Source organism: Lepidochelys kempii, chromosome 1 (assembly GCF_965140265.1).
Source record: "Lepidochelys kempii isolate rLepKem1 chromosome 1, rLepKem1.hap2, whole genome shotgun sequence".
NCBI lineage: Eukaryota > Metazoa > Chordata > Testudines > Cheloniidae > Lepidochelys > Lepidochelys kempii.
The window spans coordinates 263408730-263479129 of NC_133256.1; the positions used below are offsets into that span (position 1 = coordinate 263408730).

The 70400-nt window shown below is 46.1% G+C and overlaps 3 protein-coding genes and 1 non-coding gene across 7 annotated transcripts; 2 read left to right on the plus strand and 2 right to left on the minus strand.

The window, feature by feature from the left end:
• Positions 1-9090: 9090 nt before the first annotated feature.
• Positions 9091-31414, minus strand: ERP27 (endoplasmic reticulum protein 27). Of its 3 annotated transcripts, none has more exons than XM_073330904.1 (7): positions 30989-31414; positions 30595-30695; positions 26783-26869; positions 23013-23129; positions 20625-20750; positions 10408-10605; positions 9091-9666 (listed from the first exon to the last, which is right to left on the minus strand). In XM_073330904.1, exons 1-7 carry the CDS (start codon positions 31104-31106, stop codon positions 9628-9630), a joined length of 786 nt encoding a protein of 261 aa, XP_073187005.1. In that variant the 5' UTR covers positions 31107-31414; the 3' UTR covers positions 9091-9627. The 3 variants fall into 3 exon arrangements, with proteins under 3 accessions (XP_073187005.1, XP_073186996.1, XP_073187015.1); XM_073330895.1 differs by having other exon boundaries at positions 26732-26869; XM_073330914.1 differs by lacking the exon at positions 20625-20750 and having other exon boundaries at positions 26732-26869.
• A 671-nt stretch (positions 31415-32085) lies between these two features.
• On the minus strand, positions 32086-41594 carry ARHGDIB (Rho GDP dissociation inhibitor beta). The gene is made up of 6 exons (XM_073327386.1): positions 41356-41594; positions 37127-37321; positions 36386-36469; positions 35203-35279; positions 33441-33504; positions 32086-32860 (listed from the first exon to the last, which is right to left on the minus strand). The coding sequence occupies exons 2-6, from the start codon at positions 37308-37310 to the stop codon at positions 32661-32663; spliced, it is 609 nt and encodes a 202-aa protein (XP_073183487.1). The 5' UTR covers positions 37311-37321; positions 41356-41594; the 3' UTR covers positions 32086-32660.
• Positions 41595-48742: 7148 nt separating this feature from the next.
• Positions 48743-66119, plus strand: PDE6H (phosphodiesterase 6H). Of its 2 annotated transcripts, XM_073327387.1 has the most exons (5): positions 48743-48816; positions 57923-58092; positions 63656-63834; positions 64436-64476; positions 65594-66119. In XM_073327387.1, exons 3-5 carry the CDS (start codon positions 63701-63703, stop codon positions 65668-65670), a joined length of 252 nt encoding a protein of 83 aa, XP_073183488.1. In that variant the 5' UTR covers positions 48743-48816; positions 57923-58092; positions 63656-63700; the 3' UTR covers positions 65671-66119. The 2 variants fall into 2 exon arrangements, with proteins under 2 accessions (XP_073183488.1, XP_073183489.1); XM_073327388.1 differs by lacking the exons at positions 48743-48816; positions 57923-58092 and adding an exon at positions 59773-59885.
• Positions 50930-51031, plus strand: LOC140905682 (U6 spliceosomal RNA). The gene has a single exon (XR_012156921.1). It is a non-coding gene; the product is annotated as a U6 spliceosomal RNA (small nuclear RNA).
• Positions 66120-70400: the final 4281 nt, after the last annotated feature.

A 70400-nucleotide genomic window follows, 5' to 3' on the forward strand; every position in this document is an offset into this window, starting at 1 on the left:
TTACTCATACAAAATTATGGGGGTCTAAATTAGCTGTTACCACTTAAGAAATAGATCCTGGGAGTCAGGGGATGGATCATTCAATAATTGCCCTGTTCTTTTCATTCCCTCTGAAGCATCTGGCACCAGCCACTGTCAGAAGACAGGATACTGGGCTAGATGGACCATTGGTCTGATACAGTATGGACGTTCTTATGTTCTTAACACTTCCCATTATAATAAGGGATTTTTTATGTTTGTATGTGTGTCCGTCCAACTCGAGTGAAAAAAAGAGTAATCCAGAGGCAAAGCTGACTTTATATATTTGAACAGAGCTAGAAATCCAGCCTTGAAAGTCCAATTGTTTATATGCAGTATTTATGAGGACCTGACATGGCTTGTCCAAGACCCCACATGACAGTGAAAATATGGGCATGAAGAAGGCACAAGCTTTTGCTTAGTGCTCCCACTGCAGCTACATGAATCAAACTCAGATCTGTTGACTCCCAGGCCGGTGCCTTAATCACAAGACCTTCCTTCCTCTGGTATAAGTACGGTAGGACTCTTCACATCTTCCAGTTGATCTGAGGAACAATTGTCAATGATTTAAAGTGTTCTATCGCTCTGCTTACTGATTTACAGCCCATTCTCTATTTATTTAGATTGCAGGATCCTGGGCGAAGGGACTGTGACTTCCTTTCTGTCTGTACAGGACTGAGAATACAGTTGGAACTTATAATATATAATAAATAATAATGATATTCCCACGGTGAATTCTTTATGCATCCCCAGATGAGTTTCCTCTGCCCAGGCTACCTGAACTAAGAAGTGAATTGAGGCTGGTTGGGTCCTGATTCAGCAAGGTACTGTAGCACTCGGCTAACTTTAATAACAGAAATATTCCTTCTGAAGTCAGTGGTTCTTCTCAGCTACTTAAAGTTAGCTTTCAGAGTAGCAGCCATGTTAGTCTGTATTCACAAAAAGAAAAGGAGTACTTGTGGCACCTTAGAGACTAACCAGTTTATTTGAGCATAAGCTTTCGTGAGCTACAGCTCACTTCATCGGATGCATAAAGTGGAAAGTACAGTGAGGAGATTTTATACATACACACAGACCATGAAAAAATATACATTATACATGTATACATTATACATATACAAGGGGAAATAGTTTCACTTAGTATAATGACTCAACCAGTCCCAGTCTCTATTCAAGCCTAAGTTAATTGTATCCAATTTGCAAATTAATTCCAATTCAGCAGTCTCTCGCTGGAGTCTGGTTTTGAAGTTTTCTGTTGTAATATCGCAACTTTCATGTCTGTAATCGCGTGACCAGAGAGATTGAAGTGTTCTCCGACTGGTTGATGAATGTTATAAATCTTGACATCTGATTTGTGTCCATTTATTCTTTTATGTAGAGACTGTCCAATTTGACCAATGTACATGGCAGAGGGGCATTGCTTGCACATGATGGCATAGATCACATTGGTAGATGTGCAGGTGAACGAGCCTCTGATAGTGTGGCTGATATGATTAGGCCCTATGATGGTGTCCCCTGAATAGATATGTGGGCACAGTTGGCAACGGGCTTTGTTGCAAGGATAGGTTCCTGGGTTAGTGGTTCTGTTGTGTGGTATGTAGCTGCTGGTGAGTATTTGCTTCAGGTTGGGGGGCTGTCTGAAGGCAAGGACTGGCCTGTCTCCCAAGATTTGTGAGAGTGATGGGTCATCCTTCAGGATAGGTTGTAGATCCTTGATAATGCGTTGGAGAGGTTTTAGTTGGGGGCTAAAGCTGATGCCTAGTGGCGTTCTGTTATTTTCTTTGTTGGGCCTGTCCTGTAGTAGGTGCCTTCTGGGTACTCTTCTGGCTCTGTCAGTCTGTTTCTTCACTTCAGCAGATGGGTACTGTAGTTGTAAGAATGCTTGATAGAGATCTTGTAGATGTCAAGATCTTTGTAGATGTCAAGAATTATAACATTCATAAACCAGTTGGAGAACACTTCAATCTCTCTGGACACTCGATTTCTGATCTCAAAGTGACTATCCTTCAACAAAAAAACTTCGAAAACAGACTCCAACGAGAGACTGCTGAATTGGAATTAATTTGCACATTGGATACAATTAACTTAGGCTTGAATAGAGACTGGGACTGGTTGAGTCATTATACTAAGTGAAACTATTTCCCCTTGTTTATTCCTTCCCTCCCCCTCCCCCCCCCCCCACTGTTCCTCAGAAGTTCTTGTTAACTCCTGGAAATGTGCTGGAAATGGCCCACCTTGATTATCACTTCAAAAGGTTTTCTCTCCCCCCACCCCACTCTCCTGCTGGTAATAGCTCATCTTAAGTGATCACTCTCCTTACAATGTATATTTTTTCATGGTCTGTGTGTATGTATAAAATCTCTTCACTGTACTTTCCACTTTATGCATCCAATGAAGTGAGCTGTAGCTCACGAAACCTTATGCTCAAATAAACTGGTTAGTCTCTAAGGTGCCACAAGTACTCCTTTTCTTTTTAAAGTTAGCTGTGTGCTTAAGTGTTTTGCTGACTCAAGCACAATGCTCCAGAAATGTCCTACTGCCCATTCTCTTCTGTGTTTCAACTCTCATAATGGTACTTACCCTCTCAGCTCCCCATCACCTTCCACTACTGTCCCAATGTTACTGACTGACTGAGCCCAAACCCTCTAGCTACAGCCTAGAGATTGGGAGCAGGGTATTAAACGCTAATGGAAGTTATTGTCCAGGTATTATACCTCCTGAGAAGTGAGTCTGTCCCTCTCCTGTTCATGTCTATGAGGTCACACAATCACAGTGGCTAGATACCTTGGGCCCATACCTCAAAACTGCATGTCAGAGGCTTTTGAGGAAAAGGATCGAAGACAGACCCCTTCTTTCAGCAGCACCACTGCCACCCAATGCTCCTAGTCCAGGGTCTGTTGCGGGCAGCACGCTGTGGCTTTCTGTATTGTCACAGTATTGGACTACGGCAAGGTCGGGGAGGAATGGGAAGCGGTTTTGCCCGCATTGTGGTTCAAGGATTTGTAGGTTTACATTTAGCCCTCCAGAAGACACAGAAGGAATTAAACTCACCAGTGTACATAGCAAGGCTCTTTAAAAATTGTCCCTATAATTAGCTGTGTACACTGATGGGACAGTCACTGGGGAGGCTTCTTCTGCTCAGGAACATGTTTCCATAAACACAGCTCCATCTCACTTCCTGTTTTGTTTTTCTCCAGCCAGTGTGGCTGACGAGTAATCACCTTGCACTGTGAAAGGCACAGCAGTGCAGCTGCTCTCCCCACTAAAAGCAGTGGTCTAGCCTCCTCTGAAGTGTCCTTGCTGGGCCACTTCCCCATTTATTTTTATTTATGCAGTACCACAGGTGTGCGTGACATTTATAGCATATACCAAGACAAGGCCCCTGCCATGAAGAGTTTACAGTCTAAGGCCCTGATATTGCCATGGGCTCTGCCCTGCAATGAGCCCCTGCAATGGACAGAACCTCGCACCCATGTGGAGCCCAATTGAAGTAAATGAGTCCCCACACATAAATCAGAGTCTAGAGTGTTAGAGAGCACATAATTAAAATAGCACAGCATGTGAAGAGAGGGAATAGAGACGAGAGAGGTGCAGTGCATCTCTCTGCTTGCTGTGAGTTACTCTGCCTTTCCTTGCACCATGACTTTCGCAGTGTTCTGACAAGATGCTGGCTTTGGTCTCTGAGCTGGGGAACTTTGTTTACCGCACCAAGGAGAACAAACCATGCTTTCTACTCCAGTTCTTCCCTCTGGGCCAATCTCTCAGGAGGGCCTGTGGTTTCTCAGCTCTGCAGTACTTAGGCACTTCTCTTCAAAGCCACGTCCCGTCTTGAGAAATAATGTAGTGACTGTTTGTTGGGAGCTGGAGCATTTCAGGCCAAGAATGCTGAGCCAATCGCAAGGCAAGCTTGCTGCATAGATGTGAAGGAGCAAAGCAGTAAGAAGGATCATAGAATCATAGAAATGTATGGCTGGAACGGATCTCAAGAGGTCGTCAAGTCCAGCCCTGTGCTGAGGCAGGACCAAGTAAACCTAGACCATCCCTGATGGGTGTTTGTCCCACCTGTTCTTAAAAACCTCCACAGCCTCCCTTGGAAGCCTATTCCAGGGCTTAACTACCATTATAGTCAGAAAGCTTTTCCTAATATCTACCCTCAATCTCCCTTCCTGCAGACTAAGTCCGTTACTTCTTGACCTACCTTCAGTGGACAGGGAGAAGAATCGATCACCATCCTCTTTATAACTGCCCTCAACAGATCTGAAGGCTGTTGTCAGGGCCCTGGTCACTCTTCTTTTCTCAAGACTAAAGATGCCCATTTTTTTTAACCAGACCTTATAGGTCATAGATTTCACTTTCAGCGTCCCCTGCTAGTCTAGTCTTGGGACTCAGCACACCTTAAGAACATAAGAATGGCCATACCTGGTCAGACCAATGGTCCATCTAGCCCAGTACCCTGTCCTCCCACAGTGGCCGGTGCCAGATTCTTCAAAGGCAATGAAAAGAACAGGGCAACTATCGAATGACCCATCTCCTATCCTCCAGTCCCAGCTTCTGGCAACCAAGGGTTCAGGGACACCCAGAGCATGGGGTGGCATCCCTGACCATTTTGGCTAATAGCCATCGATGACCTAGCTTCATGAAGTTATCTAATTTTTTTATTTAACCCAGTTATACTTTTGGCCTTCACAACATCCCCTGGCAACAAGTTCCACGGGTTGACTGTGCATTGTGTGAAGAAGTACTTCCTTATGCTAGTATTAAACCTACTGCTTATTAAATTAATGGGGTGACCCCAGGTTCTTGTGTCAAATGAAGGTGTAAATAACACTTCTTTATTTACTTTCTCGAAATCACTCATGATTTCATAGATCTCTATCAGATCCCCCCCCCCCTGCCCCGTCATCTCTTTTCTAAGCTGAACAGTCCTTGTCTTTAATCTCGCCTCATATGGAAGCTGTTCCATGCCCCTAATCATTTTTGTTGCCCTTCTCTGTACCTTTCCCAATTCTAATATATCTTTATGAGATGGAGTGACCAGAACTACATGTTGTATTCACAGTGTGGGCGTACCATGTATTTATATAGTGGCATTATATTTTCTGTCTTATTATGTATCCCTTTCTTAACGGTTCCTAACGTTCTGTTAGCTTTTTTGACTGATGCTGCACATTGAAAAGATCTTTTCAGAGAACTATCCATGATGACTTTAAATTTTGTCTACATTGCAATTAAAAATCTGCAGCTGGCCCATGCCAGCTGACTTGAGCTTTCAGGACTCAGACTAAAGGGCTGTTTAATTGTGGTGCAGACATTCAGGCTTGGGCTGGAGCCTGGGGTGGGATCTGAGTTACCCAGGAAAGAATTTTCTGTAGTATCTGGCTGGTGAATCTTGCCCATATGCTCAGGGTTTAGCTGATCGCCATATTTGGGGTCGGGAAGGAATATTCCTCCAGGGCAGATTGGAAGAGGCCCTGGAGGTTTTTCGCCTTCCTCTGTAGCATGGGGCACGGATCACTTGCTGGAGGATTCTCTGCTCCTTGAAGTCTTTAAACTACGATTTGGGGACTTCAATAGCACAGACATAGGTGAGAGGTTTATTGCAGAAGTGGGTGGGTGAAATTCGGTGGCCTGCATTGTGCAGGAGGTCAGACTAGATGATCATAATGGTCCCCTCTGACCTAAACATCTATGAATCTATGAACCTTGTGAGGATCCCAGAAGTGGGGCTTCATCCCAAACCCGAACATCTAAACCACAATTAAACAGAACTGCAACAGGTGCCTTGGAGGGCTGGGCTGCCTAGCAGTTAGAGCACATGGCTCTTCGTGCCCTGCTCCCCCTCCCTCTTCATCAGGCCCCAGCCCAGGGCCATTTGTATGTCAACCACTGAACGCGGTAGAGGGCCTCCCAGTAGGGAGTCAAATCTAGTGCCCTGGGTTACTTCCCACCAATCTGTTCAGTTTGGGATGTGGCCCCCTAGTCCTATTTGCTGGGCAATTTGCCTCCTGTAGGGTCCTCTCTTGGGTGGCACCTTGCCAGGGTCCTAGGCTTCTTCAGGCGAGGCAGCCGCAATTTGGTGAGCGCGAACCCCACAATGTTTCTGCAGTTCGCTCACTCAGTTACCTCAGGTGCTGGAGGCTCCTAGGTCCCCTTTGCAGTCTCCCCAAGCTGGGAAGACAGTGCCTCCTCCCTGTTGGCTGCCTTGGCTGGCAAGCTAGTGCTCCTTCCCCTCAGGGAGGGATACAGCTGGGTCCTGCATCTTTTCCAGTCAGCCCCAAACTCAGCCAGGCTTTCTCCTTTTCTCCCTCTCTCCAGGCCTGGCATTGGCTGCACCTGCAGGTATGAGGCTGGGCTAGCTGGGCCCAAAGGCTCCCTTTAACCCCTGCCATGCTGACTGGCAGTTTTTCTGCTTCATCATAAAAAAACTTAGCCCAAGCTCTGCGAGCCCGAGTCAGCTGGCAAGGACAAGCCATGCTTGTTGAATTTGCAATGTAGGCATACCCTGTGATCTCTTTCTTGAGTGGTAACAGCTAATTTAGACCCTATCATTGTGTATGTATAGTTTGGATCATGTTTTCCAATGTGCATTACTTCACACTTACCAACATTTAATTTCACCGGCCATTTTGTTGCCCAGTCACCCAACTTGGAGTGATCCCTCTGTAAATCTTTGCAGTAAGCTTTGGACTTAACTATATTGAGTAATTTTGTATCAGCTGCAAATTTTACCACCTCACTGTTCACTCCCTTTTCCAGATCATTTATGAATATGTTGAACAATACTGGTCCCAGTACAGATTCCTGGGGGACCCCGCCAATGTTCTCTCTAATTTTTCCCACCCATGTGCAGAATGAATTTTGTTATGCCATATTGGTGCACATAACAAAAGTCATGTGGCGGGGTGGGGCCGAGGGGTTCGGAGTGTGGGAGGGGGCTCAGGGCTGAGGCAAAGGGTTGGGGTGCAGGGGAGGTGAGGGCTCTGGCTGGGGGTGTGGGCTCTGGGGTGGGGCTGGGGATGAGGGCCTCAGGGCGGGGGCAGGGGGTTGGGGCGTGGTGGGAGGAGGGGAGGGCTCTGGCTGCAGGCTCTGGGGTGGGACCGGGGATGAGGGGTTTGGGGTGCAGGAGGTGCTCCAGGTCTACATCAGGGAGATAGGACTCCCCCCAGCTCTCTCTCCCTGCAGCAGCACCTGGGCTGGGGGGGAGAGGCGCCTCTCTCCACCGTGGTAGGTCTGGGCCGGGGCTGGGTTCAGGCCGCCCCTCCCCTGGATGCAGCAGGTCCGGGCCTGGGTTTGGGCCAGGGGAAGGGCACCCTGGCCACAGCAGGTTCAGACTGGGAGAGGGGCACCCCGGCCACAGCAGGTCCGGGGCTGAGTTGGGGCTGAAGGAGGGGTGCCTCCACCCCGGCCATGGCAGGTCCGGGCTGGGTTCGGGCCATTCCTCCCCCGGCTGCAGGTGATCCGGGCCTGGGTTCTGGCTGGGGGAGGGGTGTCTCGGCCACCCCAGGTCCAGGATTGACTTGGGACCAGGAGGGGGTGCCCCTCCCCAGATCCCGGCAGATCCCGGCTGGGCAGGTTCCCTGAGCACGTGTGCAGTGGCTACGCAGCTTACAGAGAATTTAGGACCCACTATTTACTTTTCTCCACTGTGAAAACTGACCATTTCTTCCTACCTTTTGTTTTCTGTCTTTTAACCAGTTTTTGATCCATGAGAAATTTCTTTCTTTTCCCATGACTGCTTACTTTACTCAAGAGCCTTTGGCGAGGGACCTTGTCAAAGGCTTTCTGAAAGTCCAAATACACTAGATCACCTTTGTCCACATGCTTGTCGATACCCTCAAAAATTTTAATAGATTGGTGAGGCATGATTTCTATTTACAAAATCCTTGTTGATGCTTCCCCAACATATCGTGTTCATCTATGTGTCTAATGATTCTGTTCTTTACTATAATTGTGATCAATTTGCCAGATACTGAAGTTAGGCTTGCTGGCCTATAATTGCCAGCTTTGCCTCTGGAACCTTTTTAAAAAATCAGCGTGACCTCAGCTATCCTCCAGTCATCTAGTACAGAGGATGATTTAAGCAATAGGTTACATATGCCACAGTTAGTAGTTCTGGAATTTCATATTTGATTTCCTTCAGGACTCTTGAGTGAATACCCATCTAGCCCTAGTGACTTGTTACTGTTTAATTTACCAGTTTGTTCCAAAACCTCCTCTACTGACAACTCAGTCTTCTCAGTCCTGACTAGAGGTAGGAAGGAAATGATTTTCCATCCCTTGGAAATATTTGGGATATCAAAACAATCTTCTTTCCCAAACTAGGATGAAGTTTAAAAAGGGTTCATCTCAATTTAGACCATTTTAATTTTTTTTTATTTTACTATAATCAGTTTAAATTTCAAAACCAAAAGTCATTTCAAACCAGCGAAACAAAACTTTTCATTTAAAAAATTGTCGAAAGAAAACATTTTGCCAATTTTGAAACTTTTTCCCCAACATTTTTTCAAGTAAAAAATTTAGTTAAAGCTGACCCTTGCCCAGAAAAAGTTTAGGTTTTGATGATTCAACATTTCCCAGTGATAAGAAGTTTCATTCAGAAATTTCAAACTAGTTGTATACCTGACCCACAGCACTTCTTACTATTCCATTCCTCAGAAACCCACCACCTGGCAACACATCATTCCATTATAGTCTTTGGTTCCCACACAGTTCTGCCTTTGTACCTTAATCCAAACTAGCAGCACTTCTTGCTTTTCCAATTCTGCACTCCCTGGCAGCTGTGCCAATGTACGTCAATCCCACCCCTGTAGTACCAAGTGCAATTCCAGCCCTAGACCTCCACATAGAAGCCCTCAGTCTAACTGTAAAACAGAAATATCTAAGTCAAACATAGGGCACTCCGAATATAAGTTGAGGAACATTATTTACTGAATAATCTGACTAGTTAGATACAGCAAGGTTATTTAAATTCAGCCAAAAGAGAGACTTGAACCTGCTCTTTTAGAGATATTTAGGCTTATTACTTAAATTAAAAAAAAATCACACAAATTCAGAGAATTCACTTTCTGCTTTATTTAGTAAAATGTAATGCTATAGGTCATGTAACCTCAGGCGACAAATCAGCTTCTAGACCCAGAGAGATGTGTAAGGGAACCCCAACATGGTACCAGTGCCAGATGAGGGGGAGAGAACCATGTATTAAGGGGGCAGAGACAGAGTTATCAGGGAAACAGAGCTGCCAATCTCTGCATAAACTTTCTGCAAGGCGTGTTTTTGACACGGCAGTTTCATCATATTGCCTCTTGCTCTCATATATGGCAAGAGGCAGTGGGAACCCAGAAGGACCAATGCAGTACAGTGCCATGGTTCCTGGAGCATTAAGATGAGCGAGGGTGGAATTGGCAATTGAGAAGGAGAGAGAGATACCTAGAGAGGAGAAAGAGCATATATGTATATGGAATGGAGAAGGGTTGATCACAGTTGACTTGGCCTCATATTCCTATTGTCTCAGGGTCTCCAGAGATGTTGGGCACAGTGAACTCTTCTTATACTGAGTGCAGGTGGCACTGGGCAGAGCCACAGTCTTTTATCTGGTGATTGAGATGGGAGTCAGAGCTCTGTCTTCTCCTCTGGGCTGGGATCTTCTTTCTAAAATACAGTAGGGGCAGGAAAGCTGGGTTGATACCATCATGGTTTTCCGCACAGAGATTAAGGGGGGAAAATATTTAAATTCCTGCTTCAACAGCCTATGTTGCCTAATTTCCCCATTCCATTTCAGTAGCCCCTGAGTTACTTTCATGGGGCAGCACAGGCCATGGGACCTCTGGCACACAAGGGCTCTTAGTACAGCAAGCTAAGCCATTATAAAAGCAATAGAAGCTCAGCACTGAATGAAAATGGAGGTTAAGTTTCCCCTCCCTCTGCAAATGGGTGGTGATTAATCTCAGGTAGATTTGGCCCAACTTTGAGTCCTTTGATCTGAAAGGTTCTTGGTGAATTTTCATTCTAAAGCCACGTTCTGTCTCCCTGACCCCCATTATAGCTATATTCAGGGTCCAAACGCATTCACCCCTGCTCCTAATCCCTGCATCCTGATGCAGCCCTACTCTTCATCTCCCCAGGCACTGCTCTCAGGAAGGGAAATGGCTTCCTTAAATGAGACTCTCACACCAGTCCTGAAGTCAAGGAATATGACACCTTATTGCTCTAGGCTAAAAAGTAAAAGTTGGGGCAGACAGAGGCTCTCCAAACCCAGTCAGCTGTACTATCGCTGAGATCTGATGCCCAAGCGTGGTGGAAGAAATGACACAGGCGAGGTTGCAGAGAGCTAAGAGCATCCTGCTCAGAAGCGTGTGAGCAGCAATGCTCTCCCACATACTGTACACTCACCCTTTGCTTTCTCTCTAAGAAGCCATTGCAGAAGTCCTGCACACGCTCCACTGTGACCTCACCCAGGGGCAGCACATCCTGCTCCTCATCTGGCATGTGGAATATAGCCAGAGCTGGCAGCTGGGACTTCTTCAAGTTGAAGAATGATATCACACGTTCATTGCCCTTCACCTTGCTGTCCACCAGGATGAAAAGAATCTGCATTGGAGAGAGAGCAAACTAGAGACCCTGAGGGACAGCAGACACACATGATCACACAAAGATTTAGTAGGATACCATTGTAATTAACTGTAGATACTAGACCTCTACAGCCACACTCCTGCCCCTGCGGGGCTTGAGAGTGCTACTACAACCCTGCCTGTGTCTCAGAGAATGCAGCTTTTCCTCCAGTTGCCACAGAAACAACAACTATCTTGCCTCTTTATCCAGCCCTGCATGAAGCCGACTGATAGCAGCACTACAACTTCAAGACAAACGCGGAGGTAGCATACAATCTGTTCTCTACACCAGATTTACAGCACCTAGACCCTTCGCAATGTCCGTTATGATGCATGTAATAAACCCTCTTTGTCCTTGGTGTTTTCATGTTTGTTTTCTACAAATGTTTGAGCATTCAAGCTTTCCTAGCCCGGCTGCTCTTGAAAAGTGCGTTTTTAGCTCAAATCGTCACTCAAAAGCTAATTTCAAATTGTGGGCCAAACCCTCAGCTGGTATAAATTAACACAGCTCCATTTAAATCAATACCAGTTTATACCAGCTGTATAGTCAATTATAAAACTCAAAATTAATGCTCTGCTGTTAGTTACAGTATATAACTCCAGGTTTCAGAGTAGCAGCCGTGTTAGTCTGTATCTGCAAAAAGAAAAGGAGGACTTGTGGCACCTTAGCGACTAAACAATTTATTTGAGCATAAGCTTTCATCTGATGAAGTGAGCTGTAGCTCATGAAAGCTTATGCTCAAATAAATTGGTTAGTCTCTAAGGTGCCACAAGGCCTCCTTTTCTTTTTGAGTATATAACTCATGTATTGTTATGCTTCCATTCCCTGAATACCTCTCAACCTTCAAACCTGCCGAGGTGTGACACAAGCCATCACTATTTAAATGGCCAAAATATGTAATGGCTGAGTTTTGTTGAGTGCTGCAGCATAGGTGACACATCGTATTTATTATTAATTATTATTATTATTATCATCATAAAATGTGTTTTAAAGATTGTTTTGTCACTGTGTGAATCAAAGGAAGTAGTTTTGCAATTGCGTACAATGTGTTTCCACACACCAGACATGCCAAACCCACAAAAATAATGCAGAAATTGGGCTTCTTTTTGGCTTAATTGGCTTGCGAGTTGCTTGTTGGCTAGTTTTTGGCTTGTAGCTTGTTGCTTCTTTTTTTTTGATCAGCTCCCGGCAAGCAGGGGCAAAGGGAGGAGAGAGTCAGGGGTGCACAGCGGGCCCACCACAGTCCCAGACTGCACGCCAGGGAGATCTAGTCACATAGAGTGTTGGGGCTCTTAGGGATTGGCTTGTTTTGGCCTTGTTTTTAAATGGGATTAGCTTGATTTTTGGTTTATTGTGAAAGTTGGAGTGCTTATTTACTGCATGAAAGTTGACAACTGTCATCCTCTTGTGCAATAACTACAGAAATATGTGTTCAAATGAGACCAACTTATATTGCATGGAAAGAACTTGTCTTTTACACTTAACTCCTAACACCTCTATCTTCGTGGACTGGCAAAGCTGAGTTTTCACTATTCTAACCATAGTGAAACCGCTTTCAGGGTCAACATTTGAATGGAGGAGGCAAAGTAAAATAATGAGATGTCTTCTGAAATGAGGCAGTCTTTCAGATGCACATAGCTACTTCAGCAATTCCCTCCAGTATTTTGACATACAGGAATGTGGTCCACTCACTGGTCCAGTGAATTTGTCAATAACCTCAAACTGATATGCTGTTAAATCATCCAATAATTGGTCACAGTATTTTCAGAAATTACAAACACCTGGGCATCAAACCAAATCTGGTACCAAGGCCCCTAGATCTGAAACTGCCCTTGCATTTTTCAACAAGTGATCCTCAGGGAAAAAAATTCTTCAGCATCTGCACAAGGCAGCCATTTAAAACATCAGTCTGTGTCCAAAAAAATCCATCTCCTCACTCTCTTTCAAGTGCTTCTTCACATGATGTCCAACTTTGATATCACGGCTGGGAAAATATGTTGTTAGGGTCATCCAAAACTGAAAGATCATTCTCCTATAGAGCATTATGCTGTCGAGTAGCAGCATGTTTCAGTTTTCCAGCATACTGCTGAAGCAGTCTCTGGATATCCCCATGCAGTGTCACCAGCTGGGTTGGGTATCTATACTTGGAGGTCTGGTATTAAATGCAGAAGTGGATCCAGTGTATAGTTGAGGAAGATGAAGATTAGTTGGATATAGTCCTGTAAGGATAGAAATCAGCTCCACTTTTTCTGGTCTTTTCTCTAAGGAAAGAAAATAGGAAAAGAGGGCAGACCTCTTATGCAGTGTGTGACTGATTACTTTGTGGAATTTCAGCTCCCTGATGGGAACATGTTTTATGATTATGAGTGGGATTTCATTGGCAAAGAGGGCAAATTCTTTCAGCTTGTGTTGGCTCTGGTAATTTGGAGCAAAATGACAAGACCAAAATCAGCCATCAGCTCTTCAACAAACAGTGAAAAAGCTTAGCTGCAGCTATCTGCCAAGTGAGGTATCTGCAGCCTGTATTTACAATTTTTTGATTTGCTTCTTTTAGCCATGAATAACACAGAGTTGTGTTTCCTAGTCATAGAGCCATAGAGTCTGATGAGAAAAATAAAAGGGTTGTAGATGGGCATGCTAAACTTCTGAAGTGTTCCCATTAGATAGTCAGATGTGCCAGTTCATGTTCCTGATGTACAGTGTACCATGTCTAGAAATTAAAGGACATTGCAGCCTTTGTTTTCATACAAGAATCCCACAAGGATAACCAGCAGGGTCTCATGTCCCAGGTCTGTATTCCGATCCACGCACACACCAAAAGAGACATTGTGACCAACAGCCACCACATCATTTTGGTACCAAACTCCAAGCTTATCCCTTGCAGTGGGGATATCTTTTGTTGCTCCATGTGTCATCTTCTTGAGAACATCTGCATCCATGCAGTATTTCTTTATGAACTTCACCAGTCGTTCTCCAGCAGTAAATGGCACATTGTATTCACCTAACATGGAAACAAAACCATTGTGCCTCCAAGACATTTATGTTCACTTCAAGTGATGAAAAATCTGACACTGTCACCCGCTTGGCATTTTGGCAGTGCTTCTCCGAATTGACATGGGGTTGACACCTAATGATCATCAAAGCTCATACAGAAGGTATGTTTCGATCCCTGTCTGCTCTCTGTCACCATTCAAAAGTGCTTTTCCGGGTTTGTGGATAAGTAACACACCTCCTCTCTTTTCTCTAGTGACTTATCACTGGTTGAACATCTGGCTTCCTCTTCTAGCATTTTACAATCTTCAGGTTCCACTCTAAAGCAAAAAGAAATATGTATTGGAACAATAGCCCAGCAGCTGCATCATGTATCCGCCTAAAGCAATTCAAGGTACGGACTCAGACTGTCTCCATTGGGTGGGGGGCACTTCAGGCCCTCTCCACTGTGGGATCCCAGCCAACCCCCCCAAATGGGTTCCCCAGCTGAGGCTTGAATTTCCTCTCAGTTGAAGAAAGGACCTCACATTGGAGATGACAGGAATGTTTCTCACACACTGGCAGTGATGGCTGAGTGACTTCTTCTCTTCCAGTCAGTGGTGTCCTCTTCAGCCTCTGGTAGGTCCAGTCAGCACCAGGGTCGTCTTCTCTTCCTTCTCCAGTCATTCTGGTTGTTGGCAGGATCTTCTTCCTGGACTGTCTGGGCATCAGCAATGGAATGCAGGCTCTCATTTCTTCCTTAGCTGGCAGGCTCAGTCGGCAGTGGTGGATGACAACAGGTGTTGATGCAGTGCTATAGGGGACTGAAATCTGATACCTTTTACAGCGATGGTTCTCTGACTGAATTACTAATGTGACTAACCACCACAGTGCAAAGTATGAATATTTACAACAAATCCTTTGCCACCAATCACAGAACAAGATTTATTCACTGATCATCAATGTTCCCTCTAATTTTTAACAGGCTGTGTGCGCAAAAAATTTCTTCTGTGCCACCGCCAAAGCAAAAAAAAAAAAAAAAGCCGTCGCCGAAGCCGGAGTGCGTGCAGTGTTTCGCCATGTGCGCAGGGTTTAAGATCTGTGTGCGCGCGCTCACACACACAGGACTTTTGAGAATCTGGGCTTTAGCCTTTTTGTGCCTCATCTCCCCATCTGTAAAATGGGGATAACAGCACTGTTGTACCTCACGTGATCTCATGTTTGTACATTACAAACATTTGTACGCTGTCATCATGAATGTGTATTCCTCCCTCCGCTTTTGTTGTCTCTGAGCTGACTTACACATAGTTAGCCCTTTTAATCTTTCCTCAATGATAATTTCCTCTGGATCCCTAATTTTTGTTAGTTGTCTCTGAATTCCCTTCAGTGTCTCTCTCCTTCTGGTAATGTGGTGCCCAGAAATAAACATCAAATTCCAAGTGTAGTGGCACCAGTCATATAAGGCCCAGTTCTGCCACCCTTGCAGTCAGAAGAACCTTACTCCACAAAGAGTCCCATTGGCTTCAATTGGCAGAGAGACTATGGCTTCCCTGCTTCATTATATGATGTCTTTGAATGTGCAGCCAAGGTTTCTACTGTCCATTTTGGAAAATCATGTCCAATTTGCTGTCAGCTAGCACCTCTACTTCTCCTTCATCGTTATTGCTTTCCAGAATTCTCCCTCCCATTGTCCACAAATGCTATGGATTCCTTTTCTCCAGATGTGCTACGATCAAATCCTTTATTATTTTCTGCCCATGTTTCCTGCCCATCTGTCCTGACTAGTGTTTGCAACTTCTTCCAATTTAGTATCCTTCAGGAACCTCATTATATGCTGTTTATTTCTGCTTTTTGATCATGAATGAAGATGCTAATCTGGCCAGAGTTAACACAGTACACTAGAAATCTCCACTCCCACCAGAGGAGTTGTATATCTTCACACTTCCAAATATTCCATTACCTGTTCTCTATCAAAAGTTATTTTTACTGGGTCTTCTTTCCATATTCATTGTTCAAACTTCTTGCTATATGATTTTCATTTAAGACAGATTTTCAAAAGAAAGTGCTGTATCTCAGCAATTTCTGAGTCATGATTAACTTCATTCCTCTCTTCAGGAAGTTTGCTCAATTCAGTAAAGCTCTTAAATGCAGGCTGAACTTTAAGCATGTATTTAAGTCACACCAAAGTCAATAGAATTTAAGCAGGTGATTAAAGGTAAACATGTGCTTAAGTGCTTTGCTGAATAGGGATGCTTGGTTGAATTAGGGCCTAATGGGCCTACTTTCTCCCTAGTACTTTTCCCTAATACATTTGTAGAAGCCCCTCCTTCTTGCTCTTAACCCTTCTGACTAGTATTAACTCCTTTTGATTTTTTGCTGCCCTTTTCCCCCCAGTACTCTTACATGACTGTGTATTCCTTTTTTATTTGCTCCCTCTTTTTCCATTTCCAGCCAAACTAATCTAACCCCAGGCTTTCGAGCAGTCCTTTATGAAGCCACATTGGCTACTCCTTATCTATCATACTCTGACATTGCACAGGCATAAATGGCTACACGAGGTGCAAGGTAACGGAGATCATCTGTCCTGCCTCCCAAGCTTTCTCTTTCATCTCTCTTCTTTAATACCATTGACATCAGCAGCAGCCTTCCCATTATCAAGGCTCACAGCCTTGGAGTTATCTTTATTTCCCATCAGCAGTCCAGCTATCATGGTGATGGGACATGCTAGAAAGTGGTAGATAAATGAGATCAGATAGACTGGACTCTCCTCAGAGCTAGGCTCTCATCAAAACCTGCCATGACTTCTTGTACACCCAGGTAAAATTCCTCCCTTCCTCTTTCCCAAACTGATAAGACAATCACCTGTGCCCTAGTTAGTGCACTCATGGATTACCGCAACCTCCTTCTGTCTGACTTCCCATTTCTTCCTGCTTTAATCCATTCAAAATGCTGCCAGCAGAACAAGGTTTTTCAGCCATTTTTATCAAATCTCTCCACCTTCTTGATACCCTTTCTTGGGTTTATGTTTACTTCCACATCAAAGTTATGCTTTTCCTCTTCTCCTTCAGCCCCTGCCTATACCATTACCACCACCCCTTCTTCCTCCCTCTCTTCCTCCTGAGCTTCATTTAAAATCACTTTAATTCTTTGCTCATTCCCATTTTCTGCCATTTTTTGTCCTACCCCATACGTCTGGAACAGCTTCCCAGCTAACATATCCAAAGCTCCCGCACTCTTGAGGCTTTCAGCTAGAACAGCCAGTCACTGCTCTGCTTAAATTGGGTTGGTCTGTGTTCTGCTGAGGTCTGTTTTGTTTTTCTTGGATTGTTCTATTTATTTTGCTTTGTTCCAGATTGTGTTCTTAGGGGTCCATTGTGAGTTCAGATACCCTTCCAAGTCACAGTTCCTTCCCTACTCCCTGCTTGCTATTCAGGGCTTGTAATTTACTGCTGGCCTGTAGCAATAGTAAATAACTTACCCGCCCCCACCCCCATGCTGGCTCAGCTTCTCGGGCAAACAGGTAAGGGGTGGAACCAAGGCTCCACTCATGCTCCCATCCAGTCCACCACCACTCCTTGTTCATCTGCTCTGGGAAGAGAGTAGGCAGGCAAGTAGCCCTGCTTACTCCTTTGTGCCCAGACCTAAAGCCCAGGTAGCCCCCGTAGGGATGTAAGCAGTGGTTCTTACTCCCTCTCAGGCCTTTGTGTGGGCGTGTCAGCCAAGTCACCATCTAGCCCTATGGGGCAGGGAACTTGGTATTGGTCTGGTACAGTCCTAGTGTTATGCAGAATTATGTACATCTCTGGCGCTACATACATAAAATAAAATAACAATAACAACAATAAATAATGGGTCAGCTCCTGAAATCTTCCCTCTCTTTTCACTCAGGTAAACTCCCATTGAGTTCTGCCTGAGTCAAAACTAACTAAAAACTGAGTGAGGAGTCAGGACTTGGCTGGCTAATAATTTATAAACTATCTGGATCTCAGAACACCATTTGGAAAAGTGCCTTGTGAAGTCTTGCTTGGAAAGTGAATTCATATTAGCTTGGAGCTGGACATGTCACAGGAATGGAAAACTGGCTGTGGAACCCTATTCAAAGGCGTATGATGGTAAAGAGCAGTGCACTGAATTAGACGAGATGTCTAGGGGTGTGTAGCAGGGATCAGTGTTAGGGCCATGCAGTTTGGAGCTGCGTATAAAGAGACATCATATAATTGAGGAAAGAGGGAACAGTCTCTCGTTACAGGACACTGGTGAGACCACACCTACTGCACAGTAGCATTCAGTGAGTGTCTCACTGCTAAACAAATGTAGACATACAAGAGGGGATTCAATGGAAAACGAGTGGGGGGCAGGAGGTTGTTTGAGATCTATGTAAAGTAACTGCAAGGGATGCCTTTATGACTGGAGCTTAACCCTTAAAACACTAAGAAAAGGAGTACTTGTGGCACCTTAGAGACTAACTGATTTATTTGAGCATAAGCTTTCGTGAACTACAGCTCACTTCATCGGATGCACCCCATGTCCCAGATGACTGGAAAAAGGCTAATGTAGTGCCAATCTTTAAAAAAGGGAAGAAGGAGGATCCTGGGAACTACAGGCCAGTCAGCCTCACCTCAGTCCCTGGAAAAATCATGGAGCAGGTCCTCAAAGAATCAATCCTGAAGCACTTGCATGAGAGGAAAGTGATCAGGAACAGCCAGCATGGATTCACCAAGGGAAGGTCATGCCTGACTAATCTAATCGCCTTCTATGATGAGATTACTGGTTCTGTGGATGAAGGGAAACAGTGGATGTATTGTTTCTTGACTTTAGCAAAGCTTTTGACACGGTCTCCCACAGTATTCTTGTCAGCAAGTTAAAGAAGTATGGGCTGGATGAATGCACTACAAGGTGGGTAGAAAGTTGGCTAGATTGTCGGGCTCAACGGGTAGTGATCAATGGCTCCATGTCTAGTTGGCAGTCGGTGTCAAGTGGAGTGCCCCTGAGGTCGGTCCTGGGGCTGGTTTTGTTCAATATCTTCATAAAAGATCTGGAGGATGGTGTGGATTGCACTCTCAGCAAATTTGCAGATGATACTAAACTAGGAGGAGTGGTAGATACACTGGAGGGCAGGGATAGGATACAGAGGGACCTAGACAAATTGGAGGATTGGGCCAAAAGAAATCTGATGAGGTTCAATAAGGATAAGTGCAGGGTCCTGCACTTAGGACGGAAGAACCCAATGCACCGCTACAGACTAGGGACCGAATGGCTAGGCAGCAGTTCTGCGGAAAAGGACCTAGGGGTGACAGTGGATGAGAAGCTGGATATGAGTCAACAGTGTGCCCTTGTTGCCAAGAAGACCAATGGCATTTTGGGATGTATAAGTAGGGGCATAGCTAGCAGATCGAGGGACGTGATCGTCCCCCTCTATTCGACATTGGTGAGGCCTCATCTGGAGTACTGTGTCCAGTTTTGGGCCCCACACTACAAGAAGGATGTGGATAAATTGGAGAGAGTCCAGCGATGGGCAACAAAAATGATTAGGGGTCTGGAACACATGACTTATGAGGAGAGGCTGAGGGAACTGGGATTGTTTAGTCTGCAGAAGAGAAGAATGAGGGGGGATATGATAGCTGCTTTCAACTACCTGAGAGGTGGTTCCAGAGAGGATGGTTCTAGACTATTCTCAGTGGTAGAAGAGGACAGGACAAGGAGTAATGGTCTCAAGTTGCAGTAGGGGAGGTTTAGGTTGGATATTAGGAAAAACTTTTTCACTAGGAGGGTGGTGAAACACTGGAATGAGTTACCTAGGGAGGTGGTAGAATCTCCTTCCTTAGAAGTTTTTAAGGTCAGGCTTGACAAAGCCCTGGCTGGGATGATTTAATTGGGGATTGGTCCTGCCATGAGCAGGGGGTTGGACTAGATGACCTCCTGAGGTCCCTTCCAACCCTGAGATTCTATGATTCTATGATTGATTCTATGAAATTGGTTAGTCTCTAAGGTGCCACAAGTACTCCTTTTCTTTTTGCGAATACAGACTAACACGGCTCTTACTCTGAAACCATAAAACACTGAGGATTAGTATATTTGCTCTTCAACCCACTCTCTCGCCCACTAATAGGTGCTTCAGCCCTCTGCCAGCAGCTGACCCATCCCTGGGCTCTAACGCAACAGCCCCAATTCTTTCCAGCTTCCATTCCCTCCCACAAAAACCCCTTCCAAAAGGGCTTCAGCTCAACCCCCTGCCCCACTGTTGGTTTCTTCCCCCAACTTGTCTGCCATGCCCAGGACTTCCTATTGCTGCCAGGTCTGCCTCCTAACTAGTTCCATCCCCATGCGCTCCTGTCCAGCCCAACTGCAAGCTGAGAACCAAGCCTGGGAAGGTGGGCTGTTTGGGGAGTGCTTGTTTGTAGTCAGGGAGAGCAGGTGGCAGCGGGGAGGCAGGGGAAATCTGTCTGTGGAATCCCCACTGTGGGAAATCTGTTCACATGCCCAGGGGACCCACCTGCAAATCCCTTCAAACAGCAAATTCACAGGTCTTTTTCCTGGGAACTAATGAGAGCTAAAAAATCGTTGTGGCATTCATGCTATCTGGCCATTTCAATAGCACTTTTCAGTATCCAAAAGGGAGCTCCAGCTGTATAGCCAGAGATCACTTGGCACACCAGTGGAATGTAACCATTGCTGGGGTGAAAGGCAGCAGCTGTTTGTCATCTCACAACAAAATACATCAGCTATTTAGGACAAGAAGCAAAGAAGAGCACAATATCCAGCTGAAACCACAGGGCAGATTTTAGAGATGCAGCGTGTATTGGGCACCTTCCCTGTTAGATCATGAACCAAAGAGGGTTGAGCAGATTGGCTCCTTTTGTCTTGGACTATCACCTATCTCCACTTGCTTCTCCTCTTCCCCACTCACCTGGCCTCTGTTCTCCCTGGGCATGTGGGATGACTTCCTCCCTCCCCCTGGGGGAAGTCACTCTTCTTCCCTCTCAAATAATCCTCTCTTATGGCCTCTCCTCCCCTCCTTTTGGCCTCACCTTTCCTCGGAAGAGTTCCGCTGCCTCCCGGTACCTGCGCACTCGCTCCGTATGGTCCTGGGAGGTTTTGTCTGTGAAGAGGAGGAGGTGGGTCTGGACTGTACTGTTGAACAAACCTATTGCCGTCTGCCAAAGACAAACGTGACACCAACAGACAGACACAGCGATTAGGAATAGTAAATCTGCTGCATTATTGGAGTCCTAAATCCCAATGGCACAGATGAATTCGCTCTCTACGAATCACAGCCCAGGCCATGTTCTCAGATTGAAGTCAAACTCTGGAGGAACTGAAGTTGTGTCCCTGAAGGCTCCTAAAGTCATGGTTTGGGGGACACCTGAGCCAAGGGTCTGGAGGCCCTGGGGCTAAGGCTTGGAGGAAAGACAGACTGTTCAGGGAGAGGGCAGGAAGACAGAGTCTGGGGACAGCAAGCTGAAGCCCAGAGGGGCAAGAATCTGGAATTGGGAGCTCTTGAGGTGCCTGGATAACAGGGACCACAGGGAACTAGGGGTTGCAAGGGACTCGGGACTGGGATCTGGAGGGGATGGGAGTAAGCAACTTGGGGAGTTCATGGAGTTAACCAGGAAGCTTCTCCAGCACCTTGTTTTCTTTCTTTAACATTAGCTGTGAGTGGTGGGGATGCGTCTTAAAATAGAAACTGTTGACTAAGCAACGTGTGAGCTGGGTAGGTGGGAGCACAGAGGGTTAAGTCTCCATCTGCAGCTCTTCAGGAAGAAATGGGTTGGACACCCCCCACCCCCCAGGGAAGGGGGAAAGCAGGCAGCACACACTGGCCCTCTGTGAAGACACTCTGGGTTGGTACCGCCAATGGTGTTTTTTGCACAGTCTCCAGTTGGTGGGCAAATTGTCATCTGACTTTTCCCCCCACCCACTTCCTGAAGTGCCGCAGCCGCTCCCTCAAACCAAACAGAAGTCTGGCCAGGCTGCCTCTGACCCTGTGCCTCTCCATGTGCCAGTCCAGACCACAGAGGCAGCCTGTGTAAATGCCTGCCAGCATTTCTATGAAGGAGAGGAAAGAGTGAGCCGACTAATAGGGATGGGGTCAGGGAGTGCATTTCTGTAACAGCCTTCCATCAGGGAGCACCAGGTCTCAGGTAGTGTGGGAGGGCCTAAGTACCAGAGTTTCACCTTAGCCTAATTGCTAGTGGACTTTCATCCACCCCCATAACACCTCTGCATAATGTTGCCTGAGGGTGGGAGAGGTCAGGACTGGAATAGCAGGGGGCTGCAAGTCAAGCGTGAGGAGAGCTGGAAGACCCTGTGGGAATGGACAGGCCTGGAGAAGCAGGCGGTGAGGTGAGTTGAGTCAGGATTGAGGTGTATTGGAAGTGCTGCTTGAGAGGGCACAGGCCTGGGAAAGCAGGAGGTGTTGCAGCAAGCCAGGGTTCACGGGTCCGGGGGAAGCTGTGAGGGCCCAAAGAATGGAAGGTAGGGAGTTCTGCAGGACTTGCTTTGACCCATGTGGCCTTATATTGTTTGGGGCCTATAATATACTTAAAAGAAACTAGTTTATTTATACATTTGTGAGCCTAGAATAAATATTAAACTAAAGAAAGGCAGGTATATTAGCAGAGCAGGTTGTGCTCCGGGACTGGACCAGCAGGAGGCCCGCCAGGTAAGAACTGTAGAGCTGTGCTGTGGCCTAACGAATGAAACAACATGGGCGCTCCAAGTCAGACTTGAGATGGGTGGGCTAAGTAGTTTGAGAGGGGGGAGGCAGGAAGAGGGGCTGGGGATTGAATTGAAGGAATAATGCTGCAGGTCAGGACTGAATGGCTTTTGCAGAGCTGTGAGATGAAGGGCAGGACTCGAATAATAGATAATTAGCTGGTAGAACTCACCACCACAGGATACCTTTGAGGCCAAGAGTTTAGTAGGATTCAAAAAGGGGCTCGACATTTATATGGATAATGAGACTATCCACAGCTACATTAGACTGTATGTGGATGTTTGACGAGGGATAGAAGTCTTCATGCTTCAGGGCTTAAGCCAACCACTAATAGATCAGAGTTAGGAAGAAATTTCCCCTGTGGGAAATCCTCTGCAGGATTTCCTGAGCCTTCTCTGAAGCAGCTGCTACTGTCCACTTCTGGAAACAGCATACTGGTTTAGATGGACCACAGGTCTGATTCAATATGGTGATCCCTTTGCTCCTGTGAATACAAGGGGGCATTGCCCATCAGGAAAGAGAGGCAGTGGTAGAGGTGTCTGCACAGACACCTGCATGGCTCCTGCACTGTGCTCTTTGCCCACCAACAGTCGCTGCAAGTCAGGATCCTATCATCCCCCCAGAATGAAAAACCAGCCAACTAGACAGAGCTTAAGAGAAGGTGGGTGCGTGGGAGGGGGTTTTGGGGATCCTTAGTTACCACAGGGTTGTACTCTGTCACCAGTCGCAGCTCATTGATCCGAATGAAACGGCTCATCTTGGTGGCATCCATTTTTTTGCCATCGGTGAGTTCCAAATCTTGACGTTTGTCGTCCACCTACAACAATGCAAGGAAACCTTAAATCACTGCTGTTCTCCATTCAGTACCCCTTCCCTGCCCTCTGTCCAGTGGCACGGGCAGACATACACAAATGCTCCTGTGCACATAGACACCTGTGGATGCCTTCATACACACACCTTTCACCACTGGAAACTCTCTTGGGGACCACTGGGCCTATAAATCTGCCATCTTGCTCTTTTGCCCAGTCTCTTCCTCAAGCTTCCCATGACAGGACAAACTCATGGAATAGGAGGAAACACTAAGGGTGCCAGACATCCCTGTATCGTCAACTCAAACTCCACTGGAGCCAGGGGGGATTAGCTGACAATCTCTCCTGGGCCTTCTGGGGAGACAGCATTAAACAAACCCAACTCCCTCCATCGCTCTCGCCCTCTCCTTTAAAAAAGTTCTGCTTATTTCATTCTTTCTAAAAGTAATAAACATTGGCACAGGCCTGTGTGGATTTCCTGGAAACATTGTGCAAGCAGGAAATCTCTCCAATAAAGAGAGGAATTTTTCCAGTACAGCCAAGAGAAAATCAGGCCTCGCAAAGATCATCTTTAGGGAACAATCCCATCCCATCTCCCCCCTCCAACCCTTCATCACTATCTGGAGGCTGTTTTATTGAAAGTCTCTTCCGCTCTCTTCCCCATAAACAGGGAGAAAGGGAAAACATCAAACAACAGCTAACCCCCGAAGTATAACAGCTACACATGCAGTTACATTTCAGGAGACGGCTAAATCAAGGGATTGGGCTGTGGAGCTACAGAACAGTAGAGTACAGCTGAGCCCTTTGGAATTTAATTGCCTTTTCCAAACATGCTGTGCTAGGCTCATGGAACTTGTGTCCACATAGATGTCCCATATTTTATTCGCTATGTCTGCTCACCCTCTACATGTACGTTAGCTGTGCCAGAGGTGTGCAGGCATGCAACCCTTTTTTCCATCCCATGGTCACTGTCACTGTGTCTTTGATCCAATATGTTCCTATGCTCCTTTAAGCCACTGAACTAGTTGCTCCTGAAATCACAGGGGATGATTCTTCTCTCACTTACACTGATGTAAATCAGGGGTAATGCCACTGAAATCAGTGGAGTCCCACTAGTGCAATCCAAAACCAGCACAAGTAAAATCAAACAGGCCCTTGGGGCTGATCCAAAGTCTATCAACACCAAAGGCAAAGGCTCCCATTTACTTCAGTGGGCTTTGGACTGCAACCTATTGATTCCCATTCCTGAGAAATTATATTCAGATATACTCTTGGATTATGCAAAGGATGCATCTCTAAAAAAAAGTGTTGCATTTAACAGTTTAGCTCAGATCCAAATGGCTCTGTCACACCCTACCCTCATAACATATAATTACCTCAATTAATTATGTCCTTTTTCCGTTGATCAAGCCAGATCCTCAGCTGGCAAAGATCAGCATACCTCTACTGACTTCAACAAAGCAACACCAATTTATATCAGCTGAGGATCTGGCCCAGGAGTATAATCATTGTGGTTTAAGTTTGGTACCCTTTATGGTGTTTCCATGCTATGCAAAAATAAAGGAACATTGTTTTATGTCTTTGATTAATTGCTGTCCTTTTGATTTGTCTGCCTGTCTTCCCAGTGCTTCCTCTGATGAATATTTTATTCCAAGTTCCTGTTCCAATTTCTTTTTTCAAAAAGATCTGATCCTACTCCTACACACTTATTCAGAAAAAAAAAATATCTAATATAAACTAACTTTTGTCAGTGGAAATTTTACAAACAAATTGCCAGTCAAAATTTATTCTGGCTTGGGGATTCGATCTGTTGTTTTTTTCCATTAAATGATGTTTCAGTTGCAAAAGTGGAAGAAGCATGCATTGGGAAGATTGTATTTAATGTGAATTGTTTCAAATGTCATGCAATTGCCTCTATCAGTTTCCTCTATCCTCCCGCCTTAATTATCCTTAATCTCTCCCACATTGCAAAAACAAAAGATCCTTAAATGTCCTTGGAAGAAAATGATTATGACTAAGAGCCCATCGTAGAGATAAGTGTTTTTGCAGTTTGTAGCACCTGCTGACAGTAAATCCGGTGTCAACTACTAGATCTCATGTGATATTCACTCATTCTCTTTTACACAGAAGGGGGAGAGATCTAGCTACATTATATGAACTAGCAAAAAGAAAAGGAGTACTTGTGGCACCTTAGAGACTAACCAATTTATTTGAGCATGAGCTTTCGTGAGCTACAGCTCACTTCATCGGATGAACTAGACTATCCATAAAGCGCCTGAGCTCAGCTCAGGAAGTGATTAGAGCAGGCAGAAAAGACAAAGGTGGCTTACACCATCTTTGCACCTGAGGCCAGCTGGGGACAGGAATAGTCCCTGGGGCATCTCTAATTTATGTTCTTCTGAAAGAGCCCTCTATGGGCCATTAAAGCAGCCCAGAACAGCCAGAGCAAACCGTACTCTGGCCACTCTCCTGCCTGTCCCAAATATGCCTTGCTCTTTCCCCCAGCCACTTTGCTGTCATGCCCCTACATCAGGGACTTCAAGGGGATGGGCACCACAGGGAACTCCCATATGCCACAGGCATTTCTGAGTGAGAAAATCTGCCAGCCCTGAGGGCCCTATACACTGGCAGAGCTGGTGTACAGGGGCAGCAGGGAACCCCAGAATCAGGGCCTTTCTAAAGATGCCTCAGATCAGGACATTCTTTACTAGTGAACATGAACAGTGTTTATACAATAACACTATCCATCTTAGATATTTATAGGATACCCAGGCAACATCTAGGCACAACACTAATAAACTTATACTTTCAAAACACTGTACAAACATTCACTAATTTATCATCACAGCATCCCTGGCCTTGTCTCCACTAGCCTTTTCTCCTAATTTTTTCCACCACTGCTAACCCCGGTGGAGCTCCACCAATGGAAGAAACAGCTGAAGCTGTAGGGAACAGAAGGCACCAGTGGCTGCCACTGTTGCATTTTTACTACCATGTCATCAACTACATTTGTTCCGACCAGGGCTAGACAATACAATAGTAAAAATGCTGGTGCCATATCCTTACTGGATCTCCTGCTATTGCTACCTCCAATGAATTAGTAATGGTGGGAAATAGTCAAGTGTAAACACACTCCATTGTGAGGTAGGTAGCTAGATAACTCTTATTATCTCCACTTTATAGCTCGGGAAACAGCAGCACAGAGATGTGTGATTTGCCCAGTACCACACAGTGAGTTAGGGAAGGAGCTGGGATTCAAACCCAAATCTCCCGGCTGTGTCTACAGTCAAACTGTTCCCGAACTAAAGTGGCTCAACACTACCCAATCACTTTTGAAAGTTTTTCCACCGCTGTTTTAATTCACCCCTTGAACAGTTAGGATCCTACTCAAAATGCAAAAGTGAATTGTTCTCCAGAAGCCCCCATCCTTCCTCCTTTGGTCTGGCCTTCTCCATGCTAGCAGAAACCTTCATCCATATCACCCTGAACATGTTCTCTGATACCCAGGCAGCGGTGAAGGGGAAACAGTTCTGTATCTCACCATTACAGAACGGTTTTCAGTGCCCCGAGCAACGTGGGCAGACGGGGCAGAGGCATGAGGCAGACATACCATGCGAAAGATGGAGATGGTATTGCTCGTGATGTTATAATGAGACAGGACCTCGGGGTTGGTGCTGAGTCCAAACGGCACCTCCTGGATTTTTCCTACAACAGTGTGGAAGTTCGAAACTTCTGGCCTCTCTAATTCCTGAAGGAGTGGGAAAGAGAGTAAAAAGGAGAAGGAAGATGGAGACATGGAGGGAAGGAGAGATGGACAAGAAGAGAGAGAAAGGGCATAGTAAAAGGAGAGAGAAAGAGAAAAAGAAGGAGGGGGAAGGAGAGGTAAAGAAAGAGAAAATAATATTAGAACCAGCTGAAGTTACTCACCCAGGTTTTCTTCTCCCTCTTGACATTGGCCAGACAGCTGCTTTGGCAGCAGCTGAGATTTGCAGGGACTAACGGTGACATCTTGTGGCCGCTCAGACTAGAGCGGGTGTAAGCACTCTGCCACTCTACCCTCCAAGTCTCAGGAGAAGAGGGGCTTCGTTTCCAAGCACAGCTCAAGTCTCCCCACCAGAACATGTGTTCCCAATCCACCTCCCCACACCCCACTCACATCCTGCCTGCTTATTTCTAGCTGTGTGCACATCATTGTGGGGAGGGCGAAAGCTTGGGGGTTAAGAAGGGACTGAGTGTCAGCAGCAGGGAATTGGGGAGGAGTCAGGGAACCTGTACTGAAGGTCAGGTAGGGGCAGGTGAGCTGATGGGGTTCAGGGAGAGGGAAGTGGGGGTCATGGAGACTATTGGGTATCAGAAGGAGGTGAAGGGACTGCGGAGGGCTTAACATGTGTTGTATCTGAATCTAAAATCTGACTGTCTGAGGAGTGGGTACTGGAAGAAAGTTGAGGGGCTGGTTCCTTTAGCGTCATCCATTTCCTCCTCCTTAGCAATCAGCATAATCATTGTCCTTCATGTTTATTCTTTGTTCACCCCCCCATACACACACCATCCCCTGCACAGCAATGTGACTGTGTGTGTATGAGTGTAAAAACAGGTCCTGCAAGCTAATCTCTTTTACCCCATACTCTTCCTCCTCATCAGCTTCTTCCTTCCCTTGTTTCCAGGACATTGAAGGGAAAGTCTCCCTCTTTCCCTACCTCAAGCTTCCCGGGCAACAACTCAAAAGATGTACGATCGGGACACCATTTGTCCCGATATTCAAGTGAGGAGGCAGGCGGGAGATGGGTGGGCAAGAGGGGTGAGGAAGCGAACGGGGAGGCGAGCGGCAGGCAGACGCACGGTGAGGAGGAGAGCGGCAGTCAGGTGAACAGGAGGACACTGGACGGACAGCGAGGAGACTAGTGGGGAGGCGAGCAGTGGGCAGCAGGCGGGTGGATGGAGAGGAGAGCGGTGGCTGCATGTGGCAGGTGGATAGCGAGGAGACTAGTGGGGAGGCGAGCAGTGGGCAGCAGGCGGGCGGATGGAGAGGAGAGCGGTGGCTGCACGTGCCAGGTGGATAGCGAGGAGACTAGAGGGGAGGCGAGCAGTGGGCAGCAGGCGGGCGGATGGAGAGGAGAGCGGTGGCTGCACGTGGCAGGTGGATAGCGAGGAGACTAAAGGGGAGGCGAGCAGTGGGCAGCAGGCGGGCAGATGGAGAGGAGAGCGGTGGCTGCACGTGGCAGGTGGATAGCGAGGAGACTAGAGGGGAGGCCGATTTGTCCTGGGCCCCGCACCGCTCTAGGGATGGCCCTGGATATAATATCGAAATGGCTAGCTGAAACAAGGCATGGAACAATCCTCCCTGAGAGTGAGTTTGGGAGGCTTCCAGTGAAAAATTGGGTTTGATTTGGGCCTGTGGCCATCGCATTTCTCACACTTCCAGGGCATGTGCAGTGATAGTACTCTTTTCCCCAGGACAGCATAATGTTCTGAGCCAAGGCAGGGTGTGTGCTGCGTCTGTGTTACACTAGTTCAGCTGCATGCTCAAAACCAGACGGAAGGTTTGTAGAGAAGAAATATGCCTTACTGTGTGCAGTGAAGCCCAGCCTCATGCAGGGTGAAATTAACCTCTGTGCAGATGGTCAACGCAAGGCCTAGGCCCCACTTAAGAACGAGTCTGAGAGCTGAGCCAGGACATAAGTGATGATCAAGCCTCCACCTGGCCCTCTGCACAGGAATCACTTTCACCCTGTGTGCCCCCCTTGTACTAGGCGTGCCGAAAGAGAAGACCCAGAGAAAATTCTGTGACACTATAATCTGAGAAGGTAGCGCTTGTGTGGTAGACACTCAAACAGCAGAAATCATCAGTTCTGTTTAAAACACCCAGCCTTAACTCTGCCCCTTACGAATCACCTTTTGTTACATGGACATGTATTATTTCTGAAATTAGAGAGTCTTTCCAATAAACCAGTCATGGGGAGTCCTTTATAGCCCCCCCCCACCTCCTCCAACCAAAGGAACATGTGGGCTAAGGGCGTAGAAGCTCCTGGGAAGCAGCCTGTTTGGAGAGTACAAAGTTTCCCTCCCTGACAAAAGCCATGAGCCAAGGAAGCAACAGCAAATCAGTGGGGCTGGCAGGAGGCACCTTTGGAACCTTAGACACCAGTGATGTCCTTTGGGCGCTACTTCCTTCAGTTCTTACTCTGGGAGTTTTGTTATCCTTCCTGCTGATTGGGTGCCTGCATAAGTCTCCTCCCTCACTGTCACAGAATCGTAGATATGTAGGGCTGCAGGGGACCTCGAGAAGTCATCAAGTCCAGCCCCCTGCACTGTGACAGGACCAAGTAAACCTAGACCATCCCTGACAGGTGTTTGTCAAACTTGTTTTTAAACACTCCAGTGATGGGGACTCCATGACCTGCCTTGGAAGCCTATTTCAGAGCTTAACTACCCTTATAGTTAGAAAGTTTTTCCTAATATCTAACCTAAATCTCCCTTGCTGCAGATTAAGCCCATTACTTCTTCTCGTACCGCCTGTGGGCATGGAGAACAATTGATCACCATCCTCTTTATAACAGCTCTTAACATTTGAAGGCTGTTATCAGGTTGCCACTCAGTCTTCTTTTCTCAAAACTATACGAGCCCAGTTTTTTCACCCTTTCCTCATAGGTCAGGTTTTCTAAACCTTTGATAATTTTTGTTGCTCTCCTCGGGACTCTTTCCTATTTTTCCACATCCTTCCGAAATTGTGGTGCCCAGTACTGGACACAGAACTCCAGCTGGGACCTCACCAGTGGAAAGTACAGCGGGACAATTACCTCCTGTGTCTTACATACAACACTCCTGTTAATACATCCCAGAATCATATTAGCCTTTTTTGCAGCTGCATCACATTGATGACTCATATTCACTTTGTGGTCCACTATAACCCCCAGCTTCTTCTCAGTGGTACTATTGCCTAGACAGTTAGTCCCCATTTTGTAGTCATGCATTTGACTTTTTCTTCTTAAGTGAAGTACATTTCACTTGTCTTTATTGAATTTCATCAGTGCAGTGAGGGTCCTGCAGAGGGTCCCTCCACTGCAGTCTTGATCCCCCTGCCTTCCATTCTCCATTAAGGTCCTTTCTGGCCTTAAATTCTGTGACCTATGCTCCCCTGCATCCTTCCCTCCATTCCACCTCAATATTTCCCTTCTTCCATTTCCTATTCCTGTGCTCCTTAACTCACCCCTCTATGCCCCCCCATTACCCCATCCCCAACTATGGAGTTCACAGAATGTTTACCCCTTCGCCCTGATCACTCTGCTTGTTTGTTATTATCCCCTCCCCTTCTGCCCACATCTGTCTTTTCTATTTAGATTGTAAGCAGTTTGAGTTGGGGACTGTCTTTACTCTGTGTTTGTACAGCACCCAGCCCAAGGGGCTCCAACCCCGGTGGAATACAAGTAATCAATAGTAATGTAACTAGGGAACTGAGAGATTATCTAAACAGACCTGGAAGAATCCAATGACGGCCACCTCAGCAGCACTGATGAAGACTGTTGTGGCTGCAATATCTCTCAAAAGCACAGGTTTCTTTGTGTCTCCAGTGACGTCTGGAGGGAGCACGAGGACGAAATGTCAGAATCATATCAGGCATGGAGAGCAGCCCAGAGCTAAGAACCCACCCGCCCACCCACACACACACACACACACACACCCCACTACCATACACGCGCGCACTTTGTGCATGCTGATCTCGGCAGATCTCTCCCCCCTCTGGATACTGACAAACCTCTGTGAGGGGACTTACATCTCACATCCCTTCATCCACTGTACACGCTGACCCCAGTGGCTCTCTCACCCACCCCATTCGTTTTCTGGCCTGACCACAGGGTCACTTTCTTACCATGGGGCGCAGGGCTCTCCTCAGCACATCCTGATGGGCAGCCCCAGGTGAGGAGGGAAAAAAAGAGACACCACAAGGCAGAGGTCGCCATTATCCTGATGTCTCCTCTCCTTGCCATGGGCTCTGCTTTGGACTCTGCCTGGAAAGGTGACACGTCAGTGGTTTCTTGGTCAGGCGTCGTTCTCCCAACAGTGTGGGAACTAAGCACCTGGCACTGGTAAAACCTTCAACTTTGGAGATAAAAGTCTGGCAGAAAGATAGGGTCCCAGTGCCTCACTGTTCTGCACAGGTTACGGGGCTGATGCCGAACAATCTGACCCTGACACCTCTGCACTGAGACCAACTGGAGAGCAGTGACCCCTGCTGCTCCCACAGAGACATTTCCATGCTATGCACTCTGGAGGGGCAAGGCTGGTGAGAGTACCCCATGCTGGCACCAGGGAGCAGCTCCAGATGCCCCTTTCCTTTCTTCTGAGCCCTGGGCACTCCTCCCCAGTCCTCTGCACCCCAACCCAATGAGACTACCCCCTGCTTGTACCAGAGAAGCTATTTCCCTTCTCTGTGCACTAAGTCCCGGAGGGTCTCGTCCTCCCACTGCACCATGGCCAATCAGACAGTCTGGCCTCAGCATGGACCACTCCCGGGACAGCTGATTGTATGGGTGGCACGAGAGACCATGTCTCTGCTATGGGAGATAAGGAGCAGATGCCTAAAAATGCCATGGAGGCCACATTATACCAGACTAGACACACAACATAGGAACACACAAATGCTAGACTGGATCAGACCAGTGGGCCACCTAGTCTGGTATCTTCTCTAATAGTGGCCCACACAAGAGGCTTTGAAGGAAACTGTATAAGGGAGCTATGAAACAATTTGCCCACAGGAAAAATGTCTCCCTAAACGCCATTAGGGTGAGGCTGGTTTATGCGCTGAAGTATGAGGGTTATAGTCCTTATTAGACACTTGGGATTTTTTCAGTCCTTTCTCTAACCCTGGATACTGTTTAGCCACATACGATCTTGCAATACTCTGCATGTGTGAAAGGCGGAGTGAGGAGACATGTTCCACAAAAGACTGAGAGCCTCACTCAGAAGGGAAGAAAGAAACTGACTTTATTCTTGGGACACTGGTGTCTTTACAAGTCATGGCAGCTAATTGAGTCTCCTTGACTGCTTTTGTCTTCAAAGGCAGGACTATGATTTGGGCACCACACCAGGATAAGAAGACCATAATGGGAACAGCCATTTACAGTGAGCACAAGGCAGAAATAACACCGTGGAGGACCATTTAGGGGGGCAATTCGCCCTGCCATGAGAGTTGTAGAGCTGGCAAGATGATTGTGTTCCCTCAAAAAGGCACTTCAGAGACCTGATTTGGAGCAAAAGAGGGACCAGAAAGGAGAGGGATTCTTCCCAATTTAGCCCCTCATATGTCACGACAGCTCTAGGTGGGTTGTTTTCAATATAGCAGCGGGAAATGCAGAGGCTGTCCGTGGGCCTGTGCAAAGACCTGCTTTTAACAGAATCTCCTGTGGCAGGAAGGAACAAGGGTTAGGAGGGTTCTGGAACCCTTTTGTGGGGGGCAGCATGGTGTGCGGGTCCAGGGCGTGGCACTCCTGGTGACTAGTGCAGCAGGCAGGGGAAGGAGAGAGAAGGCAGCTTGAGTGAGCTCACTCTGTCCACTCCTTCTTAATGGACAGATTCCACTCCCAGGTGAGATGGTCATGCTTGTCATCATCAGTGAAGAAGGACTTGTTACGATAGGTGCCCCGAGCCAGCATGCCCTTGGGTGTTTCCTCAATAGGTGTCAGGAATTCGTACTCCTCCGGCCGTGGCCCATAGCTGCCAACCATGAACGTAGCTTTATCCACTAGGAGTAAACAATCCACAAGGGAAAAGTCCATGAGGAGGGAAGTAAACAAGGAGAGGAAAAGCTGGGTTCCCGAGTACGGATCACACAGGAACTGAGGCAGGCATGAGCGGGAGAGGGCAGAGGCAGGGGGCAGACAGACTCACTGAATGAAATGATGCGAGATTTTTTTGCAGAGTCTATATATAGAATCTATGTGTGGAATGAGGATCTCCCTCGGGATAGCCTGAGAAGGGCTGTGTGTGTACAAAAGGAAGAGGGCTCTTTATACGGTTAGAAGCTCTGTGGGGTAGCACAGAACAGGCTGTTTTTGCCTGTGTCTGTTTGAAGGCTCTGTATGGAATGGGAAATTCTGAGAGGGTGGCTTGGGCAGGATCTGTATATAATGGAAACCTGTGTGATGAGTGGTGTACACATGGCTGCCTGTGTCAGGGGAAGGCTCAGTGTAGGATGAGAGCCTTTGGAAGGGGCTCTTTGATCTGAGGGATATCTCTATAGGCTGAGAGAATTTGTGTGCAGGGTTGGGAGTGCATGGGGGGGTTGGTGTGTTTGGGAGGAGAGGGGGTTCTCTCTTACTCACCCTTCACCCCCGTCCGGTAGGTGTGCTGCACATATTTCAGTCCGGACACAATGTCCCTATTTACCTGCAAGAGGAAGTGATCAGAGATGAGTCTAATGAGGAGGGTCTCAGTGCAATCTCTCCTGCTCTCCTCCCCTCAACCACACACAGACATTCCTGTACCAGCTCCCCCCGCCACTACTCTCCTCCTTCCCTGTGCTGGACAGGGCGGGACAGGCCTCAGGGCCCAACATGGAGCAGACATTGCTGAGGGAAGCCCTGGCAGTTCTCAGTAGCCAGAGATGAGTTTTCACACAACCTGGATACTTCTGTTTCTCTAATGTGCATCAGAGTTCTTCCTCTCCTTGCCCAAGCCCCCAAGGTGGTTTGGTGGGGCGAGTTAACCAGTCTCTCAGGAGGCTCTGCAGAGACGATTGGGGGAAGGCTGAATGCAGGAAAAGCACAAGGTTCACAGCTGAGCATTCCCATGTTAAACCCCAGAACCAGCTGACTGGAGTCATGCATTCTGCACAAAGAGATGGGGAAAGTCTAGGGTAAGACTAACTGAGCTCACTCCCTCACCTCAAGGGCTGCAGGGGACTGGGATCACTGAAGGGGTGGGAAGCTCATTCCCAGGATATGAAGGGAGATGGTTCAACTAGTTAGTTAGCTAGTGTAGACACAGCCCCAGTAATCTCAATATTCTCCAGGAGAGTCACAGCCTGGCTGCATCCCCTGCTTCTCCCAGTCTGGACACAGTGCCTCACTGAAGCATTATTAAATCCGAAAACAACACAACATGCTCCTTCACATCCCAGGGTTCAGTTTGCTGTGCCTACAGTGATCCCAATCCTGGCCAGCCCTGGGAGCCAGGGAGAGAGTTAAGATAACTAGTCTGGCCATAGCCTTATCCCATCAGCAAGGGTGGGAAATTTAAGGAAACATTTCCTAGCAAAAAGAAGACTGGGGTGTAACTCTTGGGGTGTCATTATCTCTAGGCCTGTGTGCAGTAGAGCTGCATGGAAATGGTGGAAAATTTGTCCACATTAACATTTTCACTTTTTCAGTTCAGGAGGTTGAACATCTCTCAAATTTTGCTTTTCTGCAAAATGCAGCTACTTTTTTAACAAAAACTTGTAAAGATGAACGTGTCTGCTTTGCATGCCACCTTGCTCTTTGAACGCACCCCATTTTCAAAAGGAAGCAGGTGGAAATGGCATGAAACGCTGTTGAAATTTTTGGCAATGTGAAGCCATTTGGGAGGGCATAACACAATGCAGAAAATCTCAGATTCTGTGTATTTTGTCTTGTGCTGCAACTATTTTACCCACCTCTAGGTGTTTGGGAAGCCCAGCAACTCTCAGCAGATCAGCTTCACAGGGCTTCATTGGAAGCTTTTTTTTCCAGCTTTGGTTTGTATGGAATCAAATTTTGCTTTGAGTCCCAAAAACTGAAAGCAAAACTCAGTCATGGCTACTGAGTTTCACATAATGACATGTATGAACCATTTCCAAGCATGAATTTTGACTGGTTTCCATGCAACCTCCAGTTCACCACCTTAGTTTCATCAGGTTCACACAACAGGCTTACAAAGGTTAGCAAATCTTTAGGTGCATGTGGTCCAAGGTGATTTGTAACAATACCCCAAATCACTGGAGTTTTACATGGTTCAGAGCATCATTTCCAACATTTTGCTCAGCTCTGGTTATCTGTGATGACTGGCTGGTGACTGGAGCGTGCACTGAGCAACCTATGGGAAGGGACCAGAGAGAAAGTGACTCACTTTGAAGTGGATCTTAACTCTATATTCAACTCCTTCCTTTAGTACAAATGTCTCTTTCTTCAGTGCCGCAACATCCCCTGTAGAGAGAGAATCAGACAGATAGATAGTACTGCCACAAAGAGAAGAAACCAGACTCTTCCAGGGAATGGATGTGCCCTTTCATCGGTTTTTCCTATAGCGCACCTGGGAAATGTGCATGCAGGTGTGTGTATATGCAAGCTTCTTTATGAATGTGCATACATACAGGTGCGTGCATATCCAAGTGTGTACGCAGGTATATGCATGCATAGACATGTGCTCCTCTTCATACACAAAAATAGAGCATGCTTGTGTATATATATTCATGTGCACACTTGTGTGTGTGTGTGTGTGTGCACATGCATTCACAAGAGGCATGTGTGTGTGTGCGCAGATACACAAATGAGAGGCACACACGTGTGTGCAGATGTGTTTTGCCCTCCTGTTACTCCAGTGAACCAGGTGCGTAGCATGGCCCTCTATGCACCACATGTTAGCTGTTTCGCTCATGTGGAGTCCCTGGTTCTAGTGAGAGGGAGTGGAGGCGGGGAGTGTCTCGGCTGGAAACTCAGATGGGCTGCACAGTGTGTGAAGATAAATGGCTTTGCAATGCTGTGCATGCGTGCATGCTGGGGATTTCAGTTGAACAGGAAGTATCAATGCCTTGCCAGTCCTGACTTCCTCTCTCTGATAAGAAGCCCATATAAGGTGAAGCATGACTCTCTCACCATGTCCCCTGAAGCCGGAAGTGCAAGGTTGCTTGATACTCCAGTTTCAAAATGGCCTGTTACTCTAACATGTACCTATATCTTGTGCTGTTAGGAGCTAGCTGGGCAGAAACCAGAGCACACGCCTTTCCCTTTGTACAAAGAACTATAAGACCTGCAATTCTTAGAGATTTCCAAGATCTTCTGCAAAGGAGTTGAAGATGGAGACCACAGACATATGTCTTTATTACTTCTAACCTTCTTTTTACTGTAATTGTACTTTAAATAAGAAACTAGGCCCGAGATCTCCATAGGGAATATTCCCCTAGGGTTTACCTCACTTTCCACAGCACCAACTTCAAATGGGAAACAGGGCTCTGGAATTATCCTTAGACTTGAAATTTGGGCTGGACCTCTGATCATTCCCATATGTGACAAAGAAAGAAGTCTTCACCTACCCGTAAGGTCCATGGTGATTGATCCTGGAGCAGTATCACATACCAGGGTGAGCCGTGTGACTACCACGTTGGGAGCTGTTGGGTCTGTAGGATTGGAAAGAGGAGGCCAATTGGCTTGCAAAATCAAAGTGGAGGGAGGGAGAGGAATTAAGGAATCCAGGGTCCCTTCCTCATCTCCCTGTCTAAAGAACGCTCTGTTATCTAACATGGAATAATGACTGGGTCCTCTTAGGAAGACAGAACAATGCACCTTGCCCAATGGGAACCATTCCATAAGCCACATCCCACTACCCCTCTAGAAGAGACTGTCAGGAACATACCTTCCACCACATGACGCTGCCCCAGAAAGAACTAACCCGGGCATAGCTGCCACCTTGGGTCCGTCCAGGCAGGATTCCCCCTTATGCACATACCTGAGACCACAAAGCTCTTTCTCAGTAGGAACTCTCTCAGGCATGCATTCATGCCTCCACAAGCCTTCGCCCCATCCCAGACATCCCTAGCCACAGACCTGACACTATAGACCCTATCTCCAATTGAGTCCACCCACCCCAGTCAGGCACATATCTGGTAGCTTGCTCCCATACCCCAGCAAGAGCAATGCATATATGTACTGTACCCTCCCCATTGGGGACAACCTCAATCCTTCCCCACAATGCATTCCACCATTGTGTCCTCCCACAACCAGGATTGGACACACACTGTATTTCTCTGTGAGCCTTTTCCATCAGAGATCCATACCTGCCACCACAGGCCCATCTCCCAGCAGGGATTTCTTGTACTTAGCGAGGCTTTCATCATCCTTGTCCAGCTCCTGCAGCTCCTGAAGCGATTTCTGGGGTGGGGGCTTGTAGTTGATTTTGCCATCCACATCCTCCTCCTCTTCCTCTTCCTCTACATGTAGGTCTGGGGTTTTCTCAGTCATGGTCTCTCGGCCTGAGGAGGGCAATACAGCCAGTCAGTGGCAGAACAAAGCAGGTGGGTACAGCTGGGGGGGTGTGGGGGGTATTTGTTCTCTGGAGAAAGCAACTCAGTCTCCAGGGTTGTCAGTCAGACACCTGGCACCATAGCTACTGGAACTAGGGGTGCTCACGGTGCTGCAGCACCCAGTGGCTTGAAGTGGTGTCTATCATATACAGGGTTCACAGTTTGGTTCAGTGGCTCTCAGCACCTCCACTATACAAATTGTCCGAGCACTGCTGCCTTGCATCAGCACCACATTCAACGTCGTAACCTAATGCCAAAGCAAAATGCTCAGAAATCTGATGCTTGAGGGTTGAATTAGTCTGTTGTTGCTGTTTTTGTATTTTCAGTTAGACATGCTTCCCCCCTTGTCTTTCTTTCTTGTTCCGCCCCCCGCCCCCCTGCTCTTTTTGGGGCCTCCAGGAGTGAGGAAAACAACTGAGACTGAACCAATGACAATTTGCAACAAGCCACCTTGTGCAACCCTAGCACAGGACTACAATAACTTGGGCAAGCAGCCTCAGCACTGATCAATGAGTTCACATTAAAAGCGACTGTCACATATAGAAGCATGGAGGGAAATAAAAGTCATTAAGGAAAAGGTTTAATTTTCCTGCTTCTAATGGGCTATAAATAACACTTAGAAACACAGAATTTACAAGGAGGTAAAATACCTGATAATGACTCTCTTAACTGAACAGATTAAATAAACCCTCTTTGCTCAAGAAAATGAATCCTACTAAATACAGCTGCACATGCCCCAGACTTTCTCTGCTGCACACCCTTGAAAATAGCTCACTTCATGCAATGACAGGGTCCACTTCCTGTGTAGGAAGGAAATGTGTGGTCTGTTCCTATGACAATAGTTGCCCCAGCTGCAGACCTGCTCTGAGCAGTAGCATTTCAACCATAAGACATCTCCGAAGTGAGAGGAAGTGAGAACTAAAGTCAATGAGCAGTTGTCTCAGCGCGGGCTTAGACAGGAGCTGCTCAATGGACTTCCTCTTCCATGAAGACAACGGCGGGTTCTTTCCCCACGGAATCCTGGGATTATCCCAGACTTCCAGAGCCACTTCTGCAGTTGGTATAAATCAGTGCAGCTGCACTGAGGTCACCAGTTGGAAGAATGAACCTGCTCTGGTGGCTGCACAGAAAGAAGTAAAGAGAGACAGAAAAAGCGGAGGGAGGATGAGGAGATAGGTGGATGGATGGAGAATGGATGGCCAAAAGGAGAGAATGAAGTAGAGTAGGGGATAAATGGCCAGAATAAGGAAGGAAAGGTTGAGCGGTTGAGTAGATAGGACTGTAGGTTCTGCCTTAATGAATCAGATGACTGGTCCATCTAGTCTGGTATATGGTAGTGGCCAATTTTTGATGCTTCTGAGAAAGGTTTAAAAAACTCCAGCCACAATGCCATAGCCAATGGTGGATACTGCACATCAACCAAATCATTCTTTGCTGTGTGACAGTTTTGTTTGATTTGTTCTATATATAGTGGACATTCATTTTAGTGACTGACCGTTCATTCTTGTGTCATGGGACAGTATGAAAAGGGGGAATTGATACACTTCCACTTTACCCTTAGTTATTTTAAATTTCTCAATCAATTTCCCTCTAATTCTTCTCTCTAGGTAGGTAACCCTAGTGTTTACCCACTCACACAATGGATATGTTGATGATAATGACATATTTCACTTGGTCATCAAAAAAACTTAAATTAAATTAAAATGACTCTCCCGGGATGAGTTTGTGAATAGAACTGTGCGAGGCTGAGTCACACCCAGCTTGGCAGCTTCAGACACTATCCCAGTCCTGGTGAGACTGATGGAAAAACTCCAGGAGGAGCATGTTAGCAGATGCCTTTGGTGGCGTAAAGGTGATAGATACATAGACTGACTAACGAGCCAAGGAACAGACAGATTTGGTCATGCCTTCCAATGGATAATACATATTCTATGAAACTGCATTACAATTAAATCCTTCAGTGAGTCTGGCACTAATGTGGAGATGTCAGTGGTGAGAAAAGGAAATCTGAGACAGCCCTACGGATGAGGAGAAAGCTCAGATCTTCCAATTGGTGATTCATTGCAACTGCACTGATTTACACCAACTGAAAAATTGGTTCAGGGAGTCTGCATTCCATGGCAAAAGAACCTGAGATTGTCCTCATGAAAGAGGAAATCCAGGCCTGTTCCAGGACCCTATGGGAAAAAATCTGATTGATCCCCCAGCTTCAGCATGAATAATGCAGGATGAAGCCCTGAAACTGTTGATCATTCCCTGCACCATCTTGTCCGCCTGCCCTCCCCACTCCTCACTCCCTCCATGAGGGTCTTTATGATTTATGATAGAGGGAGACACAGAGGGAGAAGGAGAAAAAGTCATTGATAGAGGGAAAGGGAGGGAGGTGGAGAATAGAGATTTTGTCCTGGAATTTCTGATTACTCCCCTTCCCTAAGATCTTCCTCCTGCTTTGCCCAGGGCTGAGGAACTTTTCCATCAGAACTAGTGCAGAGGACTCCCCTTCTCAGGAATTCCTTTGGGTGCCCTAAACCTCCCAGAGATCTTAGCAACCCACTGGGCAAGCTGGAATGGAAGACTACCTGATTACCTGAGTGAGCCAAAGGGATAGGGCTCTGGCTAGTTCCCTCCTGGCTCATTCGTATGCCTACGCTGCTGATCCCTACTACATGGAGTAGGTCAGACCCACGCCTGAGTTTTACTTCTAGGGTTCAAGAACCCAATCCTGCTTTGTACAAAACTCCCATTAACTTCAGTGGGAAAGGATGGGCCTTCTGTGCATATGTGTCCTCACTCACTACTGTCATCTACAAAATGGAACACATCAGAGCTTCTCCTGGACACCTCAGTTTCCTCCACCTTGTTTGTTAGTGCACACGGGTGTGGTTTGCCTCACTGGCCCAACAGGAAGGGCGATGCCCCTGGGGCTCTTCTGATATATTGTCTACATACTAAATGGCCACTTTTACAATGAAAAAATAAAATTAACCCTTAAAACACTTTTGGAAAGAAATTAAAGATTTGTTTCCTATCACGAATGCTTTCTCTTTCCCTACCCACTCCCACAGATTCTTCAGCCCTCCCTGTGCCCCTGCCCTGCCCCTCGAGACCTCCCTCTCTTCACGCACTAGATTTCAAATTGTGTCTGTGAGGCCCGGGGGCTCATCTCTGGCCATGGGGGAGAAACAATGGTCCAGAATTAGGGAGCCCCTGCCAGAAAGTGACAGCTTCAAAAGGCAAAGAGCAAAAACACCATAATCATTGGTGCCAGCCACCCACTCTGGCAGAGTCCCAGGGCTGAACGGGCAGGGGAGGTTGAAGCTTCAGACGTGCTCGCTGTAGGTCAGAGGGAGGCATGCTGATAGGAGGCAGCAGGCAGAGAAAGACCTTACTGCCACTCCCTGTGATGTATGGTATCTGCCCTGGGCATAAATAGGGGGCATCAGCCATTTTACCAGTGCTTCTTAAGAGCATCAAACTCACGTACAACGTAACCCCCAAATATAGCGCTTATCTACGCAACCATGAGGATTTGGCAGAGGGAATGCAATGGAATTTTCCATGATGCAGGGTAAACTACTTCCTCTCCCAGCCCCACCCTTCAGGGATGAAAGGTAAAATACCCCCCTGCCTGAGCAGGCCTCTTGAGAAAGCAAAGCATAGCGTTATTTACCAAGAGAGCCTGGGCAGGAGACAACTCCCAGCCCCCTCGAACCCTTCACGAGCATTTCCCAGGCTCACTGACAGCGCAGTGCAGAGCTGAACTCCGGCTGCCCAGTCATCTCCCCTTTCCCCTCACTGCTGTCTAACTTCCCTTTTCTGGTGCAGCCAGGACCGTCCTCTTTGCATTTCAGACCCTTCCCTATTGTCAAGCTGTGCAAATCAATCCTCCCTCCGCCACAGGGAACAGGCTCAAACTGTGGTAGCAGAGTGAGGAGGCTCTTTTCCAGCTCCCCCTCCCCCGAGTTATCTGCATTTATACTCACTGGCAGGCGTCTGCGTCCGGGGACCCTCTCTGCTCTCTGCGCTCAGTTTTGAGCTTTGGCCGTTAGAGCAGGAAGGAAGTTGAAGGGGGGGAAAGCGCCCACACTTGAAGAGGAAGCCCTGAGCTAGCTGCAGAGTCACTGCTCATGCTGCAGTGCTCACTTTATCTGGATCCTCCTACATCTTGATCAACGGGGTCTGAGTAGCATCCTTTCCCACAAACAGCCTGTGTGTGTGTGTGTGTGTCACTGTGTGCTTGCATGGGTTTGGCTGTGGGTGTTTTGTATATTACTGTGTACCGTACCTCTTTGTCCGTGCCTGAAAGTCTGTGTGGAGATGGGAATATATTGTTGCATGCATTTGTGCTCAGATGTGGGTGCGTGTACTGCAGTCCTGATTCTTCTCTCGCATTCGTTTTCCGCTGGTATAGCTCCACTGATTTCAACAGGGTTATTCCTGGTGTGGGGGGGAGGGGGGGAAGAGGGTGTAGATATAGGTGTGCATTACAGAGGCACCCCCATCTTCCCCAAATTTAAGGTGTGTTTAGTTTTCCACTTAAAGCAGGGTGTGAATCCCTAAATTAAGCATGGTAACTCACAGGAATCAGGTTTCAGAGTAGCAGCCGTGTTAGTCTGTATTCGCAAAAAGAAAAGGAGTACTTGAGGCACCTTAGAGACTAACCTAGAGAGCTACAGCTTATGCTCAAATAAATTGGTTAGTCTCTAAGGTGCCACAAGTCCTCCTTTTCTTTTCACAGGAATCAATTATCCTCAAACACCAACAACCTCGAGAAGGAGAAACTTTGATTTTCTATGTGCTTTTCACGCTCTTTAGAGCCTGCTTTTCAGACATGTAGCAGTTTTAAAACCATTTCCTCTTTGAAATGTCAATAAAGATTCTTTCTCTTCCAACACAGAACATCCTCACCAAGTGCACATCTAATGCCTCACAATCACACAGAACATCCTCACCAAGTGTGTCTGTATTTGCAAAAAGAAAAGGAGGACTTGTGGCACCTTAGAGACTAACCAATTTATTTGAGCATAAGTGAGCTGTAGCTCAGGAAAGCTTATGCTCAAATAAATTGGTTAGTCTCTAAGATGCCACAAGTCCTCCTTTTCTCCTCACCAAGTGCACATCTAATGCCTCACAGTCACACTCAGATGCCAAACTTTCCTCTGACCTCATACTTTTCCAGATACAAATACAATAACACATTAAAGACCTAACCCCTCCAGGTATGTTCACAGGCACACACCTTAGAATGCTCAAGAATCGATGGGGGAGGGATGGGTGTGTAGGCACCACTAGGTAGGTTTTATAGTCCATCCAGCTGAGATTAGAAAGAGTTATTGTTTCTGTTTCAGTGTGATTGTTTGAGTGTGATTGTGAAGGATTGGATGTGTGTTGGGTGATTCTGTGTGTTGGAACTGAAAGCATGTTTGTTGTAGAACCACAATCTGAGGGCCAAATTCTTCTCTCAGTTACACTGGTGCAAATCTGGAGTAAATCCGCTGATTTTGATTTACTCCAGATTGACATGGGAGTAGCAGAACAGAATTAGGACCTGTGAGTAAACAGATCATGCAAAAGCATGTGAGTTGAGGCTGTTGTGAAATGGGGGAGGGATAGCTTAGTGGTTTGACCATTGGCTTGCTAAATCCAGGGTTGTAAATTCAATCCTTGAGGGGGCCACTTAGGGATCTGGGGAAAAAATTGGGGATTGGTCCTGCTTTGAGCAGGGGGTTGGACTAGATGACCTCCTGAGGTCCCTTCCAACTCTATGATTCTATGAAAGTAAATGTCACAGGTGGAGATTTTTAATGATTGTGTGGAAAGGAGATGTACCTGAGCAACTTTAAGTGAATGGAGTTTTGTTGTTGCTTTTTGGGGGTTGGGGTGGGAGGGAAACATACACATCTGTGTGTATATGCATGTTTGTGTATTTAAGTGTGCAAGTGTGTGTAGATACCAAGATGTACATATGAGTGTATATAGCTATAGGAGTGTGCACAGGTGCATGTAGGAAGGGGTGCATGTAGCTGTGTGTTTTATAGGTATGCGTGTATAATGTACATACGATATTGTATGTGCAAGAATGTGTTTGTGTATAGCCATGGATGTAGGAGTATGTCTGATGTGGCCTATTGAATAGAATGCTGGAATGGGATTCAGCCAGTCTGTAGTGGCACAGGGAGGTGAAGTGACCTGTGACTTCGGGCCAGTCATGTCACCGCTCCGTGTCTCAGTTTCCCCAACTGTAAAATGGGAGATGATAAATCTTAGCTCCTTTGTAGATCCTTGGGGATGCAGGAGTCATGTACAGCTCAGACAATGGAACCTACCTAGCAGTGGCCACGCACCCACCCCTCCCCCATCTGTTCTTGAACATTCTAGAGTGTGTCACACCCTGATCACCTCAGTTCTGAGAGAAACTGTGATAAGGAGGGTCATGCCTAGTGGTCAGAGTTGGAATCAAGAGTCCAGGGTAGAGTTAGAGTGAAAGCATGGATGGAGAAAGAACAGGCTAAGGCTTGGGGAGTCTTGTCACTGTCAGTCAAAAATGAGTTCCAAGCCCTACAGAGACACTGAGCAGACTGAGAGGCTCTTTCTTTTTGAGAGGCTTATATACCTGGTCTGGAAGTCACATGGCCAGTTCCTAGCTTGTGGATTGGCTGGAGCCTAGCGCAGGAGTGACTCATCACCTTACAAGTTCCTTCCAACCACCAGCTGCAACAGACCAGGAGCAAATCTGGAAAGAAGATCCTGAACATAAGAATGGCTATACTGTGTCAGACCAAGGGTCCATCCAGCCCAGTATCCTGTCTACCGACAGTGGCCAATGCCAGGTGTCCCAGAGGGAGTGAACCTGACAGGTAATGATCAAGTGATCTCTCTCCTGCCATTCATCTCCACGCTCTGACAAACAGAGGCTAGGGACACCATTCCTTACACATCCTGGCTAATAGCCATTAATGGACTTAACCCCCATGAATTTATTCAGTTCTCTTTTAAACCCTGTTATAGTCCTAGCCTTCACAACCTCCTCAGGCAAGGAGTTCCACAGGTTGACTGTGTGCTGAGTGAAGAAGAACTTCCTTTTATTTGTTTTAAACCCGCTGCCCATTAATTTTATTTGGTGCCCCCTAGTTCTTATATTATGGGAATAAGTAAATAACTTTTCCTTATTCACTTTCTCCACAACACTCATGATTTTATATACCTCTATCATATCCCCCCTTAGTCTCCTCTTTTCCAAGCTGAAAAGTCCTAGCCTCTTTAATCTCTCCTCATATGGGACCCGTTCCAAACCCCTAACCATTTTAGATGCCCTTTTCTGAACCTTTTCTAAGGCCAATATATCTTTTTTTGAGATGAGGGGACCACATCTGTACGCAGTATTCAAGATGTGGGCGTACCATGGATTTATTATATAAGGGCAATAAGATATTCTCTGTCTTATTCTCTATCCCTTTTTTAATTATTCCTAACATCCCATTTGCTTTTTTGACTGTCGCTGCACACTGGGTGGACGTCTTCAGAGAACTATCCACGATGACTCCAAGATCTTTCTCCTGATTAGTTGTAGCTAAATTAGCCCCCATCATATTGTATGCTCTTTAGACAGAGCCTCTAGTTGTTGGTTTAGTCAGTTTAGGTATTGTCGTTTAGGTTTGATGTTTAACTTAAAAAGTTAAAGGTTTTAATGCTAGTTATCTTTGGCCAAGGGCCAAGAGACCAGGTTTGACATGAGGCATATCATGTCTGATGGTATTCCCGGCATTGAAGGCACACACTCAGTGCCTCACTTGTCTTGACTATAAAGAAGCCCTGAAATACTAAACACATCAACAGGAGGGGGTGGTCAAACTTCAAAATGTCAGAGTCTGAGTTTGGATCAGAGAAGTATCCAGAAGTTTGACCGTTTCTTACTAGTTTAGCCAAATCTTTAAAGGCACCTTCCTAAACCACACGACCTTTGCCCCCTAAGGCCAAGTGTTCTAAAATCTAAAATCAGTCAAGTAGCAAAAATCATGAGATTGGGCTAAAAATCATAAGAGTTTTTAAAAATAAAAAATAAATGTGGGGTTCTTTCTAGTTGCCATCTGGTACTGGAGCCTTTAGGGTTCATGTTTTCAAGCTAGAAACTTAGTAATTAAGAAAAATGCTGAGGTTCTCATATCATCACAGGAATCCAGGAGCTTTAAGGAATAAAACCCTAATATTGTGATAAAAGCAGGAGAGTCATCAACACTCCCCTTCCAAACCTCCTACAGTCCTGGGCTTCCGTCTATTTGAGGGTTTTTTTCCCAGCGGGTCAGGGTGAACTTCTGCGCATCTCACAGACTTTTTAACATCTTCAGGAGGCTCTCATGATGTTTGGAAGAGCTGAGAAGTAAACCCATGCACTCCTTCTAACACCATCCTGCTTTATCTTTTTGGAGGAGGCAGCCTTCCTATCCACCCCTTTAGTTAGCTGCAGAATTGGAAACACTCATTTGAATCTCACTAAAGCTGCACATTAGCCTTTCAGTGCATGCAAATCTGTCTCATCCCCAAAGTACAAACACCATGCAACAATCCCTGTTCTCTAAAATTGTGGAGGAGGGCAGGAGGCGTAAAAGATCAATCAAACTCTCCCCAGTACACCACTCATCATTTTGAGAGACCCTAGAACATAATTAAGTATTGACTAGCCCTCTTTGGAAGAAGAGATTTCTGTGACTGTAATGGAAGGGGTAGAGGATCATGTGATGGTTAGATCTCCCAGTGACCATTGGGTTATCTCTCCCACTGAAACCAGGAAGGCCAAACCCTTATCAATACATTTCAGAATCTCACCAAAAATAAAAGAGAGAGAGAAAGAGAGGATCCAAGTGGTGTGGTGGTTTATATTCAGGGTTTGTCTCTGGAGTTCTTAATTTTTGGAATCAGTGTATTCACTTCTAATCAACAGGCAATAGACAACATATTGTAGGTAACTACATTTTGCTGTCCTGAGTTCAGTTGGATATAGTGTCCTCTTCATTTTGTGTCTGAAATTTTGCAGAATGTTGCTGTATGTTGTTTAATGCCTTTGGTATATTCCACCCCAGAGGTAGCTGCATTTCAGCAAGGGATGAAGTGATCTTTATATTCTGCCAGTTGCAACTGGTGACCACCAGATTTAGTTAACACTGCAGACCAATTTCTGTCATAACCTTTTGTTTTCACATGCTTGTAAGTTTCCAAAACATTCATCTTTGAGGCGAAATTTTCTAGTTATGGGCTCTGACACAAGGTGATTGAAGTTGGAGCAGAGATTCCAGCATTTTTTAATGATGAGAAGTTATAAAGCCTATGTTTTTCCTAGTGCAAACAATGTTTAATGTAGAGATGTTTGAGTGAGGGGTATAAATGTGCACTTGTATAGAACTTTACAAGTATTATTATTTAATTAGAGTTCACTCTACTCTGTATAATTTCCTCTGGTCCTGCACCTACATCATTAACTGTGCCAGCCGTACAAGTGACTGATCTTTTCTGGGAGGAATTCACAGTTGTGTTGCAGCAACCTTATGCCCGTAGAGCTGATGCAAAGTAGTTGTAAGTCTCACCCCGAGGCTTCCCCAGAAAGATAAAACAGTTGTCATTTATTCATAAAAAGCTACAAAATCTTAACTTCAATGGTGTCACCCTCGGCAGTATGGCAGGGGGACTCACTGCCCTCCTCCCCAGGCTCCCAGCTCCAGGTCCTCTGGTTGGTGGAAATGTTGATAATACTGCACAATGTCGTCAAAAATGCGCATCATTCAAAGGCCCTTTCTCCCACGAACGCAGTAGTACCAAATATGACAAACCTAGAACACTTATATAGATAACTATTCAAGAAAATGTTGAAAAATCAACTTTTTAAAATTATACTTTAACACAGGCATGACAAACATGCATCCCTCACCAAGTTACATTGTAGCCCTTGACTGACAGTACTGTGTTACCGGCTAATGCTCAGAACATGATACCTGGTTACATAGGCGCCAACTCCGTGGGTGCTCATGTCCTGGTCATGTCCAGATCTTAGTATGATGTTGATCTACATGAGACTTTGGGAAAGTCCGAGTTCTCCAAGGTATCATGATTGATGTTCGAATGCTATGGAACAATGCATGTGTGCCAGGTGAAAAGCAAACTAATGCACATCTTGTATGGTCCTCCTAAGCCAGGACCTACTGACAATGTAACCGGCACATTATGTCGGCAGGGGCCTTTCAGCAGAGCAATCATAGATGGTATGACTCAGGTACAAGTTCTTGGCAAACCAGAACCTGTTAACACCTGCTGAGATTGGGCTGAATACTTCAGTATGAGGTCACGGAGAAAATACTGGACCTATGATGAAATCCACCTAGTGTTTGACATGTATACAGAAAAATCAATTAAAAATATTACCAGAAAGAAGAGCCTCCATGCTATTGCACCTGTGTAATACAAATTCACTGACTCCATGAACATCTCCAGTGCCACAATGAAATAGCTACTATCTCATATTCACACGAAGGATGAGTTAAATGCATATCTTGCAGGAAAAACACTCCAGCATGTGAAGAATTGCTTGAAGAATTTGGTTGTCACATGGTATAATCAAGCTGCTGCCTCTCACTATTCAGTGGAGTTTCTTTGTAGTTCCCATGAGGAGGCTGACACTAATATAATCTTGCATGCTATCAATGCCACAAATGCTACTAAACTTTGGATATTTGCACAAGACACAGATGTTTTAGTGCTCACTGTGAGATGCTACCCAAGACTTCAGCAAGATTTTGTTTTTGTGCCTCCTGCTGGGGAACAGAATTGCTCTATATCCATCAGAATTGCTCTATATCCTATAATTTGAACCATTAAAAGACACCATCCTGAAAGATTTCATTCCATTTCCGAATGTGACACTACTGGACAATTGGCTGGAAACATCAAATTATCTTACTGGAAGGCATTTGATTCAGCCACCAAAGACTCCTTCCTCGCTCTGAAGATGCTTGGAACAGCTGGAGGCATTCATATGCCAAGTTTAGTATTTGAAGACCATCATTGTGACATTTGCTGAGCTACATAAGTGGATGTTTTCCAAGAAGCAGACAAACAGAAAAAATGCCACTGACAAAGGATGCATTTACATCTGTTATCAGGAAGGCAAATTACCAGGCAATGGAATGGCCTCAGGATGATTAAGTGCATCTGTCATAAATATAAAGGGAAGGGTAAACACCTTTAAAATCCCTCCTGGCCAGAGGAAAAACCCTTTCACCTGTAAAGGGTTAAGAAGCTAAGACAACCTCGCTGGCACCTGACCAAAATGACCAGTGAGGAGACAAGATACTTTCAAAAGCTGGGGGGAAGGAGAAACAAAGCCTCTCTCTCTCTCTCTCTCTCGTCTGTGTGATGCTTTTGCGGGGGACAGAACAGGAATGGAGTCTTAGAATTTAGTAAGTAATCTAGCTAGATACGCGTTAGATTCTGATTCCTTTAAATGGCTGAGAAAATAAGCTGTGCTGAATGGAATGTAGATTCCTGTTTTTGTGTCTTTTTGTAACTTAAGGTTTTGCCTAGAGGGATTCTCTATGCTTTGAATCTAATTACCCTGTAAGATATTTACCATCCTGATTTTACAGAGGTGATTCTTTTGACTTTTTCTTCTATTGAAATTCTTTTTAGGAATCTGAATGCTTTTTTCATTGTTCTTAAGATCCAAGGGTTTGGGTCTGTGTTCACCTATGCAAATTGGTGAGGATTTTTATCAAACCTTCCCCAGGAAAGGGGGTGTAAGATTTGGGAGGATTTTGGGGGTAAAGACGTTTCCAAACGGGCTCTTTCCCAATTATATCCCTGTTAGATGTTTAGTGGTTACAGCAAAAGTCCAAGGGCAGAAGGTAAAATAGTTTATACCTTGGGGAAGTTTTAACCTAAGCTGGTAAAAATAAGCTTAGGAGGTTTTCATGCAAGACCCCACATCTGTACCCTAGAGTTCAGAGTGGGGAAGGAACCTTGACAGCATCCAAAACTACTCTCCTTTATCGGGCATAGATGGATCTTGGAGAATGGACTGATCACACCAGTTATGTTTGAAATACCACACGCTCTGGAATCAATCCTTCCGCTAATCGAATGGTCATGTGCAAAGACCAGATGCTCACCACCCTGCAAATGTTTGGCCATCAGCCTATCACTTATGGAGATGTATGAGTGTGGAACGGATGAGGATTAGTGTGACAATGCATCTAGCAGTGGTGCCCTAGACAGAGACAACACTGATGATGACTCCGATGAATGAACGCTTTAAGTCTTTTTTTATGTAAGCAATGCATCCTGGTGTTAAAGTGTAATTACCACAACTTTGCCTTTTAAACATTTTCTCCAATATATATCTACATAATTGTTCTAGGTTTGCCTTGTTTGGTAACTGAGTTTGGGTGGGGTGGGGAAAGGGCTTTTGAATGATACCCAACTCGCCCTATTTCCGATGCATTATATTATCAAAATTTCCACCAGCCGGAGGCGCAGGAGCTGGGAGCCGAGTTTAGTGAGTCCCTCCTGTGACACTACCAAGGGTGACACCACTGAAATGATGATTCTGTGGATTTTTATGAATCAGATGACACCTCCCTGACCCTTCCATCACTGACTTGCCCACACAATGAAATTTGACTATATTAGGCTCCTAGGCTAGAGTAGGAAGCCTCCCTTCTAAATGCAGAAATCCCCCCTGCCCCAATGAAATTTACAGTATCTCTTGGAAACTGTCTCTATGGTAAGCTAGTGATGTACTTTGGAATTCTGTGGGAAGAAAGTTGCAAAATAAATGTAGAGCAACTTCAGTGGGATTGACAGGAGAATTTGGCCCAGTAACTGAAATTGTATAAATGCATATATGCTATACAAGTCCCCAGCCTGCCTGAGGGATCATTTAAAAGCATAAATCCTGTTGAAGTTATTGCTACTCACAGGAACTTACAACATATTTTCCCCATTGTTACACTACTTCACTCTACTAGTACACTAGTTTATGTGGCAAGTGAAAGTGACAGAGATGTGAATACATACCTTGGTATGGGCGCAGATGTGCACAGTGTGAGAGCCTCTGTATAGATAGGAATGGGTGTGTGTTTAACATGCCTCAGCACTACATGTGGTAGGCTGAAGGTCACAGAGCATGTGTTTAGCAAAGATGGGAGGGGACACACATGGAATGGTCCAGACACACAGCACACAGCAGGGGCCTTCATGGGTTTCCGTAATTCCTGACCCATATTACTGTAGAAGGTTTCCTGTGGAAGTAGGTTCCTGAAATTCATTCAGAGGGATGAGACTGCAGGTGTTTTCCAGGTTGGGTGGCACGGAATCGGTCAGGTGGGAACCTGAGCCCAGGGGAATGTGATGGAGTGCTCTGCCTGAGGGGGGCGGGGGAGAGATTGGAGACTTAACGCCCAATTAAGCAGCTTTTAAGCCAGCTAAAGTGCTAATCGCATAACTCCAGTCCCCAGTTCAAAGGTGAGGAAGGAAGACACAGGAACCCTGGGCAACTGCTGCTGCCTCTCCCACTTGCTTCGGCAGCACATATACTAAAATCGGAATGATACAGAGAAGATTAGCATGGCCCCTGCGCAAGGATACACGCAAATTCATGAAGCATTCCACCTATCAAACACACAAAGGGGGCAAGGCTGGGGGAGAGGGTGTTGGTGAAATGAGAGGGTGGTTCAGGCAGGGAGAAAGAGACTGAAAGGTAGAAAGTGGCGGGAGGGGGCAGCTGGAAGAAAGGGGAAAATAGGGACCTGGGTGGGGACACAGAGAAGGGGCAGAGTGGAGTGAGCCAGAAGGATTGAAAAACAGTCTGGTAAAGGAAAGAGGGGTCAAAGACTGCAAGTATGTCTACACTGCAAAATGGGTGTGCTCTTAATGCAGGTTAGCTAAATCAGGTTCAAATGGCAGCAAAGACACAGCAAGCCCCCCAGCCCACAGAGGTAGACTCGTGCTAGTGGGGCTCAAGCTAGCACGCTAGAAACAGCAGTGTGGATGTTCCAATACAGGCGGAAGCTCAGGCTTTCAAACCAACACAACCCCCTGTGCTTCCAGCCCGAGCCTGGACATCTACACTGCTGCTGTTAGCATGCAGACACAAGCCCCACTAACACACGTCTGTCTACCTGGGCTGGGGGGCTCACTCCCAGCTGCAGTGTAGAGATACTTTAGGGGAGCCTGGGCTTGTCTTGAGCTGCTAACCTGAGTTAGGTCGACTTGGCATGTCATCCCTGCTATTTTAACCTGAGTTTGCTAACATGGGTTAGCTGACCAGAGTTAAGAACACACCTCTTTTTGCAATGTAGACATACCTTGAAAGAGAGACCCAGGAAGGGAGAGGGCACTCTAACTAGGAGAGTAGGGTTGCCACCCATCCGGTTTTCACCTGGACAGTCTGGGTTTCGGCTTGTGTGTCTGGATGCCATTTGACAAGCTCTGATGTCAGGTTTTTTTTTCAATCTGGGGGGAAGAGTCAGAGCAGGCGCAGGGCCTGTGGAAGAAGTGGAGAACAGGGAAGGGCCTCAAGCATGGGAGGCAAATTCTATGGGCCCGTGGAGCCTGGGCACCAGGAATATTCGTGGCCCGGGGCCCAGCTCCAGCACTGTTTGAGGACGGGTCTCTCCCTCGGCCCCACCTTCCACCCCTGGACACTCCCCCTGCACCGCCAGGTGATTTAAAATGGCCCGGGGCCCCCACCCATCACCGGCAGCGCAGGGGAGCTGAGCAGCTTCCTGCCTGCATGCTCCAGGTAGCTGCCGGCCCCTCCCTGCTGTCCCTGGGCGGGGTGGGTCTATGTCCCACCCCAAGCACCCCTGTGGCCAATAGGAAGCTGTGGGGGCAGTGCCTGGGGGTAGCAGCACACAGAGGCCCCCCGGCCCGCCCTGCCTAGGAGCCCCAGGTAAACGCCACACACCCCCATCAACCCTCCATCCCCCACCCCTTACCCTCCCGCCCCCAAACTCCCTCCCAGAGCCTGCACCCCCACCCCCAGCCCAAAGCCTGCACCCTCACCCCCTCCTGCACCCCCCTCCTAGCCCAGAGCCTGCACCCAGCACTCAAACTCCCTCCCAGAGCCTGCACCCTGACCCCCTTCCCACATACCTCATCCTGCCCCAAACTCCCTCCCAGAACCTGCACCCCCTCCCTCCACACCCCCTCCTGTTCCCAAACTCCCTCCCAGAGCCTGCATCCTCACCCCCAGGCCAGAGCCTGCACCCAGACTCCATCTTAGAGCCTGCATCCCTCAACTCCTCCGGCACACCCACCCCCTGCCCCAGCCCAGAGCATCCACCCAGCACCCAAACTCTGTCCCAGAGCCTGCACCCCCACCCACTTCCCACACAGCCCCTCCTGCCCCCAAACTCCCTCCCAGAGCCTACACCCTTCACCCCCTCCTGCACCTCCACCCCGTGCCCCAGCCCAGAGCCTACATGTTCTGGGCACCACCAAAATTTCTACAAACCTGCCATCCCTGGCCTCAAGGGAAGAGGTGAAACAGGGGTAGGGCCTTGTGGGTCCAAAGTTACCAGCCATTAGAAAGGTGTCAACCCTAAGGAAGAGGGTGAATACAGGAAAGGAGACAGGTTTCTGGATAGGGAGAGAAGGATTCTACAGGTCCCCCTAGGTGCAAATTAGAGAACAGCAAGTGAATGTCTCAGGCCTGGTCTACACTACAGAGTTAGGTCAACGTAAGGCAGCTTAAATCGACCTAAGTCTGTAAGCGTCTACACTAAAATGTTGCTCCTGCTGATGTAACTCGCCTGCTATTCTGACTTAATAACTCCACCTCCATGAGAGGCATAGCACTTAGCTCAATGTAGTTAGGTCAATGCAGCGTCAGTGTAGACACTGCGTTGCTTACGTTGACTTTAGTGGCCTGCAGGAGGTGTCCCCCAATACCCCACCGTGACTGCTTTGGTCACCGTTTTGAACTCCACTGCCTGGTGGCCAGGTACACGCCTCTCCCCTCAAAAGTCCCATGAATTTTTGAAATTCCATTTCCTGTTTGCTCAGTGTGGAAAGCTCACCCAACGACTGTCTAGCTGACCATGCCAGCTCCACGCTGCAGACAGACTCCTGCCAGGAGCACATAGGAGGTGGTGGATCTCCTATGTTTCTGGGGAGAAGAGGCCGTGCAAGCACAACTCTGGCCCAGCCATAGAAATGTCGCTATCTACAAGCAGCTCAGTCAGGGGAGAAGGGCTACAAAAGGGACCCGCAGCAGTGCCATGTGACAGTTGTACCAGAAGGCAAGGGAGGCTAACAGTTACTCTGGTGCAGAGTCGCAGACATGCTGCTTTGACAAAGAGCTGCATGCCATTGTCGGCAGAGACCCCTTCCCCTCCCGCCCTCAAGAGTCCCCCGATACTTGGGAGGAGCTGGAGTCATAGACCCCCAAAGTGAACAGTGAGGAGGAGGTGTTAGGCAAGGAAGAGGAGGAGGAGGAGGAGTATGGGAGGAGTGTTGTATGTAAGACATAGGAGGTAACTGTCCCACTCTACTGGGCACTGGTGAGGCCTCAGCTGGAGCACTGTGTCCAATGCCGGGTGTCACACTTTCGGAAAGATGTGGACAAACTGGAGAGAGTCCTGAGCAACAAAAATGATAAAAGGTTTAGAAAACCTGACCTTTGAGGAAAGGTTGACACAAGTGGGCATCTTTAGTCTTGAGAAAAGAAGATTTGTGAGGAGGCCTGACAAAGTCTTCAAATCTGTTAAGGACTGTTATAAAGAGGACAGTGATCGATTGTTGTCCATGTCCCCTGAAGGGAGGACGAGAAGAAATGGCTGCTGCAAGGGACATTCAGGTTAGATATTAGAAAAAACTTTCTAACTCTAAGGGTGGTTAAGCACTGGAATAGGTTACCAAGGGAGATTGTGGAATCCCCATCACTGGAGGTTTTAAAGAACAGATTAGACAAACATTGGTCAGGGATGGTCTAGGTTTACTTTGACCTGATGACTTTTTAAGGCATCCCTTCCAGCCCTGCAGTTCTATGACTCTAGAATATAAGTGAGATCGCAATCAGGGTGTAAGTATTTTTATTGTTTGTTGGAAATTCATTTCTGGCCTAGGTGGGATTTAGAAGGACAGAGAATTTTGTGAAAAGGACAGTGACAAGTTAGTCCAAATAACAAATATTGTACATGTTTTGTATCAGCTGGTTTAGGTCCTCAGCTGGTGTAAATTAATGAGTATAGATCCACTGATGCCAGTGGAACCACCAGTCAAGGATCTGGCCCACTATATTTCAGCCTCAGGTCAGATATCTTTTCATAGCAAGACAAACTCATCCATGGAATTGTGAGTTTATTTTAAATTGTGTGTTTCCTGTATCATTAAAGTTTGCCAAATTTGTTGTTATTTCCAGTATAGTTATGATTACCATAGTTACCCTAGGGTTTGAGATCTTGGGGGAGGGGTTGCAAAAGATTTCTTAGAATGGAAGTAGGGGGAAAGGTCATAGAATATCAGGGTTGGAAGGGACTTCAGAAGGTCATCTAGTCCAACCCCCTGCTCAAAGCAAGACTAATCCCCAATTTTTGCCCCAAATGGCCCCCTCAAGGATTGAATTCACAACCCTGGTTTACCAGGCCAATGCTCAAACTACTGAGCTATCCCTACAGCAGCATTGAGAGTGGTGGTTCTCCCTTCCGGGGCCATAGAGACAGGATTACTGTTATTGTTTGACCCCAGTTTCTGGCCCTGTTCAGGTCTAAGCTGTGTTACGTGGGAGTTGAAAAAAAGCATGAAACTCAATTTCTCACTGTGTTAGTCAATCACAAGAAGGGATGGAAGCCAGAGTATGAAGCAGCAATGTGGGAGGCCATAGCCATGGACACACAGAGGGAACTGATCTGGTACTTGACTCCTGGTCAAGCCATCATGCCCAGCAAATCCCATCATCCAGCTGGGATGCTCCTTAAAATTACAACAGTCACTCCTGCATGTCTGTTAGTGCCATGCAAAGGGAGCATTAAGTGCACGCTTGCCTGCATGTTCACACACACACACACACACACACACTGCAAAGCAGAGTCCAGCACCTTCAGGAGAGAAAGAGAAGCGAAAGGGGAGGGTGAGAGAATAGATGGAATGAGAGCAGTAGAAAAAGGGAAGGCAACAGTGGGAAAGAGTGAGAAAGGGATGAAAAAGAGAGACAAGAGAAGAACATAAATGGAGCTGGTTGAGTATTTTCTGTCAAAATGTCTTTTTCACTGGAAAATGACTTTTTCAACAAAATGGAAAATTTCATTAAAAATGACAATTTTCGTCAAACATTTTCAGGTTTTTCTCAGAAAAAAAATTATTTGTTTTAAACTGCAAAATTGGGAATTTTGGTTGCTGAAAACCTACATAATTTAGTTTTACTTTTAGAACAAAAGCCTGAAAAAAGTTTCAAAGAAAAATTTCGACAAAATAAAAAAAAGTTTCATTTTCATCAACATTTTTCACAGGGGAAAACAAAACAGTTGTTTCCCAGCATGCTCTCAATATAAGAGAGAGGGACAAGGAGAGAAAACAGACATCTGGGCCAGTTGGAGGCAGACAGAGAACTGGGAATGAGCAGTGGGTGTGGGAGGAGAGTCTGGTGCCAACATACTGCAGCTGCTTATATCCCCAAGGCTGCTCCAGCCTGCAGGAAGCTGCTGACCATGTTTAACCTCAGAGTATTTGTGTGCCAGAGCCAGTCCCTGCAGGGAGGAGGAGATGACAACCCAAATATTAAAAAATCGTTAGTCCAGCCTCAAAAAATTATGAGATTGTCTTAAAAATCATGAGGATATTAGAAAAATATATTTCAGCTTCTTTTTCTTTGTCTTCTGGTTTCAGACCCTTTAGGTTACACCCAGGTCACATTTTCAAGCTTTTCTCCACAACCGTGAAAGTAGGGACTTACTGACATTTTTTAAAGAAAGCTGAGATTCTCACACAGGGTATGTCTACACTGCAATTAGACACCTGCAGCTGGCCCGTGCCAGCTGACACAGGTTCACAGGGCTCAGGCCAAGGGGCTGTTTAATTGCAGTGTAAACATTCCAGCTTGGGCTGCAGCTTGAGCTCTGGGACCCACCCAACTTGCGGGGTCCTAGAGCCCAGGCTGCAGCCCGATCCCGGACATCTACCCTGCAGTTAAGCAGCCCCTTAGCCCGAGCCCCACAAGCCCAAGTCAGCTGTTGCAGTTTTTTAATGGCAGTGTAGACATGCTTGTAATGGCCAACCTGCAAGATGTGACGCTTCAAAGAAAACACCAAGGCACAGATCTTCAGAGTATTTAAGTCAATATCTTTGTAAATCTGGACTTAGTTATGGTGAGAACTGTGACACTTGCTAGAGTTGGCAATACTGCCAGTATTTGATGCACCTCTGACATTGCATTCAGGCCAGGCAGAAGGTGGGCTCAGCCCAGCACTGCACTCCCTTCATGATATTTGACATAATGCAGTATGACTGAGCAATGCAATCGTACATGAGGTGGCCACAGGCCTGAACTAAGTGGGTAGTTGCCTCGGATGCCACACTTAATAGGGCACTGGAATCGCACTGCGATGCTGTGGTAACTCATCAACAGTCCAGTCTTGAACTGTTCTTCTGCACCAGGAGTTTCTGCTCAGTTGCTTTACCCTCTCAGAGAGTTCCCTGTTCTTGTTCAGCCGGCCATTTGGGTCCCAGATGTGCCCCAGAATCCTTTCTATCAATAGGTGCAGCATCACCTTTTAAACACCACTGTAGCTACTTCAAAGGTTACTGGGTAAGTCTGGAAGGTAGAGATACCTGCTTCCGAAATACAACACTCTCTCTCCCACTCTTCTCTCTCTAATGTTATGTTTGTGTCCTTCTCCTCTTGCAATTTCTGTATCTCTTTTCATTCCACTCCCTGTTCTCAGAACAGTATACCCCTTCCTCTGTGCCTTGACCTCACTCCCTGGGCCAGATCCTTAGGTGGTGTAAATAAGCATATTCCCACTGAAGTCAATGGAGTTACATCAGCTGAAGATCTGGCCTTCTTCAAAATCATCTTCAGACTCACTGCTTTCATCTAGATCTCTGTCACTGCTCTCCTCTGAGGCTCGTGCACCTGATCATTAAAAGACATCCCAAATAAAAAACAAAGGTCTTTAAAAAAAGTATGTTAAAATCAGTGGAGTTATTCCAGAGTTTAATTTGGACCAATGTATGATCTGCTTCCCTTGTAAAATGTCCTCACAAAATGTTGTATTTCCCTTGTCTTCTCTATCACACCCCTACCTGCCTCTTCTGTCACTCCATTCATCCACAGGCCTAATCTCTCTACTCCAGTGCAGGGGCACCCAGAAGACCTAGCTGTTACCTTAGCCCATGGGCTATAATAGTGGCAGTGGGCTACTCAACTACTTTGCCTCAAGCTACTAGATTGTTGGAGATGAGGGAGGATTCCTTTTCCCCACATTCCCTTCCCAACTCAGAAAACCGACTTGGGCCTTCCGTTAGGAGCATGTCATGGTTATAACATTTCTTTAAATCTTCCCCTAGATGCAGCCTCAATAAAGCCAGGATCAAAGGTCTTGGAGACGCGGTTGCCATCCTCCAAGGACGAATGCCTCATGATTGGTGCCTTGAGTCTGTGACGTCACCTGCGGGCAGACTATTTCTGGAGAATGAGTTGCGTCTTTGAGAGATTTTTCTAATCAGGCCGGAGGAAGGTAATTTAATGATTTCCGAGAGAAGATCTCAGCACTGTAAGTTTTCCCTACAACCTCTGTGTACCCCAGACTGATGGTGGGGAGGGAGGGTGGGAGGAAAGAGAGAAACTGAGCTGAGAAAAGTCTAATGAAACCACTGGGGAATTGTTTGGAGTTTTGTGTCTGGAAGAGACAGTTTTTCATTTCTTAGGTAATGTTTTGCTCTGTCTCTTACCTTAGTATAAGGTAGGGTGACCAGCTGAAACTGACAAAATATCAGGACACTTGGGGGAAGCTAAAAAAAGGAAAGTGGCCGGAGTGGCGTTGCCAAAGCAAAGAAAGCAACAAAACAACAACAACAACAGCAACAAAAAAGGCGGCTGGAGTAAATGGAAATCTTGCACGAATAGTCAGCCTACCTATAAGAGGCTGGTTAGTTTGGAAGCAGCTTCTTCCTTAGTGTTTTTCTTGGTGACTGTTTGGTTTGGACTGTTGCTTGGCTGTTGTGGAATTCATCTGAGTCTTTGTATGGCTGGCACTGGCAGGGCATTGCTGTAAAATGTGTACAGTCTGGTAAAGACACTACTGGAGTCCAGGACTCAGCTGCTGTTTACAAGGTACTGCTGAAACCCCAGGAGGTATTTGAAGGGTTCTGCTCACACAGCTAGATACCCCCTTCCCCAGTCTGGTAATAAACCCTTTCTCTCTGTAACAGTCTGTCTTCCAAGCTCACCATTTCACCTTAGCAGGATGGGATGGGATTTCCTAGGATTCCCATCAAGGAGGGGGCTGCAGGACTTCAGTTCTACTTAGAACTAGCTTAAAAGCTGACTCTCTTTTTAAGTGTATCCTTTTTTGTTTCTGTTTGGTCTTCAAACCATTGCTAGAGAAAAGAGTCTGAGAGCTCAGAGCAGTAGGTTACAGGCATCAGCAGTGGCCGAGGCTGGAAATATTCATTACATCCCCAATTCAAACAACTGGCACTGGAGCTGTGGGTCTTCTCTCCATTCAGCCACAGTTATGTCTGATACTGGATACAAAGTCCTCTAGCTAGAGCACTGCTGCAAGGAAGACCACTGCTGCAGCACACATGGGGCCCATAGCTGAGATGGTGAGGACATCACCACCTGGAATAAAACAGCGAGAGCATTTCTACCTGGAGACGGTGTGTGTTTCCAGGGCATCATTGCGAGGAAGATCACAACCCACCTGGGACATTTTGGGGGCTGCACTGCAGATCCCAGCACACATGCAGTAGTGCGTGTCTGACCTTCCCAGGGCACGGACCCGAGGAAGGTCACAGCCCACATGGGGAATCTGTTTGATGTTGCTATAAAGAAGATCATGTCAGATGTCTATTTCGCCTGTCAGGGAAATTTTCCATAGAGGATCAGAGATTAAAGCTGTGAAGGGGGTGGATTAAAGAGCAGCTATTTGTCACTAGTACTCAAGCCTCCTTAAGTGCATTGGAAGCACAAGGTAGGATGTCATCTGCCAGCACTGGGATAAGAACATCACTGAGAACAGATTGTATTAGGTAAAATTAGTGTTCAGACGCAAGCAAGGCTATTACGCAAATGGATTAAATCCTGGGCCAAGTAGAGATCCTGTCAGAGCCAATTAGATAACACTGTGTGAGGGAGGGCAGAGGATGTGAAGGAACATTCAGTTGTCCAGCAACCTTCACTGGGAAAGGACAGGAATCCACAGCTACTGGCTCTGTCAGTTCTCTCACCCTGGGACTATCTTTCACTGTCTGGCAGTGACATTAGTGGCAGGGGAGCTGTGGCAAAGCCTCTGGAACGTATTGAGAGGTAAGGCGCCAGAGAACTCAAAGAGGTGCCATAGAGAAAGATCAAATCTAGTAGGAGTTTGGCAGGCACCTAAGTATTGGGGTGACGGGGACCATCTGAGTACATAGATAAATGGATAGAGAGGGTTTCAAAACACAAGCGGAAGGCTGTGTTGTGTGTTTCCCCTACTTCTGTGAGTCTTGGGCTGCAGCCCCACTCAGTGGTCCTGCATGGTTCCGGAGGAGTTGGTCACAGAGGACAAGAATTGGTGCAGCTCTTGTGTCCATGAGAATTGGTCTCCACTGCAAGAACAGAGACATCTTTGCCTGTGTGTGAATGGAAATTAACTCTCACTGGCCTGTCAGTGTAATGGCAGTACACTGATGTTGTGCTGTCTGGTGCCGAGCTTGAGATGAAGGAAGTATGAACTCTCCCAACACTGAGGCTACTTCCTACCCAAAAGCTCTGTGCTCTTTCCCAAGGCACCATCAAGATGTGGAGATGGGTAGGGAGAACAGGAGTAATGAAGGTGCTGAGGGGAAGAGAGAACTGTAATTCCTTAACCCTCTTGAATCCCATGTCTCCCCCTCTCTCTTACATCTCCTAAGGTCCCTTCCAACCCTGTGATTCTGTGACTCTGTGACATCGGTGCAGACGAGAAATAGGATGTAGTATGGTTTTGTCTTGAGCTTTCTCCCACCATATACCAGGTGGAGGTGGCTGAAACATCACTTAGGAGTGGGGTGGAGGAAAGGCTCTGAATCCCACAGACGGAGCCCTCCTATTATCTGCTTGTCTTCCTGAGCTCGGGGCCAAGGGGTCTTTGAGGGACTGGAGGCCGCTGCCTCTCAAAGGCGTTATGATCTGGAAGAAGTGTGGTGTTAGCACCAGCCTGGTGTCTCACTGACAGATGTTAGCCCCGTTGCCTCTCCGGTTTCCTGATGTCAGTATCCAGGCTTAAAAATCTCAGTCAGCCATTTTTACCATCATGTCACATTTCGTGGCCAGGATAGGAGGCAGCCAGCACAGTATCTGGGTCTGTCAAAGTGGATCAAAGCTGGTTAGAGATGTTCTCTGGATATGGATTACACATTTCTGTTGCCCTGTGCCTCTAGTACTCCAGGAGGGTGTCTACATCATTGGAACTGTGTACTACCCCTTGATTATTATTGTTCTTCAGAATAGTGCACAATGCTTTAACCACAAGTGTAGGCAGGTATAACCCATGCACGATGCTTAATTTTTATGCTTAAAGCTCTACATTTCTTAGAGCAAAGCAGCAGGGTTTAAAAAATTTTTTGTCAATTCTTTAAATAACACATTCTCAGAAAGGAAAGATGGTCTTGTGGCTAAGAAAATAGGGACCAAACTCCCTGCTAGTGTAAATTAGCACAATTCCATTTACTTCGTCAGTGAATTTGGCCCTAAACTGAGAGTCAGGAGATCTAGGTATAATTCTTGGCTTTGACACAAACTTACTCTGTGACCTTGGACAAATCACTTAATCTCTGTATCTCAGCTTCTCTTCTATAAAATGTAGTTTCCCCACTCTGCAGGGTTGTTGTGAGGATAAATTCATAAATTCCTGGGAGATGCTCAGATACTATGGTGACAGGATTCATATAGGTAACAAGACAGATACATAACTAGATTTACTGTGACTAGGTTTGTGATCAAACTGAGTGTATAGCAAGTGTGCCTTGGAAGATTATGGATATACTGTAGGCAGCAAGGCTAGTGCATATACATTTCAAACTATTCCTGGCTGTCACTGCAAACTCTACTGTCTGTTATTTCACTTGGGATGGCTTTCACCGTTCAGTCTCTCGTGTATTAGTGTATGGAAAGATGTAGCTATTGAGGTATTCATAGGGTGTTCAGCACTTAGGTATCTGAGCTCCTTGTATGGAACACTCTTATTTCAAAGTATGTGGTGTATCAACACACATGCACACGTTAAAATGGAATTGCTAAGAATATATTTTTTGCTCCTCAGGCTGTCCCCCCTGACCTTTCCAGATTTTGTTTAAAGGAAAGAATTACAGCAAGTGCAGGCACTGATGAGGGGCAAGAAGCCCTCTCATTCCATGGTTGTCAATGATCTAAAAATATTCTCAGCTCTTTGGTGGCTTTTATAGGCTGGTGATTAGAAAGATCTCATCTCTGCAGACTGTAGCGTCATCACAGAGGGTGGGGGAGGGAAAGAGGATATTTGGAGGATTATACTAAAGTTACTGCGGTGACATAAAGGGATTTGACGTCAGTACTGAGACCATGAAGCTAATTCCAACACTTGTTAGCATGAACATTCAGTAAGTGAACCAACAGAAATGCTTTAGGACAGGAGTTACATGATGAACACAAAGAAGGGAAGTATGTGACTTCAGGAAGGGAGAAAGATGGACAATGGCCTTTTCCATGGGTGCACATAGGAGTGGAGCTGAGGGTAAAATGAGTAAACAGAGTTTACTCCCTTCTCCTTTGGAGAATATGGAATGTATTGTAGGCTAGTTTATCCACTTTTTTTTTTTTAACCAGTATACCACTGGGTGCTCTTGAACAATGTGCAATGAGCTGCATCAGACTTAATGAAGGGATGGTGACACCATGGGACACAGGTGTCAGGGATCCATGTCCTGTAGGGTGTAGAACCACAGGACCCTCAGATACCAAAGCAGCAAAAGAGAATGTATGTCCTCTACGTGCCAGCAATTGAATTCATATCCTTTCCAGTCCACCATCCACTAGGGGATGACAGTGACCAAATGGTTCCTTGGCACTTTTACAATCTGCTGAACAGATGTACAGATTTGAGAACCACACAGTGTTAATTACTTAGCCTTGTTCCTGGATTTCCTTTTTATGATATGGAATTGTGGCCTGATCCATATGCAGCAATGGAGTATGCAAAACCGTTGTTCATGGCACTTAAAATCATCAAAATTGGAGATGGACAATGTCTATTGGGCCATCTCACCCATTCACACTCTCCCACATCCTAGTCAATGAAGGATTGTTTCCTAAAATATATTCTCCACTGGTCCAGTTTAAAACATCTTGGGAAAAACTATTTCCCTAGGAGGCTAATAGTCCATATTGCCTAGATATTCTGTAATGATTATAAACATTTTCTTATGGTGAAGTGGCACCCAGTAGGTAAATACTAAATCTGCAAATAAAAATATAGGCATTACCAGAGTAGGACAAACCAATTGTCTAGCTCCATTAGTACTAGTCTTCCTGCTCCACCAGAACAGATTACTGGGCTTTCTGCTCTAGCAACCTGTCTCCAACATTAACCAGTAATGCATGTTTCAGAAGCAGGTGTAACCATCTGTCTGCAGGTCACTGTGCAATATCCTGCTATGGGGATAAATGTCTCTCTGCCCCCAGCTGGTGTCCCCATGGCTTGGAGACTGAGAACTTGCCATTTTTATCCAAGCAAGTGTGACTGCAGATGCTGTTCTGATTCTTATACTGTACATAAGAACGGCCATACTGGGTCAGTCTAAAGGTCCATCTAGCCCAGTATCCTGTCTTCTGACAGTGGCCAATGCCAGGTGCCCCAGAGGGAATGAACAGAACAGGTACTCATCAAGTGATCCCTGTCACCCATCCCAGCTTCTAGCAAACAGAGGCTCGGGACACCAAACCTGCCCATCCTGGCTGTTGAATCTCCATCCAGGCTCTGGTCAAAGTTATAGTCCTTTTTTCCTCCTCTAGTTGATGGTATCTAGAAGTCATAAGTTGAGCACTCTCCTTCCATTTCATTATCTGCATTTGTCTTACAGACAGGAAGATTTGAAAGAGTACCTCGTGCATACAGCAACCCAAGAATGAGCGACGCCAATACCCTCAACACCACAGAAGTGGCAACTGGTCCCACCACACCACGCAAGGGACCTCCCAAGTTCAAGCAAAGGCAGACAAGACAGTTCAAAAGCAAGCCCCCAAAGAAAGGAGTAAAAGGGTAAGAGTACTAATGAGAGCTCCAGGGAGTGGTATGTCCCTTCCCATATATTAGGTGAAGCAGTGAGGAGATCTGATACACCTTCTCATATCTGGGAGCTTTCAGATGATCTCTGTATGAATAGAACATGAGAAGGCAAGATACATTCTCATAGGGAGGAAATCATGCCAGAAGTGACACTTCCCCCATATGAGTCCGACAAGAGAGTTGCACCAAATTCTCCATGGAACCCATTAGGCCAAACCAGGAAACACTTGTATTATACTCTTGTGTCACTCCCTTTTAGTGTTGCCAATCCAGTAATTAAAGATTAATCTTTAATTAAAGATTATGTCATGTGATTATGTCCAGGAATTCATCCAATCAAAATTGGCAACCCTACGTCCCCTTGGCAGTGAGGAACTTCTTGTGAGCTGTTCACTCCTCTGCTGCTAATCTTTTGTCCTTTGTCCCTGTAATTTAGCAAAATCCTCGTTGAACTATTCCCTTTTCTCAGGTGCTGATCCAATCTCCCTTCAGTTAGGAAAGACCCTGTGTGAGGTAATACTTCTCTTTTGGTTCTGTTCCAGCCTCACCTCTCCTCTGTTGTCCTTTCTCACAGGTTTGGAGATGACATTCCAGGTATGGAGGGACTTGGAACAGGTAAGTCATATTTAATATTGCTCTTCAGATGCCTTTAAAGTATTTCTGTTACAAAAACATAGAATCATGGGGCTAGAAGGGACAGCAAGGGTGATCTAGTCTAACCTCCTGACAAGATGCAGGATTTGTTGTGTCTAAACCATACAAGACAGATGGACAATCAGCCTTCATGCTTCAGGGCTTAAGATGATTGCTTACTATGGTCAGGTATAAATGTCATTTTTGTCCTTCCATAATGTAGCACTGCACAAGTGGCCAAGAGGCCTTGTGAGTGTTCCAGCCTCCCTTCCTTGTAATCTTCTATCAGCTGTGGAATTAGGCAAATACTATGAAATATTTATGTCTGTTTGAATTTTTAAATGGATTCACTTGGCTGTGAATGGGCTCACTTGTGTTTTGCTTTCTGCAAATATTGTAGCAAATTACTTCACTGGCAGGAAAGTTCACAGAAACAGTTACTTTAATGCCAGTAATGCAAGAAAATCACAGAAAGTGAATTTCAAATTGCTAATTGTTAGCATTCTCACCAGATTGCTTATTCTAAGAGTTACACTCGTCCACCCAGTGACAAGAAATGTGTCATGTGATCTGTCCAATCAAAACAGCTCAGATTTCAAACATCAGACACACCCCAATAATCTACACACCTAGAACAGTGTGCCAAGATTATTCAGCAAATAGTGTCAGATAACAAAAGTATTCAAGAAAATCACAATCTGGTTATAAAAACAAACAAACGGGGAAGCAAAATTAATCAGAAGTTTTTAAGTGAGCTGTTCAAATAGCTCTAGTTATCAGTTGCTGAAGATGAGATACAAGACTGCATGGACTATGGTTTTTTTTCTGGTGCAGCAAGAGGTGAAATGCCACATGAGAACCATTGATCTAGTTCAGTGTAGCGGGAGGCAGGAGTCTGCCCACTCTTACCCTGATGGGGTGGGGAAATATTGTCCCTCACCTCTCTGCCTAGTCTTTGAATAGAGGCCCATTTTCCTTTCTCCTTCACCTAGCACTATTTCTTTAATAAAGCAGCCTGCCCATCCCTATAGGACAGAAGAATCAATCAGGTATACGGAGCTTGTACTGAGCTTGTCAAGTTTCACTCTCTGTCTTGCAGATATCACAGTGATCTGTCCATGGGAGGCTTTCAGCCATCTGGAACTGCATGAGCTGGCGCAGTTTGGTATCATCTAAGTCACCAGAATGGTGTCTTCCAAGGTTCCAGAATGGTCTTCTTCACCATTGACACTTATTTTCGGCCCTTCCATCCACCTGCCGAGATTCTGTTGAGCACGTGCAGGGTGGCTTCATGAAATTCACCTAGTCCTAAACAATTCCTTCTCAGATTAACTTGGCAAGAAGTTATCAGGGACCCTGAATATTCACCAGGCCTCATCTGATGAAACTACTGGAAATGTTTAAACATCTCTGTAAAATATCCTCTCTTCCCCCTGGAGTATTCATGTGTGTGAAGTCTTACCTGTATCCCCTGACTCCTGGGATGCTGTATGTATGAATTTTCACCCTATATCCCCTGCTCTGAGTTACCTGAGATACTGTCTGTATGTGCCTATTTGAAGTCTTATCCTGTATTCCCACCCTTGACCCTATGAAATCTAACTCTGAATTAAACCTATCCGCCACTCTCAGGACACTCTCAGGCTTTCCATGTGTATGTGAAGTCCAACAGATGTGGATGATATTCCCATGATATCTGAGCCAGCAATCAATTGCTCTGTGTATATTCATAGGGAACAGAGTCCTCAGAGTCACCTATCCACCTTTCATTAGGAAGGAGAACCTGGAGTCTCTCATGTGAGCTCTGCATAGGGAATCTGCCACTAAAATTCACCTCACAGCCATAGAACAGAAGGGCTTGGGAATACTACATCTTCCCTATATTATCCACAGGTTAGTGGAGTAGTCATTAGATTTCTGTTGCTCCAATAAGGACAGCTGACAGCCTGAATGTTCAAGATCACTAGCTAAATCTATCACAGCACTCACCCCTCTGCTATCCTGCGAGGTTGCCATTCTGATCAAGTGACTCTCAGAGTGATATAAACGTTCATATCCTATAAGTAGAAATCCCTTCCTGTTCCTGGTACAAGCTAGTCCTCATGTAAATATGGTATCTGCCAGTTGTTGGTTAAGAAAATGGAGAAGCATTGCAATCATCACTTGACAGTGACATACAGCACATTAAGGGTATGTCTACACTGTAACGTAGGCCTATGCATGAACCTTGGCTCAAGCCTAACCCCCCAGTGTACACTGCAATTGCGCTAATCCAGGGCTCGGACCCAGGGTCCCAGACCCTGCAGGGCTGGAGGAGTTAAGCTGTAACCCAGGGTGCGACCCTATTGCTTTGCAATGTTGACAGAGCCCCGCTTGTCTTGGGCCTGGAGTCAGCTGGAAGTATCCCACAATTCCATGGGACAACTTCCTTGGTCCTCTCTATCCCAACAATCTGCAGTCCACTCTCGTGAAAATGGCAAACGGCAGCAGCTCAGGTCAGTGTTAACCCATTCTCTTCTGATCACTGGTCTGCAAGCACACTGTCAGACGGCCTCCTGGGCTTGCAATGGAAAACAAACCGAACAAGCCTTTTGCAAAGTGACCTGCTTCCTGGTAACGTGCAGGGTAGGCAGTAAAGTTTTCCCACAGTGCACCATGGTCCTAGGGCTAGAAAAGCCACATTTCAGAGGGTGGAGGTGCTAGGGACTCTGGGATATGGTTACTAAGACCTGGGTCTGCACACTGCAGTGTGGACGCCAGAGCCCTACGCTTGAGCCTGGGTTAGAAAAGTCTTAATATAAGGTAAAAATATAATGTAGCCGCTCAAGCCTAGAGTTCCCTCGCACAGGCAGCCGACTCAAGGTAGACATATCCTAAGGCATGGGCTGTGTACCAGCCAGATTTAGGTCAGTCCTTCTAGTACAGGGCAGGTTTAGCATAAGCTGGAGTCCTACTTACCTCCTTCTCCCTCACATTCAGCATACAGTAGCCCTCCCCCCGCCCCCATCCCCTGTCCCCGCCCACATCACTCCATCCCTATCAACCATGGAATGTGAAGCATTTTCTTTCCGTGCCCTTCTCCAGTTCAAGCTTTGCAGATTGCATGTGTTGAAGTTGAACACCAGATCTCAGAGGTTGGTGCAGCAAGTTGGGGTGCAGGTGGAAGAGAACAACTGAGAGTAGGCAGAAGGAGAGTAGTTCTACTTAACCTTATGGATCTATCTCTTGATCTCTGGCAGCCTTTGTCCTTGTTGGGCTGGTGAATGGTGTTGCATTTAGCCACACTCAGAATTGTGCAGAGAATGGGCAAGAATATTCCCTTCCCCTCTTGCATTAAGAAAGGATTTTAATTTTGTTCAGAGTCAAGGGACAAGTGGTTTTTATTGTCTGATACTCATAAAAGAGGATGTCATCTTTCTAATCATTGTGGTGAGCTTCATTCAAATTTACCTTTCCGTGGTTTACACTGCATGTGTCAAACTAATGATTTCTATATATATCTCTATTCTTACTTGAAAATGTTTAGCAAATATGTGTAAAGTTTAAAATCAATTTACGCAAAGATTTGTTACAAATACATGGCTGCATCATCATCACCAGCTATTGTGAGGATCTTTAATCCAAAAAAACAAGACTCATCACTTTAAAGATAAAGGAATATGCTCATTAGCTGTCAGTTGTACTGCTTTTATTTTCAATAGGCCAGTCACTAGAAGGCAGTACATAGTACACAAACAGGAAACACATTACAGCAATGTAACCATTACAAGTACAAGTTGCGTGTCAACTGGCAAACTACATCACAAGACTACTTCATACTGGGTTCCGGGAAGTCGGTGGACACAAGCCCGCCCACTGGTAAAGCACCCTCCTGCAGCCCATGGGGAGGATCCACTGGGCCCGGGACTCAAATAATTGCATGGGACAATGGAAAAATAACAGGGATAAGTGTGAGGGTCAAAGGTAGGAAACCTGTGGGGGACACAGAGCAGAGAACCCTGGACAGCACCACTGCTCCTCAAAGGTGTCAAGGGAGCCAGTGGAGGCTGCCCAGAGGAACTCTGCCCAGATGTGTGAACAGAGGGAGGATCGAAAGTAGGCCCCACAGTTGCAGGAAACCCCCTCAACCAATCACAGGACTACTTGTTAGGCAGATACCATCTATAACCTTTGTTTTTCATGCACTGTTGCTCCTCGTTTCTTGCACCCTTTGCTCCTTTTACAGCTCTTCCTCTTTCTCAAAATCTTCTCTGTGCAGGTCTGATTTGTATTTAGCTTTTAAATATGAGTGACTTATTTCATTTATCTTCAGTCATACTTAATAGCCTTTGGTTTTTTGATTAAATAAGGATGTCAGTTTTCTTGTGCTTTCTCTCACCTTAAATTGCTCTATTTATATGACCCTTATCTCTCCCTCTCAGATTCTGACCCTCTCTTATAATTTGTCTGGAAAAAGGCCTATTGGTTCCACTTACTGGATCACACAGAGAAGTGTGATCATTGCTTCTCTCATCAGTGTGCTTAATTAGGAACATAACAAAAGGACTGAGCATTAGAGTAGCCCTTGAGCTCCCATTTTTGTCCCAGGTTGAGACATGACCTTGTGACATTGGGACTGTTCTCTGCCAGCAAACACTGGGGCATTCTCAAAGTTCCCTCTTTCTAAAGGCGTCCAGAGATTGGGACATTCTAGTGAACATCAAGGTATTGATATAGTTTCTCCTCTGAACCCTGTGTTGGTACATTCCCTTCTGCCATAAGAGTATTGCTAGGTTTCCTCTTCAAAGGAGTCCAAAATCAATACATTCCCTGCTAGCTCCCATACCTGGCTGAAGTCCTGTTTTGCAGGGGCTTTGGGGCAGCTGCTGTTGGTCTTAGGTTGTTTTGTTTTTTTTTGGGGGGGGGGTTAAGATGATAATTGTTCCTTTCATTTTAAGGAGTTTTAAGATTTATGAAAGGAATTTTAAAACATGTTCTCTTTTGGTCTTTAAAAAAAGAGAGAACAAGAGAGCCCCTGCAATCTTAATTTTCAGAAGAAGCTGTGAGAGTTGTCAATGTTGCAAGGAAAAAAATATATGTAAAAAAACCTGATGAAATACTACTGCAGCATGTACACATTGTAACAGGTTATTCTTTGTTCTTTTACTATTAAAATTGTTTTTAAAATCCTGAAGAGATGGTCTGAAATTACTTTTAACAATAGACACATCATGTTTTCACTAGAAGCATTTCATGCTATTTCCTTCACCTCTGGCCAGATCGGACTGGGACAGAAGGAGCCTTTTAGAAACACTCCATCACTGCCCCCACCTCTCATCCCCCCTTGAAAGAAGGCAAGTTATTTTCTGAGCTATTGTTGCCATGTAGCCAATAAGCGACAGAGTTCAGTTATGACATCATTTGAGAAGCAAATCTACATTCTCCTCTGTTTGTGCTGCTACTGGGGAGATAATACTTAGTCACCGATTCCTGTGACAGGCCACTGTCAGTGGAATCGATAACAAGCAGGAGTGGGATTTAGCCCATATTTTCTGGAACATCATAGCCTACATTTTCTGTAACTTATGGACCAGCACCTCAGGTGGAGTAGCTCCAGCATAGCTCCATGGATATAGCCTTGAAGCTGTTCGCAAACTCTTTATATGTTTCCCAACTCACTAATCCAAAACATATTTCAATAGCCCTTTTACTTCTAAATTCAAGAACTCTCGAAGCTCAACACTAAGCAGCCCCATGATGACAAATCAATGTGTGAACAACCTAGTGCATAAGAGTCACTCTACAGTAACAACCCAGTCTGGATAGGCCATCTCTCATGAATCACCCTATAAAATACCCTAGGGTACATACACGTGATGGGGGAGATGTGACAGTTGAATAAATGAGCAGATTTCCATATTACCAAC

Bases quoted from the DNA above. Each gene is read 5' to 3' on its own strand.
- ERP27 (XM_073330895.1), bottom strand. From the start codon at position 31,106: ATGGCAAGGAGAGGAGACATCAGGATAATGGCGACCTCTGCCTTGTGG. The intron at 23,130-26,731 runs GTATGTCTGCCT...GCATTGTTGTAG, and splicing joins CCATCTCCATCTTTCGCATG to GTGGACGACAAACGTCAAGA. The intron at 10,606-20,624 runs GTGAGGCCAAAA...TCTCCAATGCAG, and splicing joins CGGAACTCTTCCGAGGAAAG to ATTCTTTTCATCCTGGTGGA.
- ARHGDIB (XM_073327386.1), bottom strand. From the start codon at position 37,310: ATGACTGAGAAAACCCCAGACCTACATGTAGAGGAAGAGGAAGAGGAG. The intron at 36,470-37,126 runs GTATGGATCTCT...CCAATCCTACAG, and splicing joins AGATGGGCCTGTGGTGGCAG to ACCCAACAGCTCCCAACGTG. The intron at 35,280-36,385 runs GTAGGTGAAGAC...CTCTCTCTACAG, and splicing joins AATCACCATGGACCTTACGG to GGGATGTTGCGGCACTGAAG.
- PDE6H (XM_073327387.1), top strand. From the start codon at position 63,701: ATGAGCGACGCCAATACCCTCAACACCACAGAAGTGGCAACTGGTCCC. The intron at 63,835-64,435 runs GTAAGAGTACTA...CCTTTCTCACAG, and splicing joins CCAAAGAAAGGAGTAAAAGG to GTTTGGAGATGACATTCCAG. The intron at 64,477-65,593 runs GTAAGTCATATT...TCTGTCTTGCAG, and splicing joins TATGGAGGGACTTGGAACAG to ATATCACAGTGATCTGTCCA.